We start from the raw sequence: 72,089 nt of genomic DNA on the forward strand, positions 1-72,089 counted from the left end.
ACATCCATTCATGATAGAAACTCTTACAACAAGTGGGTATAGAGGGAACATAACTCAACATAATAAAGGTGTATATGACAAACCCATGGCTAACATCATACTCAGTGGTGAAAAACTGAAAGTTTTTCCTCTAAGATCAAGAATATGACAAGGAAGCCAACTCTTGCCATTTCTACTTAACATGGTATTGGAAGTCTTCACCACAGCAATCAGTCAAGAAGAAGTAAAACTCATCCAGATTAGAAGGGAAGAAATATAACTCTCACTATCTGCAGATGGCATGATACTATATATATAGAAAAACCTAAAGAAGCCACCAAAAAACTGTTAGAACTAACAAGTGAATTCAGTAAATTTGCAGGATACAAGATTAATATTCAGAAATCTGTTGCATTTCTGTACACTCATAATGAACTATCAAAAAGAGAAATCAAGAAAACAATCTCATTTACAATCATATCAAAAAGAATAAAATACCTAGGAATAAGTTTAACAAGGAGGTAAAAGACATATACTCTGAAAACTATGACATTGATGAAGGAAATTGAAGACAGTACAAATAAATGGAAAGAGATTCTATGCTCATGGATAGGAAGAATTAATATTGTTAAACTGTTCTTGCTACCCAAAGCAATCTACAGATTTAATGCAATCCTTATCAAAATACCCATGACATTTTTCACAAGACTAGAAAAAAATAACCCTAAATTTATATGGAATCACAAAAGACCCCTAATAGCCAGATCAATCTTGGCAAAAAGAACTGACCTCAGACTATACTACAAAGTTACAGTAATCAAAACATTATGGTGGGGCCTTCCCTGGTGGTCCAGTGGCTAAGAATCCAAGGTCCCAATGCAGGGGGCCTGGGTTTGAACCCTGGTCAGGGAACAAGATCCTGCATGCCACAACTAAAATGCAACTAAGACCTGATGCATCTATATACATAAATATTTAAAAAAACAAACAAACAAAACATTATGGTACTGGCACAAAAACACAAAGATAAATGAACAGAATAGAGAGCCCAGAAATAAACCCATGCACATATAGTCAATTAGTATCACAAAGGAAACAAGAATATACAATGGGGAAAAATACAGTCTCTTCAATAACTGGTGTTGGGAAAACTGAACAGCTACATGTAAAAGAATAAAATTATAATATTTTCTCATACTATATACAAAAATAAACTCAAAATGGATTAAAGACCTAAATTTGAGCCCTGAAACCATAAAATATCTAGAAGAAACACAGGCTATACACTCTTTGACATAGGTCTTAGCAATATTTTTTTGGATCTGATTCTTCAGGCAAGAGAAGCTAGCAAAAATAAACAAATGTGACCTAATCAAATTTAAAGGCTTATGCACAGTGAAGGAAACCATCAACAAAATGAAAAGGCAACCTACTGAATGGGAGAAGATATTTGCAAATGATAAGTCTGATAAGGGATTAATACACAAAATATATAAAGAACTCATACAACTCAATATATTTTTAAAAAATCAATTAAAAATTGGGCAGAGGACCTGACTAGGTATTTTTCCCAAAAATACATACCGATAGGCACATAAAAAGATGCTCAACATTACTAATCATCAGAGAAATGCAAATCAAAACCACAATGAGATATCACCTCACACCTATCAGAATAGCTATCATCAAAAAGTCTACAAGTAACAAATGTTGGCATGGATATGGAGAAAAGGGTACCCTAGTACACTGTTGGTGGGGATGTAAACTGGTGCAGTCACTGTGGAAAACAGTATGGAGTTTCCTCAAAAAATTAAAAATAGAACTACCAGGGAGTTCCCTGTGACCTAGTGGTTAGGATTCCAGGCTCTCACTGCTGTGGCCTGGGTCCAATTCCTGGCTGGGGAAGTTCCATGTGGCGTGGCCAAAAAAACAAAAACAAAAAATTGTCAGCAGTTAATTAATTAATTAACCCAGCAATTCCACTTATTTTTCCAGGAAAGACAAAAATGGTAATTCCAAAAGATACATTTACCCCAATGTTCATAGTGACATTATTTAAGATAGCCAAGATACGGAAGCAACCTAAGTAACCATCTACAGATGAACGGATCAGGAAGATGTGGTGTATATACCACAATGGTATATTTATTACTCAGTCATACAAATAATGAAATTTTGCCATTTGCAACAACATGGATGGTTCTGGAAGGTATTATGCTTAGTTAAATAAGTCAGACAGAGAAAGACAAATACCGTATGTTATCACTTATATGTGGAACTTAAAAGTCATAATAAAACAGAAACAGAGTCACAGATACAGAGAACAAGCTAGTGGTTATCAGTGGGGAGAGGGTCAGAAAGAGGGAAAGATTGGTGAAGGGATTAAGAGGTATAAACTACTAGGTATAAAATAAATAAGATACAAGGATGTAATGTACAGCACAGGGAATATACCTAATATTTTATATGGATATTTAATATTGTAAGTCAACTATACTTCCATAAAAACAAATAAACAAAAGTCAAGGTTGTTTTTTTGAAGAGTATAGACAGACCTCTGGTGTGATAAGCAAGAAAGAACAGAAAGAACAAATAATTACAACAGATCCCACAGGTTATTTAGAAGTGTGTTTTTAGTTTCTATACATACAGGGAATTCTTTTTTTTTTTGAATTTTAAAATTTTATTTATTTTTTTATACAGCAGGTTCTTATTAGTTATCTACTTTATACATATTAGTGTATACATGTCAATCCCAATCTCCCAGTTCATCCCACCCCCCCCCACCACTTTCCCCCCTTGGTGTCCATACATTTGTTCTCTACATCTATGTCTCTATTTCTGGATACAGGGACTTCTTAGATATATTTTTGATATTGCATTATGGTCAGAAAACATACTTTATATGATTGCTATCCTTTGAAGTTTGTTGAGATTTGCTTGTGGCCCAGTGTATGTTTGACCTTGGTGAGTGTTCCATGGGCGCTGGAGAAGAATATGTTCTGCAGATGCTGGGTGTAGTCATCTAGATAAAATCATTAGATCAAATTTGTAATGCATTGTTAAAATCTTGCTCTTAATGAATTTTCGTCTGCTTTTTCTATCAGTTAATGAAATAATTTTTGAGTTATCCATTTCTACTTATAGTTCTGTAAATTTTGCTTTATATATTTGAGGCCATGTTATTAAGTGCATGCAAATACAGAATTGTTATATCTTCCTAGTGAATTGAAACTTTAAGAAGTAAACGTATATCCGTAGTAATGCCAAAAACCCAGAAAAAACAAGACAGCTGGAGAAGGAGATGGGTGTGTGTGTGTGTGTGTGTGTGTGTGTGTGTGTGTGTGAAGGTGTTGGCATTTTAGATAGGATGAACAGAGAAGACTTTGCTGTAAAGGACACGTTTTGATCAAGTCTGTATAAGAGAGTAAGTCCTGTGGATATCTCAGGGAAAAGCATTCTGGGCAGAGGGAAGGAGTCCTTGTTCAAAGTATTTTTTTCAGTGATTCCAGTACTTGGGTTATTGGAGACCTCTTTGGGTACCTGTTTGTTTGGATCTTTCTTCTACCGCATCTCACTGACCCACCATCTCCCTCACCTAACTCACTAGCTTCCCTGTCTGCTTTCTAGGATGGCTACACTGGAGTAACCTAGTCTTTTTAGGCCTTTGTTTCCATCTCCTTTCCCAAGATGCTTCACATTTACTGTCCTTCTGCTTTTTTAGTTTTGCTCCTCTGCCACACTGCCATTTTGGTCCCTGATTGCTGCTGCAATATGCCTCATCCCACCGCTGTAACTTTAATCCAAAGCTGAGCCCATTAGATCAAAGCCTGTTCAAAGTGAAGCTGAGTCTGGTAAAGTGACCAAATTAATCCCTCCTTATTAAGTGAAAATAAAAGAATGCAGATATTTCAACTACATAAATAAACAAAAGGAGAAGCAGGAAAATCAAAGCCCAAATCCAGGTCAATTACTGATATTCAAAAACTCTCTCCAGCTTTAAGCTTCTTTATCAGGCCCAGCATTACTCCCTGGGGTGAGTCTCCTTTAAATTCAACAAGGTGGCCTCAGGCCAAAGATATCCATTGATCCAATTAACTCTACTTGCTCAGCTCTAATCTTTTATTCCAACTTTTGTGTCCTACACTTTGTTCTCTGTTTAGGGCTTTACTCAATCCCTGATGTCTGTTTGATATGATATTCTATCTTTTTAGAAAGATCCTATCTACAGTTCTCTCTCTCTGGTTTATACCAGTTTCCAGCATCTGGACTACTGGATATTTTATGACTATTGCTTTGCTGTAACATCCTTCTGAGTCAAAGTTCCTAGTCTTGAATTCCTATCCCTGAGAGGACAATGCAGCCCTCCTCAAATTCACTCCTCTCCTCTAGTAAAAGCCTGTACAGTTCTGTCTTTCCAGCTGGGTTAGCTGTGGGAGACCATTTTATGGCCGTATCAGAATATATGGAATGGTGCTAAAGTAAAAACATTAGTTTTAAAGTAAAAACATTAGCCAGGAAGTAAACACAGTCCAGGGGTTGGAAAAATTCAGCAGACTCAAATTGTTGTGATAAATTCAGCAGACTCAAATTGTTGTGATCTTATTAAAGAATTTAGTTAGGAGTAATGTCGATGTTTTATTACAGTCTTGCTGCAAGGGCAAAAGGTCCCTTGCAGGCTGATTCAAAGATTCACTCCCATTAGGACCATTTGATAGGAAAAGAGAATGATTATGTAATCCTCAGACTAGATTTATTTTAACAAAATCTGGTTCACTAGAGGTTACTAGACTTTTCACTGGCAGTCAGCTGGGTTTGGGGAGTGGAGTTTCCTAAAACAAGTCTTATTTTTAAGAATAAAGGTACCAAATATAGGTTGAACATTTGTGTGTACCAGGCACTTTACGTGTATTACTTCATTTTGTCCATGACACAACCACTGAGGGAGGTAGAATAATTCGTACAAGCCCAAATAGTGATGAAGAAGGATTTGAACCCAGGTGTTTTCTGATTTCCAGTGTGTGCTTTACACCATTTTTCTTTCAGCCTTCCTTGCTCATAAGATACTTGTGAAAACTGCAGATTTCCAGGCCTTTCTTCTTAGATATTCTGGTTCAGTGTGTCTGGCATAGATCCCTGGAATCTTTACTTTTATTAAGATCCTCATGTGAGTTTAGTGGGCAGGCGAATTGAGGAGACCCTACCCTATATTGCGCTGCCTCTCTAATGCCAGGTACTAAAAATAAGCTTTACTCCAGCTCTAGATTCCTAGTGCTTACCTATTCTAAATAGGTGAAACCAAATCAGAGCACATTATCTTATTTGTAACAAGAGGCAAAAGTTTTTATTCAGGAACAAAAAGCCAACATCTAGTTTCCTTTCCTAGTTTTCTTTTCCTCCCTTCCTTCCACACATAAACATAATCATGTCCATTGTTCTTCAAAACAAGCTGCCACCTCATTTTCCCTTGCTTTTCCCAGCCAAGCTTCTTGAAACAGTCACCTACATTCACAGTCTACAATTCTTTACTTCTCCTTTATTCCTCAACCCAGTGTAATTTTGTTTCTGCTTTAAGTCTCTATAGAAACTGTGTTCATCACCAATAACTTCCTGGTTGGATTCATATCAGCTGTTACCCAACTTGACTTTCCTAGAACAAATCTTAATTCTATTAAAGTTTATCTGAAAATTGCTTAAGTATTTTTATCGGGAATGCTCATTTCTTCCCAGAAAGAGGCTGGATGTTACATCAGGTAAAAAGTTCTGCCCCAGACCAGGTTTGGAACAATTTTTCTTTTACAGCTGGCAGCTGATTTTGAAAAGCAAGGGATAATATGTGCAGTCCAAAAGAAATTATGGGCCAAAAGCTAAAACAGACATCTGGAAGGAAAGAGCATGGCCAGATGGGACGGAGTCCAGAAGGAAGGTGGGCAGAAGGGACAGTGGGGAGCTATGTCTAACCAAATTCTTCCAGCCCCAATAGAAGAGCAGAGGCTTGGTGTTTATAAAATGGATGGAAGGAAAGAGAAGTCTCTGTAGTACTTTACCTACTGACCTTATTATTCATTGTTAGGAAGTTACAGCTAAAACAATTATTTTAATCTCACTCCATTTTTTTTACCCAGGTACACCAGGAGAAATTTTTATTAGATTAACACTTTTACAACCTAGATCTGAGCTTGCTCTTCCAATTCAATGATCTAACATGACCTGGGACCCTGATTATAGTCCTGCAGCCACTCTGTCAAGCTAAAGTTAATGTGGCCAAGACCACATTTACAAAGAAATTTACAAATTTCTCCCCTTCAAATGACAAAATCCTCATTATTTCAATTCTTGTTTTGGTTCTATCTCTAGTGAAACTGTAAAGTAATTTTTCTTATTTTTTTCCCATTATTCTTTGTTTCTCCCATTATGTACTAACTCACCTTCTATCACAAAACTCTCAATTCCTTTCAGTGACTATTCCTGGCAAACTTTTGCATCATCATTAGATAATCTCCAAAACCTCAGCACTGTCTAATAATTTATTCCAGTTGTAATCTTTACTAAGTGCTTGGCTTTATTTAAGAGAGTGTGAGTATTTGCATGCATTTCTATAAAGCACATACATTATTCATACAATTCTAATTGTATTCCATGTGTAGGGCAGATGTTATCCAGGTTTTGCTTTCTTTTTTTTTGGTATCCTGGCTCTCAGTCCCCAATAAACATATATCATATTGCTTTAATTATAGTAGATAATCAATAAATGATTAATGATGTTGACAATGTATAGTACTTTATATTAGTCAAAGCCTTTTAACATATGTTATCTAACATTAATATTGTGCAGTGGGTAAAGCATATATTATTATTTCCATATTTAAAAAATGGGAAAATAGATGCAGAAAAGGCAGTTTATCTGATGTTATGTAACAAAACAGTGGTTGAGCTGCCTTCCCACACCTACAGCAGTGTTTCTCAAAGGTCTGGCTGGTTCCTGCTCTCTTGACAAGAACTTACTATATTTTTAAAGAGTTTGTCATGTGTTTTCTCCATTTTTCTAAAGTTGTGACTTTAACATCTGTGCCTTGGTAAACATGTACCTATGCAAAGGATTAGTATCCTGGACAGAAAACTTCCCAGGCAGAACTCCAGGGAATGAGGTTCAAGGATTATTCATTTTTTCACTAAATGAATCTGAACTTGACAAAACTGTAGGTTCTCATTTCTTTAAAAACCTGTCTTAGCGGAAAACGGACAAATATCTTAACTTGGACTCCTGTATTTCTCCATTTTCATGTTCGTTAGGTAGCTTGTTGTTACCACTAGTAGAGTGCCTTGGGCTGAGCAGAAATTGTAGCTGGAGTTTCATGTATGGAATCCGGGGCACTTTTCACCATCATGCTGTCATACTTCATGAAAAAACACATTGTCTTCCTAATTTTAGGGTAGTAGATAGGTTTTTTTTTTTTTAATAAAAAGAAATATAGAAGAGAGCATTACTACATTTCAGATACCCGTAGTTTTATTGCTGCTGGAACTCATGTTGCAGGCTGCCTAATACATATGTCCTGCTTTGGACATAGATTATATTGTTACTCTGCTTATAAGTGAAACTGCTTTATGACTAGGCCTTGTCAAGGCTGTGCCCCTCCTGGCATGGTTTGCTGTTCCTCCAGTTTCTTCCTGGCTCATTCCCTCACCTCCTACTGGTCCTGACCTAAACGTCACCTTCCCAGTGTGGCTTTCCCAGGCCAGCCTACTTATTTATTTATTTATTGAATTTTAAAACTTTAAAATTAAATTCCAAAATACAGAGAGAAAAAAAATTGATCATGGTAAATTATTCCTAATTGGCAATCTAAGATTTTCAGTATTTAAAACTAGAAAGTATAATTTGCTAAAAGTAAAGCAATTGTTATGATTAATAAATAATTTATTTCTGAAAAGAAATAGGATTTATTAGACTCTTATTATATACTATCAAAATTTCAACTATATATTATTAAAAACTTAAAAAAAATTGAGGTATAGTGGATTTATAATATATGTTTCAGGTACAAACATGGTGATTCACAATTTTTAAAGAGTATACTACATTTATAATTATTTTACAGTATTGGGAATATTCCCTGTGCTATACAATATATCCTTGTAGCTTATTTATTTTATACATAGTAGTTTGTGTCTCTTAATCCCCTACCCCTACCTTGCCCCTCCCTTATCCCCTCTCCCCACTGGTAACCACAAGTTTGTTCTCTATATCTGTGAGTCAGATTCTCTTCTGTTATATTCACTAGTTTGTTGTATTTTTTAGTTTCCACATATAAGTGAAACATAGTGTTTCTTTCTCTGTCTGATTTATTTCACTAAGCATAATACTCTCCAGATCAACACATGTTGTTGCAAATGACAAAATTTCATTCTTTTTTTATGGCTGAGTAGTATTCCAGTGTGTGTGTGTGTGTGTGTGTGTGTGTGTGTGTGTGTGTGTGCAAATATATGTATTTCTCACACCTTCTTTATCCATTTATCTGTTAATGAACACTTAGGTTTCTTCCATATCTTTGCTATTATAAATAGTACTGCTATGAACATTGGGGTTCATGCATTTTTTCAAATTAGTGTTCTTGTTTTCTTCAAATATACACCCAGGAGTGGAACTGCTGGATCGTATGGTAGTTCTATTTTTTGTTTTTTGATGAACCTCCATACTGTTTTCCATAGTAGCGGTACCAACTTACATTTCCAACAGCGGTGTACAGAGTTCCCTTTTCTCCACATCCTCGCCAACATTTGTTATGTATTCTTTTCTTCTTCCAGTTTTATTGAGACATAATTGACATACAGCACTGTATAAGTGTAAGGTGTACAGCATAAAGATTTGACTCACATATATTATGAAATGATTATCACAAGTTTAGTGAACATCCGTCATCTCATATAGATACAAAATTAAAGAAATAGGAAAAAAATCATTTTATTTTGTGATGAGAACTCAGGATTTACTCTTTTTAAAAAAATTTTATTTTATTAAATTTTATTTCATATTGGACTATAGTTTTGTTTTTTTTCCTTCGTTAAAACCTTTTTTATTGTAGTAAAATATCCATAATGTAAAATTTACCATCTTTACCATTTTTAAGGGTATGGTCAAGTGGCATGAAATACATTCATACTGTTGAGTAACCATCATCACCGTCCATCTCCAGAGCTCTTTTTCACCTTGCAAAATTGAAACTTCATACTCATTAAACAATAACTCCCTGTTCCCACTCCCCCTGGGCCCTGGCAACTAGCAATCTACTTTCTTTCTCTGTGAATTTGACTACTCTAGCTACCTCATATAAGTGGAATTATACAATATTTGTCCTTTTGTGACTGGCTTATTTAACTTAGTATAATGTCCTCAAGTGTCATCCATGTTGTGACATATGTCAGAATTTCTTTTTCCAGCTGAAATTAGTATTTGAATTGGTAGACTCAGTAAAGTCGGTTGTCCTCCTTAAAGTGGGTGAGCATTATCCAATCCATTGAGGGTCTGAATACAACAAAAGGCAGAGGAAGGAGGATTTTGTTCCTTTTTTCCTGCCTCACTGTTTGAGCTGAGACATCTCATATCATCTTTTCCTGCCCTTGAACTGGGAATTTACATCATTGTCTGGGACTATAGTTGATTCACAATGTTGTGTTAGTTTCAGGTGTACAGCAAAGTGATTCAGTCATACATATACCTAGATCTATTCTTTTTCAAATTCTTTTCCCATTTAGGTTATTACAGAATACTGAGCAGAATTCCCTGTGCTCTTCAGTAGGTCCTTGTTGGTTACCTATTTTAAATATAGCAGTGTTATTTGTGTTCTTTTTGATGATAGCCATTCTGATAGGTGATCTCCCATTGTGGTTTCTATTTGCATTTCTAGGCCAGCCTATTTAGAATTGCAGCCCTGGCCCAACACTCCCCACCTGTCTCTCTCTCCTCTGTTTTTATCTAAAGCACATATCGCCTCCTAACCCACTAAGTTTTGTGTTTCTTGGTTTTTATATTCTTCCCTACCAAATGTAAGCTCTACAAGGCCAGGAATTTTTATATTTTATTCTCCATTTGGCTAAGAACAGAACCTGGCACATAGTAAATGCTAAGTAATTATTGAGTACATAATGTGTGAATACATGTATTCTGGTACTTTCACAATTACATTCTATCATGGAATCCAAAATAAGACAATTATATATCAAAATCTGCCAATCAGTGTGACAGTTTCTGAGATTGCTGTGTAAGTTCAAGGAAAAAACAGAAGGAATGCATAGTAGGTGCTTAAAATTTTTAAAGTAAATGTAATTCAGTAAAACATTGGCCATTTACATTGATTTGAGCTAGTTATATTCACAATTTCCTGGGTAATTAAAAAATTATTTAAAAAATGAGGTGGAAGCCCTCTGATCTGTTGCTGTAGTTGGTCATGTCACCATGAAAAACTATGCTCCGACTTAGATAATGTCATTTAGCTTTATTTAAAATGAGTGTGGAATGCCCTACTTTGGTGAAGATTCCAGACAATTGTCATGTACATAAACTTTTTATACAAAACATTGATGTTAGCAACGTAAAAGCAGTGTAATTTTAGGGGTCAAAAGTTTGCACAAATATTCCCAGATGTCACTGCCAAATGTTATGGTTTGATTTGTTTTTAGTTAATTAATTAATTTATTTTTGACTGTGTTGGGTCTTTGTTGCTACGTGCAGGCTTTCTCTAGTTGCAGTGAGAAGGGGCTACTCTTTGTTGTGGTGCACAGGCTTCTCACTGCGGTGGCTTCTCTAGTTGCGGAGCACGGGCTCTAGGTGCACGGGCTTCAGTACTTGTGACACACAGACTCAGTAGTTGTGGCCCACAGGCTTCATTTTTTTTCAAGTCTTCTTTAATTTTTAAATTTTTTAACATCTTTATTGGAGTATAATTGCTTTACAACGGTGTGTTTGTTTCTGCTTTATAACAAGTGAATCAGCTATACATGTACATATATCCCCATATCTCCTCCCTGTTGCGTCTCCCTCCCATCCTCCCTACCCCACCCCTCTAGGTGGTCACAAAGCACTGATCTGATCTCCCTGTGCTATGCGGTTGCTTTGCACTGGCTATCAGTTTTACATTTGGTAGTATATATAAGTCCATGCCACTCTCTCACTTCGTCCCAGCTTACCCTTCCCCCTCCCCGTGTCCTCAAGTCCATTCTCTACCTCTGCATCTTTATTCCTGTCCTGCCCCTAGGTCCTTTATAACCTTTTTTTTTTAGATTTCATATATGTATGTGTTAGCATATGGTATTTGTTTTGCTCTTTCTGACTTACTTCCTCTGTATGACAGACTCTAGGTCCATCCACCTCATTAAAAATAACTCAATTTCATTTCTTTTTATGGCTAATAGTCCATTGTATATATGTTCCATACCTTCTTTATCCATTCATCTGTCAATGGACACTTAGGTTGCTTCCATGTCCTGGCTATTGTAAATAGAGCTGCAATGAACATTGTGGTACATGACTCTTTTTGAATTATGGTTTTCTCAGGGTATATGCCCAGTAGTGGGATTGCTGGGTCATATGGTAGTTCTAGTTTTAGTTTTTTAAGGAACCTCTGTGCTGTTCTCCATAGTGGCTGTATCAATTTACATTCCCACCAATGGTGCAAGAGGGTTCCCTTTTCTCCACACCCTCTCTAGCATTTATTGTTTGTAGATTTTTTGATGATGGCCATTCTAACGTTGTGAGGTGATACCTCATTGTGGTTTTGATTTGCATTTCTCTAACGATTAGTGATGTTGAGCATCCTTTCATGTGTTTGTTGGCAATCTGTACATTTTCTTTGGAGAAATGTGTATTTAGGTCTTCTGCCCATTTTTGGATTGGGTTGTTTTTTTTTTTTGATATTGAGCTGCATGAGCTGCTTGTAAATTTTGGAGATTAATCCTTTGTCAGTTGCTTCATTTGCAAGTATTTTCTCCCATTCTGAGGTTGTCTTTTCATCTTGTTTATGGTTTCCTTTGCTGTGCAAAAGCTTTTAAGTTTCATTAGGTCCCATTTGTTTATATTCCTTTTTATTGCCATTTTTCTAGGAGGTGGGTCCAAAAAGATGGCTCACGGGCTTTAGAGTGCAGGCTCAGTAGTTGGTGTGCACAGGCTTAGTTGCTCTGTGGCATGTGGGATCTTCCTGGATCAGGGCTTGAACCTATGTCCCCTGCATTGGCAGTTGGATTCTTAACCAATGCGCCACCAAAGAAGTCCCAAATTATGGTTTAATTTTTAACCAGGGACAGATTTCCTGTATTTCAGGTCACACAGACCCAATTTCATTTTAGAATCTGGCCAGATCCACATTCCATACAAGTTTTTAACTAAATATATATAAAGTGTGAGCAGATGGGGGAAAAAGTACCCTTCAGACTCATTGAATCAGAAGAGTCAATTAAAGTAGAGAATCATTCAAAAAGATCATATGTACCTAAAATATTTTAGTATAAAATATGAAAAGGAGTATTTTTACCAGCCTTTTGATTTTAGGCTAAGGCTTTTATTAAAAAATATTTTTTAAGTAGCCTGCTGATGTTTTGATGCTACTGTATTTATAATTCTTTTAGATTTTTATGACTTCTATTCTTGATTTTTAAAATTTTCTTACCCATGTACAATCTCAGAAAGTTTTTCCCTGATTACATTTTCTGAAGTCATTTCAAAGCATCTAACTTAGTTTTGTTTTACCTAAAAACACGTTCTTTTCTTTTAATAAATTATTTTCCATATTATTTAATTTATTTACATAATTTGAGTACAAATACAATTGATATAAGTAGGTTTAGGATCAAACAACTGACGCTTGGAAAGTAGACACTCCACCCGTTGGGAGCTAGAGAGCTGAAGCATACAGGAGCCTACCTGCATGGTCCTGAGACTTCCTCATGTTCTGGGAGCACATCTAGCTGCTAAGCAGGAATGGAGAGCATTTGCGAGACAGTTAAGTGATGATCAGTTGAAAGAGCCTCTGTCATATTTGACTTTTATTGGAGCTACCAAAATACTTGAAGGAATAGCATTTTTACATGACTTATTCATACTGTCTATTAACATTAATCAAGTTCTTCAGGTATTTGTTATTTCCACACTTAAAAGCACTGGGACAAATTGGTCTAGCAATAGAGGGCATTTTGTGTTTGTGAAATGACTCAGTTCAAATTACTTCATATGCAACTGAAAGATATTTACAAATTCATTTAAATGCTTATTCTATCACAAGAGGGCACTCATGCCCCATTCTTTAAAGCAGTGATGTTGCAGTCATTGATTTGAGAGCAATTATCACTGAAATAAAAGTTAGTCCTACAAATTGGAATTTTAAATTCAGTAAACTGTTTATTATCTGGCAGAACTGGGATTGGTGATTCTGTTTATGCAAATACAGAGATTCTTGATATGTTAATATCATAAAATGATGTTCACACATAGAATATAAAAATATGCATACTTGCTATGCTAAAAATATTTCATTTTTTAATGAGTCTTTCCAAGATCTTCATTATTTTGAAATGTAATTATCATTTTATTATTAAATTATTGAAATGAGGTTTCCAGTCATCACACAAGAAATCAACATCATTAAACATCTACTCTTTGTTGTGTTTTTGTTTTTTGGGCAACAGGTGTACTGTATTTTAAAGAATGTATTGAGGGAGTTTGGCTAAGATGACACAGTAGAAAGACTTGAGCTCACCTCCTCTCATGAGCACACCAAAATCCCAACTATTTGCAGAACAACCATCAATGAAAGACATCACAGTATGACAAGTAGGAGGGGCAGACTTGTGATGTAATCAAGCCCCATATTCCTGGGTGGGCGATCCACACAATGGAGAATAGTTATATTGCAGAGGTTCTCTCACAGGAGTAAAGCTCTTAGCCCCTCATCAGGCTCCCCAGCCTGGGGGTCCTGAACTGGGAAGACAAACCCCCAGGGCATGTGTATTTGAAGGCCAGCAGGGCTTAATTTTGGGAGTCCCAAAGGACTGGGGGAAGTAGAGACTTCACACTTAAATGGAGTGTGCGAAATCTCACATATACTGGGACCCAGGGCAAAAGCAGTGATTTGATAGGAGCCTGGGCCAGACCTACCTTTTGGTCTTGGAGAGCCTCCTGGAGAAGTGGAGGGTGGGGGTGGCTGTGGCTCGCCCTGGGGACACTGGTGTCAGTCATACTTGGGAGCTCCTTTTACCACATGGGGTACTGGTTTGGGTGGACGCCATTGTGGGATCCTCCCTCCAGCTCATTAGTGCCAAGACCTGTAGGCTCCAGTACTGGGATGCCTTAGGCCAAACAACTAACTGTCTGGGTAGACAGCTCCACCCATCAGCAAACAGCCTGCTTAAAGACTTCCTGAGCTTATAGCTGCCTCTAGACACACCTCTAGACATGGCCCTGCCCATCAGAGGGCCATGAGGCTGCTCCACCCACCGGTGAGCAGGCACTGGTCCTGTCCTCCAGGCAGGCTGCAGTAGCATCTAGAGCAGCCTCACCCACCAGGGGGCAGACACAAGATGCAAGAGACCTACGATCCTGCAGCCTGTGGACCCAGCCTGCCTACAGCTGACCTGGCCCTGCCCATTAGCAGGCTAACACAACCTTTGGGACACCTCGGACCCTGTACCCAACTGTGTCAGGAACCACCCCCCCAGCAATCTGAAACCAGCTCTGGGATCCCTGAGCCCTACAGCCAGACTCCAGGACCCAGCTCTGCCTGCCAGTAGTCTGGTACTAACCCCAGGACCTGGCTTCGCCCACTAGTGGGTGGGCAACAGCCCTGGAGTCTTTTGGACCTGACTCTGCTCATCAGTAAGCCAGCACTATCCCCAAGGCCCCCGGGGGTTCTGCAGTCACCTGCCTCATAACCCAGCCCCCAAAACTAGTAACCAGCAGCTTCAGCACAAGGCAGGGCCTTGCAACCAACTGGACTAGGGGCCAACCAAGCCTACCACATCACCCACATACTCAGCCTGCCACAACAGAGGATCCATGCAGCCCTCATAACAGGAGCCCCTAGAGCATATAGCTTGGGTGATGAGAGGGGAGTGAGCTGCTAGTATGCATAGGATGTCTCCTACAGAAGGCTACTTCTCCAAGGGAAGTGAGAAATGTAACGAAATTGAAAAATTCCCTAAACTGGGAAAGGAAACAGTCAGCCTAATCCAGGAAGCACAGAGAGTCCCATACGGGGTGAACCCAAAGTGGAACACTGTAATTAAAATGACAAAATTAAAGAGAGAAAATTAAAAGTGGCAAAGGAAAAGCAACAAATAATATACAAGGAAACTCCCATAGCCTTCAGCTGATTTTTCAGCAGAAACCCTGCAGGCCAGAAGGGAGTGGCATGATATATTTAAAGTGATGAGAGAGAAAATACTACAACCAAAGATACTCTACCCAGCAAGGCTCTCATTCACATTTGAAAAAGAGATCAAAAGCTTTACAGACAAGCAAAAGCTAAAAGAATTCAGCACCACCAAACCAGCTTTACAACAAAGGTTAAAGGAACTTCTCTAGGCAAAAAGAAAAGGCCATAACTAGAAACAAGAAAATTGCAAAATAAAACTAACACAACATTGTAAATCAACTATACTTCAATTAATAAAAATTATGAAATGAAGAAGTTCACTGGTAAAGGCAAACATACAGTAAAGGCAGTAAATCATCTACGCACAAAGCTAGTAGGGAGGTTAAAAGGCAAAAGAAGTAAAATCATATCCGCAATAAGCCGTTCATAGATACCTGAAACAGATGTAAAATACGACATCAAAAACAGTAATCATGGGACTTCCCTGGTGGCACAGTGGTTAAGAATCTGCCTGCCAATGCAGGCGACACGGGTTCGAGCCCTGGTCTGGGAAGATCCCACATGCCACGGAGCAACAAGGCCTGTGCACCACAACTACTGAGCCTGTGCTCTAGAGCCCGCGAACCACAACTACTGAGCCTGCATGCCACAATATTGAAACCCGTGCGCCTAGAGCCCATGCTCTGCAATAAGAGAAACCATTGCAATGAGAAGCCCACACACCACAACGAAGAGTAGCCCCCGCTCGCTGCAACTAGAGAAAGCCTGTGTGCAGCAATAAGGATCCAACCCAGACAAAGATAAATAAATAAATTAATTAATTAAAAAAACCCAAACAAACAGTAATCATGAAGGGAGGAGAGTACAAATGCAGGGTTTTAAAAATGCATTAGAAATTTGGAGATCAGCAACTTAAAACAATCATATATCATGCCTTCATATATCAATCATGTATCATATCATATATATCATATCTTCTATATCTATAAAAACCTCATGCAACAATAAACCAAAACTCTATAATAGAAATACACACAAAAATGGGAGAAGATATTTGCAAACGAAGCAACTGACAAAGGATTAATCTCCAAAATATACAAGCAGCTCATGCAGCTCAATATCAAAAAAACAAACAACCCAATCCAAAAATGGGCAGAAGATCTAAACAGACATTTCTCCAAAGAAGATGTGCAGATTGCCAACAAACACATGAAAGGATGCTCAACATCACTAATCTTTAGAGAAATGCAAATCAAAACCACAATGAGGTATCACCTCACAACGGTCAGAATGGCTCTCACCAAAAAATCTACAAACAGTAAATTCTGGGGAGGGTGTGGAGAAAATGGACTGTTGGTGGGAATATACAGCCACTATGGAGAACAGTATGGAGGTTCCTTAAAAAACTAAAAATAGAACTAACATATGACCTAGCAATCCCACTACTGGGCATATACCCTGAGAAAACCATAATTCAAAAAGAGTCATGTACCACAATGTTCACTGCAGCTCTACTTAACAATAGCCAGGATATGGAAGCAACCTAAGTGTTCACTGACAGATGAATGGATAAAGAAGGTGTGGTACATATATACAATGGACTATTACTCAGCCATAAAAAGAAATGAAACTGAGTTATTTGTAGTGAGGTGGATGGACCTAGAGTCTGTCATACAGAGTGAAGTAAGTCAGAAAGAGAAAAACAAATACCATATGCTAATGCATATATATATGTAATCTAAAAAAGAAAAATAGTTATGAAGAACCTAGGGGCAGGACAGGAATAAAGACGCAGATGTAGAGAATGGACTTGAGGACATGGGGAGGGGGAAGGGTAAGCTGGGACGAAGTGAGAGAGTGGCATGGACTTATATATAGTACCAAATGTAAAATAGATAGCTAGTGGGAGCAGCCGCATAGCACAGGGAGATCAGCTCAGTGCTTTGTGACCACCTAGAGGCGTGGGGTAGGGAGGGTGGGAGGGAGATGCAAGAGGGAGGAGATATGGGGACATATGTATATGTATAGCTGATTCACTTTGTTATAAAGCAGAAACTAACACACTGTTGTAAAACAATTATACTCCAATAAAGATGTTAAAAAAAAACACAAAAAGAAAAAGGAATCCAAACTTAACACTAAAGATAATCATCAAATCACAAGAGAACAAAGGAAAAGAAAAAAAAGGGAACTACTAAAACAACCCCCAATCAATTAACAAAATGGCAATAAGAACATATATATCAGTAATTACCTTACGTGTAAATGGAACAAATGTTCCAATCAAAAGATACAGAGTGACTGACTGGATGCAAAAAGAAGACCTATATATATGTTGCCTACAAGAGACTCTCTTCAGATCTAAAGACACACATAGAATGAAAGTGAGAGGATGGAAAAAGGTATTCCATGCAAATGGAAATCAAAAGAAAGCCAGAGGAGCAATACTTATATCAAACAAAATCGACTTTAAAATAAAGGCAAGAGACAAAGAAGTACACTACATAATGATGAAAGGATCAATCCAAGAAGAAAATATAACAATTGTAAATATTTATGCAACCAACATAGGAGACCCTAAATATATATAACTAATATTAATATACATAAAAGGAGAAATCAATAGTAACACAAAAATAGTGGGGAACTTTAACACCTCACTTACATCAATGGACAGATTATTCAGACAAAAAATCAATAAGGAAACACTAGCTTAAATGATACATTAGACCAAATGGACTTAATTGACATAGAGCACTATCCAAAAGCAGCCAAATACACATCCCGTTCAAATGCACATGGAAAATTCTCCAGGATAGATCACAGACCAAGAAAACAAGCGTTGGTAAATTTAAGAAAATTGAAATCATATCAAACATCTTTTATGACCACAATGCTATGAGACTAGAAATAAACAAGAAAAAAACTGCAAAAAACACAAACACGTGAAGGCTAAACAATATGTTACTAAACAACCAATGGATGACTGAAGAAATCAAAGAGGAAATAAAAAAATGTCTAGAGACAAATAAAAGAACAGGATAATCTAAAACCTATGGGATGTAGTAAAAGTAGTTCTAAAAGGGAAGTTTACAGTGATAACAAGCTTACCTCAGGAAACAAGAAGAATCTCAATTATAGAACATAACCTTTCACCTAAAAGAACTAGAGAAAGAAGAACAAACAAAACCCAAATTTAGTAGAAGGAAAGAAATCATAAAGATCAGAGCAGAAAGAAATGAATAAAGACTAAAAAAAAAAAATACAGAATATCAGTGAAACTAAAAGCTGGTTCTTTGAAAAGATAAACAAATGTGATAAACCTTTAGCCGGACTCTTCAATAAAAAATGGGAGAGGGCCCAAATCAATAAAATCAGAGATAAAAAAGCGGTTACAATCAAAACCACAGAAATACAAAGGATTATATGAGACTACTACCGACAACTGTATGTTGTCTTCTAGACAACCTAGAAGAAATGGACAAATTCTTAGAAAGGTACAATCTCCCAAGACTGAACCAGGAAGAAATAGAAAATATGAACAGACCAATTACAAGTAATGAAATTGAATCAGTAATTTAAAAACTCCCAATAAACAAAGTCCAAGACTAGATGGTTCACAGGTGAATTCTACCAAACATTTAGAGTTAACACCTATCCTTTTGCAACTCCTGCAAAACACTGCAGAGGAAGGAGCAGTTTCGAATTCATTCTATGAGGCCAGCATCACCCACCCAGATACCAAAATCAGACAAAGGTATCACACACAAAAAATTACATGCCCCCTCCCAAAAGTTACATGCCAATATCACTGATGAACGTAGGTGCAAAAATCCTCAACAAAATACTGGCAAACTGAATGCAACAATACACTAAAAGGATCCTACAACATGATCAAGTGGAATTTATCCCAGGGATGCAAGGATCTTTCAATATTCACAAAGCAATCAATGTGATACACCACATTAACAAATTGAAGAATAAAAACTATATGATCATCTCAGTAGATGCAGAAAAAGCTTCTGACAGAATTCAACATCGATTTATGATAAAAACTCTCCAGAAAGTGGGCATAGAGGGAACATATTTCAACATAATAAAGGCCATATATGACAAACCCACAGCTAGCGTTATACTCAGTGGTGAAAGCTGAAAGCATTTCCTCTAAGATCACGAACAAGACAAGGATACCCACTCTCGCCACTTTTATTCAACATAGTATTGGAAATCCTAGCCACAACAATTAGGCAAGTAAAAGAAATAAAAGGAATCAAAATTGGAAAGGATGAAGTAAAATTGTCACTGCTTGCAAATGACATAATACTCTACATAGAAAATTCTAAAGACGCCACCAGAAAACTACTAGAGCTCATCAATGAATTTTCTAAAGTTGCAGGATACAAAATTAATATATAGAAATCTGTTCCATTTCTATACACTAACAAACTATCAGAAAGAGAAATTAAGGAAACAATCCCATTTACCATCACATCAAAAAGTATAAAATACCTAGGAATAAACCTACCTAAGCAGGTAAAAGACCTGTATTCAGAAACCTATAAGACACCGATGAAAGAAATTGAAGATGACACAAACAGATGGAAAGATATACCATGTTTGTGGGTTGGTAGAATATTGTTAAAATGACCATACCACCAGGAGATTCCATATTTATGTCTAAAATAATTCCTTAACAATAACCTAGATTCAGTTTATGCATCTCTGTTATTGACGCCTGTTGGAGAAAAGTGTTAGAAATAAAAAGAAGGGTAGCAAGTTGTGTTATCTGGGTTTTTTTTGTTTTGTTTTTTACCAGCACAACATTAGGTTATATTACATCAAAAAAGTTTTTAATGGTCCCAAATATATATACTCAACAACTAAGCATACACTCAGGAGAAAAAAAAAAATCAAAAACCAAATGAAACAAAAAAATTTATGACACAAATGACCACATCTAGAATTCCACTCAATCTTTAATCAAGTAGGGACAAATCCCCACTTAAAAAAAAATCTGCAGTTTGAAGGGCAAAGGGAATAGATAAAGAAGAGGAAACTTCATATTCGCCCCTCCCCCAAAGAGGTTTTTCCAAACCTGCTGTAGCTTGACTAAAATGTTCAGAATGTACGATTTTAAAGGCAGGTCTCTTTATACAAAGAAACTGCTGGCATTCTTAACTAGTGAAGAATTAGGGCAGAAAAGCCTATTCTTCTGAGTCTCAAACATGGTCCAAGAAAGCATATTCTGATTGTAGCAACTGACCAGTCAATCCAGAGTTCCACTCTCAAAACCCCTGCCCTGTTGGCTTTTCGTTTCCATTTCCTTCCCTGAGAAAAGGGCAATGTGTGGTCCAAGCTTAGACCTCGAAGGTGTAAGTCTTCCCCCTAAATGTATAATTATCCCCTCCTCCTGCTCCACTGAATTGGCACTTCATGAGCAGAAGTCAAGTGTGCGAGCTGAGCTGTGTCAGTCATTCACAAGAGGCCACTGCTTTGTTATAGATTTTGTAGTGGGGAGGGGTAGAGAACCAGTTTTCTCAACAGGTACTGATCACAGGCAGTTGCCATTATGACTCAAACTTTGCTTTCTTTGACAAAGGGAGCGTGTCTTCCTTGTCTTCATCCTCATCATCATCCTCCTCATCATCAGGATAATCTACCAGACCCACGAGGCCTCCCCTGGTAGTAATAGCTGCCGTCTGAGATGTATTTTCAGGGATGGATCCAGGAGAGCCTGGAGATCCTGGGGATCCAGGTGAGCCTGGAGAACCAGGCAGATTTGTTGCAGGTGACTGGCTGGAGAGGGTAGTCTTTGTTCCACTAGAGAGGGAAAACTTGAAACTTGGGCTCTGCCGACCAGAAAGATTTGTTTTCAGAAGCATCTCCTTTTCCTCACTTTCTTTTAATTTCTTCCTCTCCATGAATTTACTTATTGGATCCATAATGTCATCATCATTCTTAGTTTTGTCAGATGGAGACACGACAGCTTCTCCATCTTCCATGTCATCTTCATCTGTGTTGAACCACATCTCATCTTCATCTTCTGTTGTTCTGGCGTCTCTTCGATATCTATGATTCCTCAAAATGGAACACATACTGTCAAGTTTGGGATTATCTTGCCTTTCTCTTTGTTGTTCAAATCTCAGTTTCAATCCTTTAAATGTTTGTACATAATCTACATCTTCCAATGCTTTCCAGTAAATTTCAATTACATGATCAATTAATGATTTTATGTCTTCCACTCTAATAAATTCAAACATTTCTATTATGGCAGAGTTCATCAGATTGTAGCGGGATCCATTGTTGAGAAATGCTTTGACTACTGGTTCAAACAAAAAACTTTTCATTATATAGCAGTTGTAAAACTCATCTTTTAATCCAATAATCTTTCTCTTAAAACGAAGAGCACATAATGCCAAGAAAGCATGCTTCGAGGCCATAAGAACTAACACTCTCCGGAGAATGTCCTTATTAATAATGTAGTTCTTTATGTGGTAGGTATGGTGCTCCACACAAAATGTTAACAATTCCAATACAAGTGCCAACAACTGGGCAGTCTGAAAATCATCTTTGCTAGGTTTGTCTTCTGTTGTATTTGCCAGTAAGGGAGCAGTAAGGACATGCATACAGTGCTTGTAGAAGAAACCCAGAAATTCAGTCTTTTCTGTTTTATTGGCAGTAGCTAACATGTTTTCTGGGTCAACTAATGTTCGAAGGAGGCCCATAAGCTGGACTGCTCCTCCATGTTCAGGGTCTGTATCACAAATCATATGTTCTATAATGAGGTTGATGAGCAAAATATCATCATCATTCTGTTGTGCCTCCTGCATGACAAACTCTCGTACCATGGATGGATTATATTCAACCAAGTATGATAATATATCAGTAGCAGCACTTCGCACCTGTGTATCATCCATGCCAAGGATGACTTCTAAAGCTGGTAATATACCCATGTTTGACAAAGTCTTGAAAAAAGCATCTCTGTTTTGAGGTTGTAGCGTTTGGGAGAATGCACAAAATTCTTTTAAAAAGTTAACCAATTCCTGTCTTTTTTCCTCATCTGTTGCTTCATCTGTTAGCTGTGCAAACAAATCTGTCAGAAATTTTTCATCTTCCTGTAACATACCAACAATTTCTACCTTATTGAAAAAGATAAAAGAGTGAAGTGTTGATAACATATTTTCTTCAAAGACTGAAGGGGTAGGTAGAACCATGTCTTGTATATACTGAACTCTGTATGTCTGATGAATTTTTTGTTTCAGCTCAGGATCTGATATGGGAATCACTTCTTTAAACTTGGCTGTTTTTGTTAGAAATTCCCTATGTTTTCGTGGTTGTGATAAAGCAGGATCATATTCTAAGCATCCAATGACGTCCATTATACATTCCTCAGAGAACATAACTTCAAAAAGAGCAGTATGATTCAAGAGGAAGATGCCTTTGATAATTTCATACAAGTGGTGCAGTCCTTCAATATTTTCCAAATCCTCACACACATGAAAAAGCTCTAAGAGCTTTTTAATGTAATCCTCATTTCCCAGTGCTAGTGCAAGTTTTTCACGACGCAGGGGGGAAGGTAAAGATGATGCCACAAGTTTTGCAATTTCCTCAAGGCGACTTAATTCACAAGATGGCAATTCTAAACCTGGCGATGACATATCATCGAAATGCTCCTCTTCAGACTCATCTACAAGGTCCTGACTGATGTCCACTGATGGGTCCTTTCCTTGAACCTGACATATTTTCTCCCAAATTTCATCACATCCAGCTTTTTCTTGAAAGCTAAGGGCCAAGTCATAATTTTCTGCTTCAGACCACACAATCAAAGTGTCCTGTTGTTTCTGGTATACAGTATTAGGATTTATTTTGGACTCTAAAAGTAGAGAACCGTCGCTCTCGGCCCTGACAAGCAGGGACATGCCCTTCAGCCGCTCCACGTAGCCCGACGACACATGCCCGGTGCCCCGGTCGTCCCACTGCCGGTCCTCGTTGAGTGTGTAAACCTTCACCCGCCGCCGGGTGTCGGTCATCGTGCCGCCCGGGGGCCACGGCAAAGGCCCCGCCGGAGTCGCCCGGGAAGGGGGTCCGGGGAAGGCGGGAGCCGAGGCGAGAGGACGCCCACGAGCGGAGGGCTCCCTGGCCTCACTGCCGCCGCTGGCCGCCCCGGGGCCGCGCTGCTGCCCTCATGGCCCGCCGCCGGGCCTGAGCTCTGGCCCCTGCCTTTCCTCGCCTCCGGCTCCTCGGCACTATTGTCCAGGCCCAGCGAACCCGGCCGCCCGAGGGGGCCGTGCAGCGCTTCGCAGCCTCCCGCCCCGCCGCGCTAGGAACTCGCAGCGCCGTTCACTGCCCTGCTCCCGCCTCCGCCATGATCTCTGTGAAGCTGCTTCCCGCGCTGCCTCCTCCTCAGGCCGCCGACGCCATGTTTTCCTTCCTTATACCTGGCCCTGCCTCCGCAGCCGGGGACTGCGCTCCGCTTCCCTGCTTCAAATGTCCGAAGCCGACCGGCACCTGGTCCTGCTGCAGCTGCCACCACTACGCGGGAGACTCCGAGAGCCCCCTGGCGCACGAGCGCTCTTGACTACTGGGAGTCCCTTTCCTTCCGCCGCTGCCGCCGCCTCTTTCATCGCCTCTTCCGTCTTCCTCACAGAGTCAAAGCCGCTGCCATCTTGGTTCGCCCCTCAATAGCGGCGCGCGGGGCCACCCCCGTAGCAGCTTCCGGGACGGCCCATTGGCCCCACCATTTAAAGAGACAGGAGTGAAGCCTCGAGTCTCGCAGCGACGGAGGCCTCGGACGGAGACCTTGTTATCTGGGTTTTAAACGGACTCTGTCGGGTGGAATTAGGAGACACACCTCCTCACCTTTGAACTATTTACGTAAGCTGAGTTCTTTCTGGGGGAAAAGATGGAAACCCCACCATTCAATAAGGGTTCAGACAGACATTTTGGGCAAATCGAGGGTGAGGACCTCAGTGGAAGTCTTAGACTATTGAGAGCATAACCAAAACCGTGAGAAAGAATTCATTGGAAGACAGGAGGATGTCTGGCAGGTTAGGTCATGCTCAGGAACAGTACTCCATCTTGAAGAGGTTCCAGCAACAATGCAGAGGTCAAACCTTGGTTTGTGCATCCCAGGAGAAAGTGTATGTGTTAATAATTGCAACAAATGGCTGACTTTAGGACTCAAGCAAGTTTATTGTGGGACACTTTCTCTGAGTATAATACAGAAAGAATAGTCTCTACATGTTGCACAAGCATCAGTGCCGTCTCTTGGGAGCCTGACAACTGACTGATTACCCAGTTTGGAGCACATGTGTTAGGAGAAGAGTTCCATCTCAGAGTGATGCCTCTGAGAGATTTTTGAGGCTTGAAGCTGTGGGGTTTTGGCCTGACTGTAGTGGCTAGCTATAAATAACGGCAGACCCCTGATTCTTCCCGAAAATTCTTGAGGAGAAATGACTTCCTGCAGTTAAGGAGATGAAACAGGTAAATTCGAAATTCTTTTTATACTTTTATATGGAAGTTTGCAATCTCACTGGGAGATAGATAAATGATATGATCTCCTTGATAGAGAGAGTATCTGTATCACTTTAAAATATGTTGCTGATCTCAGAACACACACCCTCTGGTGGCCAAGACACTTTTAAGGCTCTGGTATAGCATAGGAGCAGAAATGTTTGGCTCATAGGATCTTAGAGGAGGTATGATTTACTCCATGGGTGTCCAGCCAGTTGGAGTCAGGCAGTGCCCAGTCCAACCCTGATGCAGAAAGGGATATCTTCACAAAGACTTTGTTGAACCAATGTGATAATATCCTCTAAGTTGTTTCCCAGTTAAGGCTCCCCACCTCATATTCTTGGAAACCTAACAAAGGGGAAGCAGGAGAGATTGTGCTGTTATTTGCAGGGTTTTTGTCTTATTTTTTAATGTTATAAATAGGCTATTGTGAGAAAACATTCTAAATTATCTAGATTTTCTGTATTAGAGAGAGGATACACTTCATCTTTCCTAATCAACGTGATCATTTATAGGGAAGGGTCTGTATAACCAGCCCCAGCAAGGACACCTTCAGACTCTAGCAGATGGATTCTAAACTAATTAGTTGGGAATGAAAACATCTATAGCAAATGCATTATGTAAATACAGGCCATTTAAGATTACCCTGTCTTGAAGAGATAAAATTAGATACTTAGCAGAGAAGGGGGAGGTTGGGAGCAGATTAGAGGTTCATTTAGATTATATTTTGTTATTAGTTCTCCTTATCATTAACATCTGGCCTCTGTAGCTATAAATTATAAATATTCCACAGGTATTAGATCAAGTTTTCAACTGATTTTAGAAGACTGATTTATATATGGCCACAGAGCAGGTAACATCTGAGGCAGAATATGATTATAAACTGAATGGAGTTAATATTTGAGGGAAAATGTATAATTAGTTGAAGGTCCCTGCAGATTCACCAGTGTATTTCTATATTTTTCTTTCAAGTTCATTTGAAAATAAAATCTATGATGAGCTTACTTGACCAGTTTTGAACACTTTCATTTTACTACATTAAAAAGAGAGTATTTGCAATGGTTTTGTAATGCGCTGATGAGGCTGAACTGTTTCCCTAGGTATTTCCGGTTAGGGTAAGCCACAGGAGAGATTCTTGCTCAAGGCTGGTAGGGTGGAAGTGAAGCAGTAACCATTTGGTAGCTCACAGACATTGCTGCTTATCCTCTGGTTCACATTGTTGAAACCAACTGCTCCACCTTCCCCCAGGTCTTCTTTCAGTTTCTCTTACTCTTGGGCAAGGTGTGTGTTTAGTTCTGCAACCAAGAGCCCCAGCTTCTGTAGGATACCCCTGTCACCAACACCAGAGGCAGCAAGAAGAAACCTGGGTGTCAGTCCCTCTTTGTGGGAATCCAGCTCAGGCTGGTGAGTTCCAGTTCCGTCTTGTTCATCCCTACTCTATGTCCATCTTCCCTTCCTGACTACCCTGGGGACTTCAAGCTCCTTCATCAGACTTGGAGACCCCAACCTTACGGTGCCACAGCTTCCACAATCCCTGTATCAAATCCCTTCATACAAGTTGTTCTCAGTTGAGGGTAATTTTTTTTTTTTTGGTCACGCACAGCTTGCGGGATCTTAGTTTAGTTCCCCGACCAGGGATCAAGTCCATGCCCCCGCTGCAGTGGTAGCGTGGAGTTCTAACTGCTGGATGCCAGTGAATTCCCAACTGAGGGCAATTTTGACCCCCATAGGAAATTTGGTGATCTTTGGAGATGTCTTATCGTGACAGAAGTGAGGAGGTGGGAGGGGTAGGGAGGCAGGCATGAGAGTTGCTACTGGCATCTAGTTGACAGAGTTCAGGTACATGGCTAAACATCCTACTACGTGCAGGTCAGCACCCTGTGGCCCTTGTGCGCCGCCCCCCCGACCCCAACACACACACACATAGAATTATCCGTTGCAAAATGTTAATTTTGGAGGTTGAGAAACCCGTAGGGTTTGGACTGGATAATTCTTTATGAGGTAGAAGGTTCATAGGCTGTGGTTCTGTTTCAGATTGAACCCTAATTTTTTTTTTTTAAAGAAAAATTTTTAAAAAGAAATTTATATTTTATTTTTTGTGTGCAAACTGAAAGCTTTATTTATTTTTATTATTATCTTAAAAAACTTTTAAGCCTATTTATTTATTTAACATCTTTATTGGAATACAATTGCTTTACAATGGTGTGTTAGTTTCTGCTTTATAACAAAGTGAGTCAGTTATACATATACATATGTCCCCATATTTCTTCCCTCTTGCGTCTCCTTCCCTCCCACCCTATTTATATTTTATTTTTGGCTGCATTGGGTCTTTGTTGCTGAGCGTGGGCTTTCTCTAGTTGCGGCAAGCGGGGGATACTCTTCATTGTGGTGCACGGGCTTCTCATTGAGTTGGCTTCTCTTGCTGCGGAGCATGGGCTCTAGGCGTGTGGGCTTCAGTAGTTGTGGCACGCGGGCTCAGTAGTTGTGGCTCGTGGGCTGTAGAGCGCAGGCTCAGTAGTTGTGGTGCATGGGCTTAGTTGCTCTGCAGCATGTGGGATCTTCCTGGACCAGGGATCAAACCCGTGTCCCCTGCATTGGCAGGCGGATTATTAACCACTGCACCACCAGGGAAGTCCCAGAAGTCTAATATTTTAAAACAAATATTTTAGCAGTTTCCTCCTTGTCAGCAAAACTACATTTTCATTAAAGACCAAAAAGATGAAAACTTCCTTGGCTGTGCCATGTGGCTTGTGGATCTTAGTTCCCTGACTGGGGATCGAACCTGGGCCCTGGGAAGTGAAAATGCCAAGTCCTAACCACTGGACTTCCAGGGAATTCCCAAAAAGATGAAAACTTAAAAAAAAAATTATTTATTTAGTTTTATTTTTGGCTGCGTCAGGTGTTAGTTGTGGCAGACGGGATCTTTCATTGCAGTGCACGGGCTCTTCATTGTGGCGGTTGCGCTTCTCTCTAGTTGTGGTGCGCAGGCTCCAGAGCACAGGGGCTCTGTGGTTGCAGCATGCAGGCTTAGTTGCCCCGCAGCCTGTGGGATGTTAGTTCCCTGACCAGGGATTGATCCTGCATCCCCTGCATTGGAAGGCAGATTCTTAACCACTGGACCACCAGGGAAGTCCCAAAAGATGAAAACTTTTGAGGAACATACACAGCTATCAATCTCTGGTGATATATTTATAGCTATAGAGCACGGTAAGATCCTAACATTTATGAAACACATACTATATAGTAAAAATCACAAAAGTTCTCTGTCAAAGTGTTTTTCTCAAATTGAGAGACTTCTTTTTTTTTTTTTTTTTTAAACAGCAGATGTTGGGTTTATAGGAAAATTGAGCAGAAAGTAGAGTTCCCATATATCCATATCCACATCGCCTCTCCAACTGAGTTTTCACTATTATTAACATCTCTGTTAGTGAGCATAAGTTTATCACAATTAACGAACCAATATTGATATGCTACTAAAGTTCATAGTTTACATTAGGGTTCATTCTGTGTTTGTATTTGTCTGCTCAGCCTTCTGTAACAAAATACCATAGACCGGTTGGCTAAAACACCAAAATTGATTTGCTCACAATTCTGTGGGCTGGAAGTCCAAGATCAAGGTCCAGTAGCGTTCTGTTTCTGGTGAGAGCTCTTCCTGGCTTGTAGATGGCTGGCTTCTCTCTGTGTGCCCACATGATCTTTCCTTTGTGCTTGAGGAGAGACAGAGAGAGAGAGCTTTCTGTGTTTCTTCTTATAAGGACACTAATCCTATCATAGCAGGGCCCCATTCTTATGACCTCATTTAACCTTAGTTACCTCCTTATAGGCCCTATGTCCAAAAACAGTCACACTGGGATTAGGGTTTGGGAGAACACAGTTGAGTCCATAGCAGTTCTAGAGTTTTTGACAAATGCATAATATCATGTATCCACCATTAAAGTATCATACAGAATAGTTTCATTGTCCTAAAGATCTCGTGTACACCACCTATTCATCTCTCCCCTCAAATCCCTGGCAACCACTGATCTCTTTACTGTCTCTATAGTGTTGCCTTTTCCAGAACACCATATAGTTGAAATCATACAATATGTAGCCTTTTCAGACTGACTTCTTAGCAACATGTGTTTAAGTGTCCTGCATGTCTCTTTGTGTCTTGATAGGACATATCTTTTTATTGCCCCACAATATTCATTGTATGGATGTACCACAGTTTGTTTATCCATTGACCTATTGAAAGACATCTTGGTTGCTTCCAGTTTTTGGAAATTATGAATAAAGCTTGTATAAATATTCATGTGCAAGTTTTTGTGTGGATATACATCTTGAACTCATTTGCATAAGTATCCAGGAGTACAGTTGCTGGATTGAATGGTAACAATATGTTAAGCTTTGTAGGAAACTATCAAACTGTCTTCCAAAATTGGTGTGCCATATTGCATCCCACCAACAATGAATGAGAATTCCTGTTGCTTTACATTCCTGTCAGCATTTGGTGTTGTCTGTGTAATAGGTGCATAGTGGTGGCTCATTGTTTTAATTTTCAATTTCCTAATGATATGTGATATTGATTGTCTTTTTCTATGTTTACTTGCTATCCATATATCTTTGTTGGTGAGGTATCAGTTCAGATCTTTTCTTTTTTTTATTGCCCTGTTTTACAAAAATTTATTTATTTTTGGCTCCATTGGGTCTTCATTGCTGCGCGTGGGCTTTCTCTAGTTGAGGTGAGCGGGGCCTACTCTTTGTTGCAGTGCGTGGGCTTCGCATTGCAGTGGCTTCTCTTGTTGCGTAGCATGGGCTATAGGTGCACAGGCTTCAGTAATTGTGGCTCACAGTCTCTAGAGCACAGGCTTAGCTGTTGTGGCGCATGGGCTTATTTACTCCACAGCATGTGGGATCTTCCTGGACCAGGGCTCGGACCCGTGTCCCGTGCATTGGCAGGCGGATTCTGAACCAGTGCACCACCATGGAAGCCCAGTCCAGATCTTTTGCCTTCTCTTAAATTGGGTTGTGTGTTTTCTTATTGTTGAGTTTTAAAAGTTCTTTATATATTCAGAAATAAGGGCTTGTCTTTTCATTCTCTTAACAGTGTCTTTCACAGAACAGAAGTTTTACACTTTAATTAAGTTCAGCTTATCAATTGTTTCTTTCATGGGTTCTGCTTTCGGTGTTGTATCTGTAAACTCACTGCCAAATCTAAGGTCACCTAAATTTTTTCTGATGTTGTCTTTTAGGAGGTTTATAGTTTTATGTTTTATATTTAGGTCTATAATCCATTTTGAATTAATTTTTGCGAAAGGTGTAGGGTCTGTCTAGGTTATTTTTTTTTTCTTTTTGCATGTAGATGTCCAGTTGTTACAGCATTATTTATCAAAAAGACTATTGTTATGGGCTGAATTGTGTCCCCCCTAGCCTCCCAAATTCATATGTTGAAGCCTTAGCTTAGTGCTTTAGAATGTGACTGTAGAGATAGGGCTTTCAAAGAAGTAATTAAGTTAAAATGAGTTGTTAGAGTGGGCTCTTATCCAGTGTGACTGATATCCTTATAAAGAGGGACTACAAACACCATACATATATACAGACCAAGAGATGACCATATGAAGACACAGTGAGAAAGTTGCCATCTGCAAGCCAAGGAGAGAAGCCTCAAAAGAAACCAGACCTGCTGACGCCATGATCTTGGACTTCTAGCCTCCAGAACTGTGACAAATAAATTTCTGTTGTTTAAGCCATCCAGTCTGTGATATGTTGTAATGGCAGTCCTAGCAAACTAATACAACTATCATTTATCCATTGAATTGCTTTTGCTTCTTTGTCAAAGATCAGCTGTCTGTATTTATGTGGGTGTATTTTTGTGCTTCCTATTCTGTTTCATTGATTGATTTGTCTGTTTTTCACCAGTACCATATTGTGTTAATTACTGCAGCTTTATAGTAAGTCTTTAAAGTTAGGTAGTGTCAGTCCTCCAACTTTGTTCTTCTTCTTCACTATTTTGTTGGTTATTTTGAGTCTTTTGTCTTTCCATATAAACTTTAGAATCAGTTTGTCAGTATGCACAAAATAACTAGCTAGGATTTTGATTGGGATTGCATTTGAATCTGTAGGTCAAAATGGGAAGAACTGAGATCTTAACAACATTTTGTCCTCCTATCCGTGAACATGAACTATCTCTCCGTTTATTTAGATATTCTTTGATTTCATTCATCGGAGTTTGTATTTTTCCTCATGTAGATCTTGTACATATTTTGTGAGGTTTATACTAATATATTTCTTTTTTTGAGTGCTAATGCAAATGATGTGTTTTTAATTTCAAATTCTAATTTTTCATTGCTGGCATTTAGGAAAGCAATTGACATATGTTAGTTTTCTTTGGGGACAGGCAGTTGCTGAGGAAAAAGAAATGCTCTGGGCTTATTTCAAAATGGTTAATTTTTCCCTTCCACTGCCACAAGCACAAGGGGGGTTTTTCTCTGATCTTCACCCTGAGAATGTGGAGGGGCTCCTGAAGGTAAAACTAAAAAAATGTGAGGTTTCCCCTGAAGCTGGGCACCCTGGAGTTTTTATCTCTTAAGTTAGACCAAACTCAGTATCCAGAAATTAGTGAATTGTCCTTTAAGTGGTCCTTCCAGGCTCTAGCAGCAGCTTCTGCTCCAGTAAGCTGTGATTCTCTGTATTCTTCAGTTTCTCCAGTTTTCAGGGCAGTGGTTTGCCCTATGGTCTCAGTTCTCTGGTGGATCTAAGCAGAGATGTTGAGTTTCGCTTTGTTCAGTTCTTTTTTTTTTTTTAGATGTGAGGATGGGAATTACAATTTCCAAGCTCTTTACATGTCAGACTGGAAACTAGAAGTCTCACAGCATTTTATAAAGTATCAGGCGCCTCAAGTATTATAAAAATAACACATCAGTAGCATTATATTGAACAATATGGACATTTTTCACTATATAATTTTATTTTACATGATTATTAAAGGAAATTTAAGCTCTGTTAAAAAGAAAGATAAAGTAATTAAAACAGCAGTTTCTAATTAGTCCTATCACCCAACACCATCTCTGTTCACATTCTAGTAAATGTCTCTTTCCTTCCTCCCTCCGCTTCAGATTTTATGAAGTGCCTACAATCTGCTGTTCCCTGAGCTAGATGCAGGTTCTTTGGAGTTTCTTGTACCTGTATCATTGTGTGCCTGTAAGCTATGTGATGAACTCAATTCTCCCAACCATTTTCTTCTGGTTCAACTAGTACTGGTTCAGTATCACAGTGCCCTGCGATGTCATCTGGTTTCACTTGGAACAAAAAAGATTCTACTTTTAGAGGTACACAAGAGGACAGATATCACCTGGTAGTACTTAGTGATGACATAGTCATCCAAACTTTTTTGTTTGTTTGTTTTTGTTTTTTGTTTTTGCGGCACGCGGGCCTCTCACTGTTGTGGCCTCTCCCGTTGCGGAGCACAGGCTCCGGACGCGCAGGCTCAGCGGCCATGGCTCATGGGCTGAGCCGCTCCGCGGCATGTGGGATCTTCCCGGACCGGGGCACGAACCCGTGTCCCCTGCATCGGCAGGCGCACTGCCAACCACTGCACCACCAGGGAAGCCCCAAACTTTTAATACCATTGTTTTCCTTTAGATTATCACAAAATGAAAATATAAACATATAAATTCATGGACTTTCCAATATACTCTTGTTTATTAGTTTGAAAAAAGGGCTTTTAAAAGATATGTGTCATTAGATGCCTATTTTGGCCTTTTTTTAAAAAATTTTACACCCATAAAATGTCTACCTTTACATAGTAAAACTTTATGTAGTGGTTAATAAAACCACTTTTTTTTTTTTGCGGTACACGGGCCTCTCACTGCTGTGCCCTCTCCCGTTGCGGAGCACAGATTCCGGGCGCGCAGGCTCAGTGGCCATGGCTGATGGGCCCAGCCGCTCCGCGGTATGTGGGATCTTCCCAGACTGGGGCACGAACCCGTGTCCCCTGCATCGGCAGGCGGACTCTCAACCATCTGTGCCACCAGGGAAGCCCCAATAAAACCACTTCTTGATGGACCTTCCAAAGGAAACTATTTGTGAAATGTATAAGAAGAAATACTGATTAAAATGCCTAATTGTGTGGATGTAAATTCATTATGTGTATATAAAATCTGATGTATATTTTACCATAGATATAATTCTCTATTTTAGATTCCAGCAGTAATGTTAGCCCAGTAAATTCTTAAGCTTTACCAACACCTTACTGAGTTACTTTACACTGTAGAAGTCTTTACGTTATTAGGAAATGAGAAAGGAAAACAGAACAGCCCCTGACATTCAGAAGCTGGTCTGGCACTCACAGCTAGGCTGTATTATTCTCCTATGAGACATAAATTATCTCATAGAACACAACCTCAGACCAGATTACTCTGAGACCAAGATAAAATGAGACAGAGCAACACTACTTCATAATTTTGTCTAAGCACAGACATAAACAAGGTCACTCTGCCACCCACAGAATATCCATGAAACACCCCTATCATAGCCAAAATGAGTGACTGCTACTTCTTTACTAATTACAGCTTTATCCTTATGCTGTTCTCTTTCCCATAGATAAGATTGATGGAGAAACTTAATCATAGACTCTCTGCCAAGTCACTGAATCAAATTCCAAATCCTGTAATTGGTTCTTTCTACTACAGTCTTACTGAGACGACTTATGATTCCCCATGGTGTATATTCTTCCTCTCTGCACCAAGGAATAAACCCAACTTCAACTACACCTGTGTTTCCAGTGGTTCTTTGGCTGGAGGACATTGACAGAATATATAAATAAATTAAGTAGTTTGTTCAGCAAACATAAATTAAGCTTGTAGTGTATATATGTAGTGTTCAGCAAACATAAATTAAACTCGTAGTACGTGCTTCCAAACTGCTTGAGTGTCTTGGTTTAAAATCTTTGAGAATATGATGAAAGTTACAGAACTTCTTACAGAAAAAGTGCACATTCATTCAAAAATTCACACAGTTTCAGAGGTTCACAGACCTTTTTGATTAAGAGTTTGGATCTAGTTATTAGGAGTGGAACCCTCGCTGCTTTTTTTTTTTTTTTTTTGCGGTACGTGGGCCTCTCACTACCGTGGTCTCTCCCGTTGCGGAGCACAGGCTCCGGACGCGCAGGCTCCGCGGCCATGGCTCACGGGCCCAGCCGCTCCGCGGCATGTGGGATCTTCCCGGACCGGGGCACGAACCCGTGTCCCCTGCATCGGCAGGCGGACTCTCAACCACTGCGCCACCAGGGAAGCCCTGGAAATCATTTCTATTTAGAGAATGTTCCCAATAAAGAAATACGTCACTTACTCCCTTGTGCTGATCCTGAACTCCTTAAAAGCAGGGAGGGGGGCTTCCCTGGTGGCGCAGTGGTTGAGACTCCGCCTGCCGATGCAGGGGACACGGGTTCGTGCCCCGGTCCGGGAAGATCCCACATGCCGCGGAGCGGCTGGGCCCGTGAGCCATGGCCGCGGAGCCTGCGCGTCCGGAGCCTGTGCTCCGCAACGGGAGAGACCACGGTAGTGAGAGGCCCACGTACCGCAAAAAAAAAAAAAAAAAAGAAATGGTTTCCAAATGAAAAATAGAGAACCTGGGTTATGACCAGGGTAAGGCTAATTCTGGAAGTGTATTCTTTTCCTTCTGCATATTTTAAAGATTAAATAAATTTATTTTTAATTTATTGCAATAACAAAATTTCTGACAGAGAGATAGGGAGAGAAGGAAGGAGGGAAAGAGAGATAAAGTATTGCAAAATGTGCAATTCACACAGTACTCCTTTCAAATGGTACAGGATTGTTCCTTTCTTCTCATTTACAAAGTCTTTCATTCTACCACTTGAACAGAATCTGAACAAGGTGAGGGACTTGTTTTCCAAATAAGGTCATACGCTGAGGTTCTTGGTGGACATGATTTCTTGGGATACTATTCAACCCACTACTGCTGCAGAGATGGTGTAGGGAATTCCTGAGTACTGTTTACCCGCACATCAGCTTTTAATCTGAAGTAGACAGCTCCTCAAACCAGGCAGACCGAGTGAATCTCTGCGTCGCAAGTGATTCATGCACAGGTGTCCAAGGCCACATCTCCTGGTGCTCATTCCTTTTAGGCACCTCACAGAATGATCTCTCTCTGAGGTTCCACTATATCAGAGGTGTGATATGGCGAGAGCAGGTTCAAGCCTTTGCTATGTGGAGAAACTGAAAACACTAATCCCATTCTTACTCTCTGGGATCTACCCTGGGTGTTGGTTTTTTAATTTAATGTTTTATTTTGAGATAATTGTTGATTCATATTGAACGTATAGTTGAAATATGTAGTAGAGGGAGATCCTTTGTACCTTTTCCCCAGGTTTTCCCCAGTGTAACTTCTTGCAAAACTACAGTATAATATCACAGCCAGGGTATTGACATTGATACAACCCACTGATCTTACTCAGATTTCCCCAGTTTTTCTTGTTCAGTGGGCCCTCCATATCGGCATGTTCTGTGTCCCCGGATTCAACCAACTGTGCATCTGCAACTGGTTGAATCCCTGGACGCCGAACCCTCCGATAGGGAGGGCCCACTATAAGTAGAATACAAGATAGACAACAGCAAACTTTCACAGAGAAGGTAGATGTAAAACTGAGTGTTCAGAAGCAGAGATTAGTAGTATGTAGAGAGAGCAAGGAAGTCTGCAAGGAGGAGATTAAATCTGAGTTGGGTTTATACAGAGGGGGAACGTTAGAGATGAAGAGGAAGACATTTTAAGTAGTGGGGTGTTATACGCAAAGCTCTGGAGATGGAAAGCTTAGACCGCATGTGGAGAAGAAGAAGTTGTTTTGCTGAAAGGATCAGGGAAGAGCAAATGTGGAAAACGAGGTTGGGATTTCTGTTAGGGCCAGTCCACAGAGTGCATGTATGATAGACAGGAGAACGTGGCATTCATTCTGCCAGCAATGGGGTCCTGTAAGTGTTTTGTGCAGGAGACTGATATAATTGGAGCAGTGTGGTTCTGGAACTTTTCTGGCGATTGTGCTATAAATGGATCGCAACAAGGAAAGGTGTAGGCTGTGTGTTGTGGCAGAAGTTATGAGGCACTCTTCCAGAGGCCCTGGACTCTGAGTGGAGAGGTGGCAGAGGGAATGGAGAGGGAGCAAGAGTGTGACAGAGGTAACGAGGGCAGAACACACAGGACCTGGGAACTCATTGTTCCGAAAAACTGTGATGTTTCCTTCAGGTTTTCTGTTTGAGTATTTATTTCACTGCTAGTTGCTATTAACTGTCGCCTTAATTTTAGTGATTGCAATTATTTGAATGTTTGATAAAAGGTATTGTTTTAATGTTCACGATTTGGTAATCAGTTTAGTCATGGCCCTTAAAAATTAAGTAGCAGATGTCTGCTTTCAGAGGATGATAATGGATCACTACATGCCAGATCCAATTATGAACTTAGAATTGCTCTCATACTGTACATTTACCAGGACAGTACTCCCTCAGGATGCTACTTAAAATACATGGAGCCAAATTCCGCCCTTAGCTGAAACCATGAGTCTCTTGAACTGTGAACGCCTGTCACTTGGCAGAATTTAAATCCCATCAGGGGCTTCCCTGGTGGCACAGTGGTTGCGAATCCACCTGCCAATGCAGGGAACACGGGTTAGAGCCCTCATCTGGGAAGATCGCACATGCCGCGGAGCAACTAAGCCCGTGTGCCACAACTACTGAGCCTGCGTTCTAGAGCCCACGAAGCCACCACAATAAGAAGCCCGAGCACCACAACGAAGTGTAGCCCCTGATCACCGCAACTAGAGAAAGCCGGCGCCCAGCAATGAAGACCCAATGCAGCCAAAGGTAAATAAATAAGTAAATAAATATTAAAAAAATAAATCCCATCAAATACAGCAGAAGCATTTCCATGCACACTGTATTGTTTTCCATGAGAAATACATTTATGTATTATACTAACTGTGCAAGAGCATAGATCTGTATTCGTGTGTGTGTGTGTATTTGGATGGACTTATGCACTGATATGTCTATTGTCAGCAATGGATATATAGTAACTTCTGACAGTATGTCATTGCTAGACATTAAGAGATGTAGTCTACGTAAACATGTCTTAATAAACCGTGTTATAAAGGAGGTTCTATTCCTTTGAAACTCTTCTTGGCTTCTTTTCAGATAAAAGTCAGGTGAGTTGTCAACATTTTGAAAAAAGAATAATGAATCATAAATACATTAAAGCAACTGTGATTTTATTTAGTGTATCCTAAATTTGATGCATATGTTAATTCTGATGACCTGGTCAGTTAATTATACAAGGTAATATTAAAATTCCAGTGCCTGGATCAATACATAGCTGTTCTATTTGAATAAATGAAAATTATTATATTTTCATTTAAGATTTGCATTTTAGATCTTTTTGGTTGCCAGTGCAGACTCTGGAGCCAGAGCATAGGTTTAATGCAGACCATAACACTCTCTCTAGCTGTGTGATTTAGGTAGTATACTCTATCTCTTTGTGCTTTAATTTCCTCATCTGTAAAATGGGAATGATAATTGTACACACCTGTCAGGATTATCATGAGGAATTAAATGAATTAGTTTGTGTAAGGCCTAACACACAGTGAACACTTAATAGATGTTAGCTATTATTATTGATATCAAATATACATTATGTATTGCTATCTAAGTTAAATTTAATCTGTGTAATTACTAAATTATGATTCAGAAATTCATGTACTTATATAACTGCAGTACTAGGTAGAGGTGACTGTTCCTTTCCAAATCCTCCCATAGTATTTTCTGTCTTGAGGAACACAGGACATCATATTTCTTTATACTGTGTGAGTATCCCACTAATTATAAATAATTATGCAGCTCATTAACTTCCTCTGAATATCTTTTATAATATAATAGGTAAATAATATCTAATGCTGGATTGGTAAATAATGATACTTACAGTCAATTTTAGTTTGTAATATTTACTTTGCTGCTAACTACTATTAGCAATTGCATCAACTATATCACAATGATTTGAAAGATTTAATAAAATCCATTGTTTTAATAATCACAATTCAACGATTAGTCCTAAATTTTCCAATATTTGTCTCAAACTCTGAGAATAAAATGTAGAATATAGAGTAAAATTTCCCTTTTCCCTTCAATCATATCTTCCTTATATTTTAAAAAAGAAAAAGAAAACCCAAAACAGAAACAAGAAGCCAAAGCAAACACACTGCTCATCCGGTGAAACTATTTCCATTTCCAGACATTTCTAGCATTTTTTTCTTTGGGTAGATATTTCTGAAATGAGTGGTTTGTGTATCTTGAACACTTTTAACACACTTGAACTCATTTACACCGTGTTTTCCTCCTCATTTTGTACTGGGTCAGCACTCAACAAAAATGACCATGTTCTCTTGCTTCCCAAATCCTTGGCTGTATCCTCATTCTCTTCCTAACCGTTCTTAATAATGGGTGTTCCTTATGTTAGCGCTTGGGTCTCATCTCTTCCTTTTTGTTTTCTTTTGTCTTACTAAATCATTCTTTTGGAGATTTTAGCTGTATTTTTTACTTTAATTATGTGTTTGCAAGCCACATTCTTTGCCATTCGCTCTGAATTTTCCATTACCTCTGAAACATCTTAGGGCTGCCATAACAAAATACCACAAATTGAGTGGCTTAAAACAACAGAAATGTACTCTCTCACAGATCTGGAGGCCACAAGTCTGAAATCAAGATGTCAGCAGGGTTTCAGTCCCTCTGAAGGCTCTAGAGGAGAATCCTTCCTTGTCTCTTCCAGCTTTTGGTGGCTCTCAGTGTTCCTTGGCTTCGTTGGTTTGTGGCCACATCTTTCCAATCTCTGCCTCTGTCTTCACATTGCCTTCTCCTCTGTGTGTCTGTTTTCTCCTCTTCTGTCTTGTCTCCCCTGTGTCTCTCTCTCTTAAAAAGACACTTATCATTGGATTTAGGGCCCGCCTGGATAATCCAGTATGTCTCTTTAACTTGAGATCCTTAACTTAAATGACATCTGTAAAGGCCCTTTCTCCAAAGAGGATAATTCACAGGCTCTGGGAATTAGGACGTGGAAATTTCTTTCTTGGGGTTGTCATTCAACCCACTACGCCAGGCATAAGGAAAACACTACATAGTCCAATGACAAATGATAACTGAAACCAGACCTAGGTGTTGGATATCAGAAGGAATGACGGAATAGAAAACTAGAGCACACATGCCCTGGCCAGCCCTTCCTCAGCTCTAGCTACTGTTGACATGGGGCCATGCAGACCTGCTATTGCCAGTTCTTCTGTTAACCCCAGAGAAGCTGAAAATCCAGATTTTTGTGTGCTGGTAACTAATTAAAATTTTAAAAATCCACTTAGTAGGTAACACTGTGGGGAATACAAACCTGCCGGTGGGTCAGATGCATCAAAGTTGCCAGCTTGTGACCTCTTGTTACAGTCTGATGCTCAGAAAGCAGCTTTGATGAGAAGGGCCGAGAACCCTTACCGCAGAGGTGAGAGAGGTGTCTAATGTAATGTCAACTGAGATAGGAAGAAAGATGCTAATATTACCTTTGATTTGCCACTCTTTGCTCTTTAATGAGAAACTCAATTTCTAAACCTGAAAGCTCAGTTTCTTGTTGATGTCCTCTGATGAAAATTTTAAGTTGAGAATTGTACAGTACTTGCTTAAGAGTAGTGTCTATAAACTTTTGGAAGGCAGTCAGAAACCTATTCTTTAAGTACCATTTCAACAGGATTTTTTAGGCTTAATTCTTTTTCTTCATGTTTTTAGCAGCAGAGTAAATATTTTTTATTGAAGTATAGTTGATTTAGAATGTTGTGTTAATTTCTGCTCTACAACAAAATGACTGTTACATATATATATATATATATATATATATTCTTTTTTATATTCTTTTCCATTATGGTTTATAGTTCCCTGTACTATACAGTAGGACCTTGTTGTCTATCCATTCTATATATAATAGTTTGCATCTGCTAACCCCAAAATCCGAATCCATCCTTTCCACAATCCCCCTCCCTGTTGGCAACCACAAATCTGTTCTCTATGTCTGTGAGTCTTTTTTTTTTTAAAAATATTTATTTATATTTGTTTGGTTGTGCCGGGTCTTAGTTGTGGCAGGTGGGCTCCTTTAGTTGTGGCTTGAGGGCTCCTTAGTTGTAGCACATGGGCTCCTTAGTTGTGGCATGTGAACTCTAGTTGCGGCATGCACGTGGGATCTACTTCTTTGACCGAGGATTGAACCCAGGCCCCCTACATTGGGAGCGTGGAGTCCCAACCACTGTACCACCAGGGAAGTCCCTGTGAGTCTGTTTGACAGAGTAAATATTAATGTGACTTAATGTCCCGGCCATACTGTTATGTCTGCAGCGTCCTGAATATGCTATGCCCTCTTGCATCTTCAACCCTTCTCACCACTGGCCCTGTGCAGTCACCTTCAATTCCTACTGGCTCAATTAACTGGTGTGACTTTCTGCATTAGTCTTTCCTACAGCCCTATTGCTGTGTTGGATTCCCCTCTTTCTAAACCCTGGAATGGTGGTTCTCAGTGGGGACAGTATTGCCTCCTGGGGGACAGTTTGAAATTAATGGAGATTTTCTGTTGTTGTTTCACAATGACGTGTTACTGGAATTTTCTGTGAGGGAGATTGGTATGTTGGCATAAGGGACAATCTCACACAATGAAGAATTGTCCTGCATTTGCAGGGCTTTTGAATGTCCTGACGAACATTTGCATAGTTAAAAATGTTTATCATATCTTGTCTAGAATAAAACTCATTTAACATATAAACTCAATGTAGTTTTTGCATCATTGAAATAAACTCTGTATTTTCTAAGAATGCAATTACTAAGTAAATCTAGCGAAGATACTGCTGTTTTTTGTTCGGAACTTTCCTCAGGGAAAAGGAAACCATTTCAGAAAATGATATTACTGACTGCAATGACGTTTGTGGTTTTTGAGGCCAATACAGCATACCGGATCAGTCTGCACATGTAGCTGTCTCCTTCGCAGTGATTCTAAGTGTATTAGTCAGTTCAGAATACCATAACAAAATACCATAGACTGGGTTTATTTATTTCCCACAGCTCTGGAGGCTGAAAAGTCCAAGATTTGGTTTTTGGTGAGAACTTCATGGCTGGCAGATGGCTGCCTTCTTTTTGTATTTTTTGCATTCATCTGTTTTTAAATATTTTTTAATTTTTAAATTTTTTTATATAGCAGGTTCTTATCAGTCATCCATTTTATACACATCAGTGTATACAAGTCCATCCCAATCTCCCAATTCATCACGCCACTGCCCCACCCTCCCGCCGCGTTCCCCCCTTGGTGTTCATACGTTTGTTCGCTGCATCTGTGTCTCTATTTCTGCCCTGCAAACCGGTTCATCTGTACCATTTTTCTAGGTTCCACATATATGCGTTAATATACGATATTTGTTTTTCTCTTTCTGACTTACATCACTCTGTATGACAGTCTCTAGATGCATCCATGTCTCTACAAATGACCCAATTTCCTTCCTTTTTATGGCTGAGTAATATTCCATTGTATATATGTCCCACATCTTTATCCATTTGTCTGCCGATGGGCATTTAGGTTGATTCCATGACCTGGCTATTGTAAATAGCACAGCAATGAACACTGGGGTGCATGTGTCTTTTTGAATTATGGTTTTCTCTGGGTATATGCCCAGTAGTGGGATTGCTGGGTCATATGGTATTTCTATTTTAATTTGCTAAGGAACCTCCATAGTGTTCTCCATACTGGCTGTATCAATTTACATTCCTACCAACGGTGCAAGAGGGTTCCCTTTTCTCCACACCCTCTTTTATTTTTTGTAGATTTTCTGATGATGCCCATTCTAACTGGTGTGAGGTGATACCTCATTGTGGTTTTGATTTGCATTTCTCTAATAATTAGTGATGTTGAGCAGCTTTTCATGTGGTTCTTGGCCATCTGTATGTCTTTTTTGGAGAAATGTCTATTTAGGGCTTCTGCCCATTTTCTGATTAAATTGTTTGTTTTTTTAATATTGAGCTGCATGAGCTGTTTATATATTTTGGAGATTAATCCTTTGCCCGTTGATTCATTAGGAAATATTTTCTCCCATTCTGAGGGTTGTCTTTTCATCTTGTTTATGGTTTCCTTTGCTGTGCAAAAGCTTTTAAGTTTCATTAGGTCCCATTTGTTTATTTTTGTTTTTATTTCCATTTCTCTAGGAGGTGGATCAAAAAAGATCTTGCTGTGATTTATGACAAAGAGTGTTCTTCCTGTGTTTTCTTTTAAGGGTTTTATAGTGTCTGGTTTGCATTTAGGTCTCGAATCCATTTTGAGTTTATTTTTGTGTATGGTGTTAGGGAGTGTTCTAATTTCATTCTTTTACATGTAGCTGTCCACTTTTCCCAGCACGACTTATTGAAGAGACTGTCTTTTCCCCATTGTATATTCTTGCCTCCTTTGTCATAGATTAGTTGACCATAGGTGTGTGGGTTTATCCCTGGGCTTTCTATCTTGTTCCATTGATCTATGTTTCTGTTTTTGCGCCAGTACCATATTGTCTTGATTACTATAGTTTTGTAGTATAGTCTGAAGTCAGGGAGTCTGATTCCTCCAGTTCTGTTTCTTTCCCTCAAGACTGCTTTGGCTATTCGGGGTCTTTTGTGTCTCCATACAAATATTAAGATTTTTTTGTTCTAGTTCCATAAAAAATGCCATTGGTAATTTGATAGGGATTGCATTGAATCTGTAGATTGCTTTGGGTAGTATAGTCATTTTCACAATATTGATTCTTCCAATCCAGGAACATGGTATATCTCTCCATCTGTTGGTATTACCTTTAATTTCTTTCATCAGTGTCTTATAGTTTTCTGCATACAGGTCTTTTGTCTCCCTAGGTAGGTTTATTCCTAGGTATTTTATTCTTTTTCTTGCAGTGGTAAATGGGAGTGTTTCCTTAATTTCTCTTTCAGATGATTCATCATTAGTGTATAGGAATGCCAGAGATTTCTGTGCATTAATTTTGTATCCTGCAACTTTACCAAATTCATTGATGAGCTCTAGTAGTTTTCTGGTAGCATCTTTAGGATTCTCTATGTATAGTATCATGTCATTTGCAGACAGTGACAGTTTTACTTCTTCCTTTCCAATTAGTATTCCTTTTATTTCTTTTTCTTCTCTGATTGCCATGGCTAGGACTTCCAAAACTACGTTGAATAATAGTGGTGAGAGTAGACATCCTTGTGTTGTTCCTGATCTTAGAGGAAATGCTTTCAGTTTTTCACCTTTGAGAATGATGTTTGCTGTGGGTTTGTCGTATATGGCCTTCATTATGTTGAGGTAGGTTCTCTCTATGCCCACTATCTGGAGAGTTTTTATCATAAATGGGTGTTGAATTTTGTCAGAAGCTTTTTCTGCATCTATTGAGATGATCATATGGTTTTTTATTCTTCAATCTGTTAATATGGTGTATCACATTCATTGATTTGCGTATATTGAAGAATCCTTGCATCCCTGGGATAAATCCCACTTGATCATGGTGTATGATCGTTTTAATGTGTTGTTGGATTCTGTTTGCTAGTATTTTGTTGAGGATTTTTGCATCTATATTCATCAGTGATATTGGTCTGTAATTTTCTTTTTTTGTAATATCTTTGTCTAGTTTTGGTATCAGGGTGATGGTGGTCTCATAGAATGAGTTTGGGAGTGTTCCTTCCTCTGAAATTTTTTGGAAGAGTTTGAGAAGGATGGGTGTTAGTTCCTCTTTAAAAGTTTTATAGAATTTACCTGTGAAGCCATCCGGTCCTGGACTTTTGTCTGTTGGAAGATTTTTAATCAAAGTTTCAATTTGATTACTTGTGATTGGTCTGTTCACATTTTCTATTTCTTCCTGGTTCAGCCTTGGAAGGTTATACCTTTCCAAGAATTTGTCCGTTTCTTCCAGGTTGTCTTTTATTGGCATAGAGTTGCTTGTAGTAGTCTCTTAGTATGCTTTGTACTTCTGCGGTGTCTGTTGTAACTTCTGCTTTTTCATTTCAATTTTATTGATTTGAGCCCTCTCCCTCTTTTTCTTGATGAGTCTGGCTAATGGTTTATCAATTTTGTTTATCTTCTCAGAAAACCAGCTCTTAGTTTTATTGATCTTTGCTATTGTTTTTTTGTTTCGATTTCATTTTTTTCTGCTCTGATCTTTATGATTTCTTTCCTTCTGCTAACTTTGGGTTTTGTTTGTTCTTCTTTCTCTAGCTCCTTTAGGTGTAAGGTTAGATTGTTTATTTGAGATTTTTCTTGTTTCTTGAGGTAGGTTTGTATAGCTATAACGTTCCCTCTTAGAACTGCTCTTGCTGAATCCCATAGGTTTTGGATCGTCATGTTTTCATTGTCATTTGTCTCTAGGTATTTTTTGATTTCCTCTTTGATTTCTTCAGTGATCTCTTGGTTATTAATAACGTATTGTTTAGCCTCCATGTTTTTGTGTTTTTACGTTTTTCCCCTGTAATTCATTTCTAATCTCATAGCATTGTGGTCAGAACAGATGCTTGATATGATTTCAATTTTCTTAAATTTACTGAGGCTTGATTTGTGACCCATGATGTGATCTACCCTGGAGAATGTTCCATGTGCACTTGAGAAGAAAGTGTAATCTGGTGTTTTTGGATGGAATGTCCTATAAATATCAATTAAATCTACCTTGTGTATTGTGTCATTTAAAGCTTGTGTTTCCTTATTAATTTTCTGTTTGTATGATCTGTCCATTGGTGTAAGTGAGGTGTTATAGTTCCCCACTATTATTGTGTTACTGTCGATTTCCTCTTTTAGAGCTGTTAGCAGTTGCCTTATGTATTGTGGTGCTCCTATGTTGGGTGTATATATATATTTATAATTGTTATATCTTCTTCTTGGATTGATTCGTTGATCATTATGTAGTATCCTTTCTTGTCTCTTGTAACATTCTTTATTTTAAAGTCTATTTTATCTGATATTAGTATTGCTACTCCAGCTTTCTTTTGATTTCCATTTGCATGGAATATCTCTTTCCATCCCCTCACTTTCAGTCTGTATGTGTCCCTAGGTTTGTAGTTGGTCTCTTGTAGACAGCATATATATGGGTCTTGTTTTTGTATCCATTCAGCAAGCCTGTGTCTTTTGGTTGGAGTATTTAATCCATTCACATTTAAGGTAATTATCGGTCTGTATGTTCCTATTACCATTTTCTTAATTGTTTTGGGTTTGTTTTTGTAGGTCCTTTTCTTCTCTTGTGTTTCCCACTTAGAGAAGTTCCTTTAGCATTTGTTTGCGAGCTGGTTTGCTGGTGCTGAATTCTCTTAGCTTTTGCTTGTCTGTTAAGCTTTTGATTTCTCCATCGAATCTGAATGAGATCCTTGCTGGGTAGAGTAATCTTGGTTGTACGTTCTTCCCTTTCATCACTTTCAATATGTCATGACACTCCCTTCTGGCTTGTAGGGTTTCCGCTTAGAAATCAGCTGTTAACCTCATGGGAGTTTCCTTGTATGTTATTTGTCATTTTCCCTTGCTCCTTTTAATAATTTTTCTTTGTCTTTAAGTTTTGTGAATTTGATTACTGTGTGTCTCAGTGTGTTTCTCCTTGGGTTTATCCTGCCTGGGACTCTGTGCACTTCCTGGACTTGGGTGGCTATTTCCTTTCCCATGTTAAGGAAGTTTTCAACTATAATCTCTTCAAATATTTTCTCAGGTCCTTGCTCTCTCTCTTCCTCTCTGGGACCCCTATAATGCGAATGTTGTTGCATTTAATGTTGTCCCAGAGGTCTCTTAGGCAGTCTTCATTTCTTTTCATTCTTTTTTCTTTATTTTGTTCTCTAGCTGTGAATTCCACCATTCTGTTTTCCAGGTCACTTATCCGTTCTTATGCCTAAGTTATTCTACTGTTGATTCCTTCTAGTGTATTTTTCATTTCAGTTATTGTGTTTTTCATGTCTGTTTGTTTTTTCTTTAATTCTTCTAGATATTTGTTAAACATTTCTTGCATCTTCTCGATCTTTGCCTCCATTCTTTTTCCGAGGTCCTGGATCATCTTCACTATCATTATTCTGAATTCTTTTTCTGTAATGTTTCCTATCTCCACTTCATTTTGTTGTTTTTCTAGGGTTTTGTCTTCTTCTTTCATTTGGTACATAGCCCTCTGTCTTTTCATCTTATCTATCTTTCTGTGAATGTGGGTTTTGTTCCACAGGCTGCAGGATTGTAGTTCTTCTTGCTTATGCTGTCTTCCGTCTGGTGGATGAGGCTGTCTAAGAGGCTTGTACAAATTTCCTGATGAGAGGGACTGGTGGTGGGTAGAGCTGGCTGTTACTCTGGTGGGCAGAACTCAGTAAAACTTTAATCCGCTTGTCTGCTAATGGCTGGGGCTGGGTTCCCTCCCTGTTGGTTGTTTGGCCTGAGGCGACCCAACACTGAGCCTTCCTGGGCTCTTTGGTGCAGCTAATGGCAGACTGTGGTAGGGCTCACTCCAAGGAGTACTTCCCAGAACTTCTGCTGCCAGTGTCCTTGTCCTCACGATGAGACACAGCCACCCCCCGCCTCTGCAGGAGACCCTCCAACACTAGCAAGTAGGTCTGGTTCAGTCTCCCCTGGGTTCACTGCTCCTTCCCCTGGGTCCCGATGTGCACACTACTTTGTGTGTGCCCTCCCAAGAGTGGAGTCTCTGTTTCCCCCCATCCTGTCAAAGGCCTGCAATCAAATCGCACTAGCCTTCAAAGGCTGATTCTCTAGGAATTCCTCCTACCCTTGCCGGACCCCCAGTTTGGGAAGGCTGACATGGTGCTCAGAACCTTCACTCCAGTGGTGGACTTCTGTGGTATAAGTATTCTCCAGTTTGTGAGTCACCCACCCAGCAGTTATGGGATTTGATTTTATTGTGATTGTGCCCCTCCTGCCATCTTCATTGTGGCTTCTCCTTTGTCTTTGGATGTGGGGTATCTTTTCTGGTGAGTTCCAGTGTCTTCCTGTTGCTGACTGTTCAGCAGTTACTTGTGATTCTGGTGATCTCACGAGAGGGAGTGAGAGCACGTCCTTCTATTCTGCCATCTTGAACCAATCTCTACCGACCTCATTTAATCTTAATTGCTTCCTTACTGCAATACTGTGCAGTCACTTTGGTGTTAGAGATTCAACATATGAATTTTGGGGTGAACACAATTCAGTCCATAGCATTAAGCATGGGTAGAAATATGCAGGCACCCACCTTATTCATAATATCTTCTAGTGTGGTCTTGCCTAAACATCTGCGTATTTAAATACATCTAATTTTATTATATAGTATTTCCCTCTTATTTCTTCTTTATATTAATTGTATTTCAGGCATATATTAATGTTTTAAGAAATACGTGTGCAGATTAGTTACACTATCTTGCAATTTTTTTTCAGTATAGTAAAGGGAGCATTACAAAATATTATAGAAAGGGATGTTGGGCTTAGTAGGGTTGATGATCACTCTCCTATCCCAGTATAATCACATTGCATTGTAACTAGCTTGTTGCTTGTCTATTTCCTCCAATAGGTTGTTGCACATGCATTGGGATCAGAGGCAATGTCTTGTTCACTAATGTATCCTCCAATCCTTTTATAGCACATAAGAGGTTCTCAACAATTTTTTTGTCACTGAAGGAATGAGTGAATGAATGGATAGATGCATATAAACACATTCTGATATAGAATCCATATCTTCAGGGATGCTTGATGGCCAGAACACCACTGAGGGTTAACGGTGCTTGTTTTTGGTAAAGTAATCTTCAACAACTGGCACAAAATGGTGACTGAACCAATCTTCAAAAATAGTTTTTTGTCTTCCATATTAGGGCTGAACTTCCATGTAATATCAGAAAAAAATTTATTCTAAATCATCTGTAACATTGGTGGCAGACGAAAGAGTGAAACTTGTGAATGACTCTGTCTGGCATGGCTTTTTCTTCTTTCATAAAGTCTTTCCTTGAGAGCATTTTTTATCTTTCAGAAAGACTACTTTTGTCAACAGAAATTACTTTCCAAGTATAATTCACCCTCTTCAGTGGGTTTAGCTTGTGATTTCACCAATGTGGCCTTCTCTTCAGTCCTGCCCGAATGCAATGCAAATTGGTTCTGGCTTTAAAAATTAGATCCTTTTTACCTGAAAATCCTATGTGAGAATTTTTCCTGTTTTCTTTAGACATTCATTGAGACTCCTAGCATTCTTTTTTTTTTTTTTTTTTTGGTATGCGGGCCTCTCACTGTTGTGGCCTCTCCTGTTGCAGAGCACAGGCTCCGGACGCACAGGCTCAGTGGCCATGGCTCACGGGCCCAGCTGCTCTGCGGCATGTGGAATCTTCCCGGACCGGGGCACGAACCCGTGTCCCCTGCATCGGCAGGTGGACTCTCAACCACTGCGCCACCAGGGAAGCCCGAGACTCCTAGCATTCTTCACAGGCAGTGCAAACTATATTGTTGATTTTGACCTTCTATTTAAATAATTAATATTTTTTCAACCTAAACAGTAAATCAATAGGAGTCTTGCTAGAAGACCATTATAATTGACCACCCATGCAGTGAATCCTCCACATTGCTCTTAATTTCTTTTTTTTTTTTTTTAACATCTTTATTGGGGTATAATTGCTTTACAATGGTGTGTTAGTTTCTGCTTTATAACGAAGTGAATCAGTTATACATATACATATGTTCCCATATCTCCTCCCTCTTGCATCTCCCTCCCTCCCACCCTCCCTATCCCACCCCTCCAGGCGGTCACAAATGCTCTTAAGTTCTTATCTTGCTTTATGGTAGTCACTTCAGGAGTGAAAAAATACTATTTATTTCAGCTGATATCTTCCCTTTCACAGAATTCTTACTTTCTTTTGTGGCCAAACATTTGCTCATTAGAATAGTGAGGGTCCTGGGGAAGGCATAGCACTTGGATGGGGCTGCTCCCTGAGGACACAGTGATGGGGGTGAGGACGAGATTAACTTCACTTCTTCTAGGGCTGATTATGGCAGGGAGGTCAGATATGTGGAACTTGGGCTTGAGAAGCTGGAACTAGGCAGCAACCATTGACCATTGTCTCCTCTGTAGACTCTGTGGGTTTGTTTTTCCTCAAATGAGTTTACCAAAAATAACAAACCTCATGAAAGATTCTGAACCAGAACCACCCATCTGAGCCACTCCCAGATTCCTGACCCACAGAAACTGTGAGATAATTACTATGGTCTGAATGTTTGTATGCCCCCAAATTCATATGTTAAAATCCAAATGTCCAAGGCGATGTTATTAGGAAATTAGGTTATGAGGGCAAAGCCTTCATGAATGGGATTAGTGCTCTTATAAAAGAGGCTCCAAAGAGATCCCTAGCCGTTTCCATTCTGTGAGGACACAAAGAGAAGTCTGTGACCCAGAAGATTGGTCCCTCACCCATCCATGCTGGCACCCTGATCTAGGACTTCCGGTCTCCAGAATTGTGAGAAATAAATCTCTGCTGTTTATAAGCTACTCAGCCTGTGATATTTTGTTATAGCAGCCTGAACCAACTAAGACAATAATAAATGTCTTTTGTTTCAGGATGCTAAATTTTGGGATAATTTGTCCCATAGCAATAGATAACCAATACATATCAGTGCACAATTCTGTATATTAAATTTTCCCTGTTTAAATTAGTGATGTGTTTTCTATTTTATGACTGATATAAGCATGAAAATAAATAGAAAGGAAGTCTTAAAAAGAGTAATAATGTTTACTGGGGGTAAAAAATCCCAAATTACCTGAAGTTAGAGTATTGATATTATTTATGAGCCCAGATATTATAATGCCAAACTAAAGTGATTATTTCTACATATCAATCTAAGCTTAAGGGTAATTTTATGTGCTCCATACCTGTGAAATTTGATAGATATTTCTATATGTCAGTAAAAAAACTAAATTCTTTAAACAAATTTTTTTGTTTAGAATCTCAAAAAGAGAAGCATATTAAGAAACATATAGGGGGCTTCCCTGGTGGCGCAGTGGTTGAGAGTTTGCCTGCCGATGCAGGGGACACGGGTTCGTGCCCCGGTCTGGGAAGATCCCACATGCCGCGGAGCGGCTAGGCCCATGAGCCATGGCCGCTGAGCCTGTGTGTCCGGAGCTTGTGCTCTGCAACGGGAGAGGCCACAACAGTGAGAGGCCCGGGTAATGGGGGGGGGAAAAATATATATATATATATACATATATATATATATATATATATATATATATATATATACACAGCCATTATGGAAAACAGAATAGATTTTCCTCAAAAAAATTAAAAATAGATCTATCATATGATCCAGCTCTCCCAATTCTGTGTATATATCCAAAGAAAATAAAATCACTATCTCAAAGAGATATCTTCACTCCCATGTTCATTGCAGCATTATTCACAATACCAAGATATAGAAACAACTTAAGTGTTCATTGATGGACGAATGCATAAAGAAAATGTGGTATATGTGTACTACAATGAAATATTATTCAGCCTAAAAAAAGAAGGAAATTCTGCCATTTGCAACAACGTGGATGAAACCGGAGGACATTATGCTAAGTGAAGCAAACCAGACACAGAAAGACAAATACTGTATAATTTCACTTATATGTGGAATCTAAAAAAAAGTTGAACTTATAATAACAGAGAATAGAATGATGGTTGCCAGGACCTGGGGGGTGGGGGAAAAGAGGAGATATTGGTGAAAGAGTACAAACTTTAAATTATGAATAAGATGAATAAGTTCTGGAGACCTAACATTATAGTATGGTGACTATACTTAATATATTACATACCTGAAATTTGCTAAGAGAATAAATATCAATTGTTCTCATCACAAAAGGAAGGGTAATTATGTGAGGTGATGGATATGTTAATTAGCTTTATTGTGGTAATCACTTCACAATGTATATGTATATCAAAACATCTCATTCTACAATGTAAGATACACATTTTTATTTGTCAATCATACTTCAGTAAAGCTGGAGAAAGACATAACATACAAAGGTGTATATTTTAAAAAGGCATATATATTATATATATGTACATACACACATATATTTATGTATATATAAAATGAAGGATGTAGCAAACCCAACTATCAGTCATTTAAATAAAAGGACATTTATTGTTCTTAACTTGAAGAAAACAAATTACCTGAGTGATATTACATGTATCAGCTTGTAGGCTTTAACAGACCTTCAGCGTTTTACCCTATGCAGCCATCTTTTTTGATATCAGCTGTAAAGTTATTGATAGCTCAACAGTTATTGACAGTTATTGAAAGCCATACGTATATATGGCTTTCAGAGGCTGAGATTCTGAATTTTACAATTTAAATGTTTTATTTTGGAAGGGATGGAAAGTCAGTTTTATAGTTTCTACAGAACTGGAAGTCCTTCACTCAAAATGACTCCTAGCCATTTATTCATTAGTCAGTTCAAGCCTGTGAAATAATTCCTCTTCCATTCACAAGCAAGGAGGGAGGTGGCCATGAAATCACTATTGCTTGCACTGCAGGTAGTTAAGCCAGCGATTGGCTGCTGTCACTTATATAATTGATTACCGTTACAAGATGGCATAGAAAACAAAGATTTAAGATTGCCAGAGAAAGCACTGGAGGATTTTATGGGAGGATGTAGTGACAGCAAAGAGTTTATGTACTTTGCCGAAGGTAAATCTAGTCAGTGGTGGGGCTGGGATTTAAACTCAGGCACCCTGGCTCTAGTGCTTGTTCATAATAGCTATAGGTATTTGAGGAAAGGACTATCAGAGGAGAAAAGGTAGAGAATGATTTATCCATAAGGCCCCATCTAAAACCTGCTTCCTTTGTGAAACCTTGATGAATCATTTTAACTGGATGTAATCCCCCCCTGCTTGGGACAACTCTAACTCAGAGTGTCATTTCCAGTACTCCGGTGACATTTAACATAAATGGCCACATAATACAGCTATTTGTGTGTACATCTCATAAATCCATTGAGATTTACTCAGCTGAGGTATTCTAAAAATTTCATGCATAAATTGAGTTATTTGTAGTGAGGTGGATGGACCTAGAGTCTGTCATACAGAGTGAAGTAAGTTAGAAAGAGAAAAACAAATACCATATGCTAACACGTATATATGGAATATAAAAAAAAAAATTGGTCATGAAGAACCTAGGGGCAAGACGGGAATAAAGACACAGACCTACTAGAGAATGGACTTGAGGACACGGGGAAGGGGAAGGGGAAGCTGGGACAAAGTGAGAGAGTGGTAGTGTATATATGGACATATATACACTACCAAATGTAAAATAGATAGTTAGTGGTAAGCAGTCGCATAGTACAGGGAGATCAGCTCAGTGATTTGTGACCACCTAGAGGGGTGGAACAGGGAGGGTGGGAGGGAGGGAGATGCAAGAGGGAAGAGATATGGGGATATATGTGTATGCATAACTGATTCACTTTGTTATAAAACAGAAACTAACACACCATTGTAAAGCAATTATACTCCAATAAAAATGTTAAAAAATAAAATAAAATATAAAAAATTTCATGCATAATTTGAAATTCTACAAGTCCAATTTTAAACGGATTGTAGAGATTGCTATTTAAAGCAACTTTGATAATATCTATCAAAATTACAAATGGGTTAAACCTTTGGTCCAACAATTCCATTTCTGGAATTTTACAGATATACTTGCAAAATGATAGTTATACAAGGTTATTCTTTGCAACATTGTTCGTAATAGCAAAAAACTGATGATACGTCTCTGAGAGTCATAAACACTATTTCTTAAATATTTCCATTTTTCCCCCTGTTTAGGATTGCTTTTCCTGATTCTCTTGTGGTTGGGCAGGGCCATGTGACAAGTTAGTTGTAATCAGAAATGATACGTATCACTTTGAGATCAAGGCATTAAATAGCCAGTTGTGGGACCCTCCAGAACTTTTTTCTCTTCACCACAGTGATGGGCAGTGTTTGAAATGGAGACTCCTCCGTTAGCCTGGGTCGGATATGAGAAGATATGGAGCAGGGTGCCTGGCTAAATTGCAGTTGACATCTGGCATGAGGGAAAACTGCCTAAAACCCTTTGTGAAATCAGAGTAGCAGTTTCTGAATAGGGGGGATAATGGCAGAAAATTAAAAAGAAAACTTTAGTTGGAATGGGCTTTCCAGGTACCACTTAAACAATTCACAATTAGGCTACTAAACACAGCCTCAAATAAAATGTGAGGCCTGGAAGCTTTTGCTATCTATCAAATCCTTTTTTTAAAATAAATTTGTTTTTTTATTTTGGCCGCGCCAGTGAAAGCATGGAGTCTTAACCACTGGACCGCCAGGGAATTCCCTATTAAATCCCAATTTGAGCTACATCTAGAAGTTTTAAAAGCATAGAACAAGTTGTATTAGTTTACGTTCTTTGTAATTTGAAGTTATCTAAATTGAGCAATTATTATAGGGATGTACTTTTCATTTTTAAATTTTCATTGTTGTTTTGCATGCAAGTCTTTTATCACTTAACACACTAAGTGATGTGTGTTAGTTATGTAACACCACCTGACATATACAAATTGTGCAGGTAAGCAGTTGATCTTAAAAATTTATTGAGATGTCGGACGTACTTGTGTAGAAACACAATAGAATATGAACTTTAATGTGCGGGAATTTTTTATTTTTAAAGAAATGTTGTTCATTGATGGTTAACTTTAGAGATCTCTTTTAGAAGATGGAAACCATTATGCTATGAAAGGAGTGAACATTTCCCAGTTAGTAAATTACATTTTTACATACATTAATCATTACCCAAGAAATGGTCAATTACCAGCTCTGTCCCTTCTCCCAACTCATTAACTCTGAGGCTTATTTTTTCTAAATTCTAAATATTTATCATCTTCAAATCAGCTTTATGCTGCTTTCCCTAAACCATTTTTAAATTTCAGTTTGAGCCTTTGAACTCCTCTTTTATACCTGGCATTAATTTTTTTTCACAAACGAAAATGCTGTTGATTGAAAGTATCAATAATTGCAATTGAACCAGGCCTATTTTCCTCTGCAGGCAACTTCTTGCTCTAAATTGTAGTCAATGGTATTGCAGGCCCACTGCCTTCAGCAATCATTAAACTGGTCCTTTTCTTTCCTTTGGAACTCTCATCAGGAAATGAGGATTGCACTGGATTCTTACTTGGGGATGGAAAATTCCAGCTGCATTATGCATGCCACAAAAAGCGAAGCATCAACACCTCCCTGTTTTTCTTGATTAAAAGCCATTTTTAAATCGGATCAGTGGGTATAGTGAAGTGACACACAAAAGATTTCTTAATGATATAAAAACAGAACTTTAAAAACTGTAACAACAGGGCTTCCCTGGTGGCGCAGTGGTTGAGAGTCCGCCTGCCGATGCAGGGGACACGGGTTCGTGCCCTGGTCCGGGAAGATCCCACATGCCGCGGAGTGGCTGAGCCCGTGAGCCATGGCCGCTGAGCCTGAGCGTCTGGAGCCTGTGCTCCGCAACGGGAGAGGCCACAGCAGTGAGAGGCCCGCGTACCACAAAAGAAAAAAAAACAAAAAAAAACTGTAACAACAATATCAAAAAGTCACACCAGTATGCAGCTTGTTAAAGCAAATGTGCATTTAGAAATCGATATTTATTTCTGGGAAAATCAACTATTCTGATTGTCTGTTGTCTTTCTTTATGCTCTGCCATCTCATTTGTTGTTGAATTACTGAGTGATACCAATTTACCAGAAGATCATTTTTTGGGGGGACAGGATTTAAAAAAAATTGTATCTCAGCAACTGGGGTAAATATTTATGTAAAACGGATGATTAGAGATCTTCTCTCCATTCTTTGTTCTGAAAACAGGAAATATGTAAAATGTAAGGATTCTATTATCCATTTCTGCATTTTCTGTTTACTAACATTTTATTTGGACTTTCTCTTATTTCTAGACAGTTTTAGTGTTTTTCCAGCTGCCTCTAGGGGGCGACTTAACCTAAATTATCTTTTGGTTAAATGATAGACCGCTATACTAGAAAATTTATGTCAAATGACATTACACAGTCAAGATGATTGCTGTCTAATGCAAATGTGGTGGAATTTGTTTCTATTCATGGAATCAACTTGAATGAAGTCATTGTCTGTAATTTCAGGCACTCAAAGTCTGTAGGGCTATCAAACTGTAATGCTTGTGTGGAGGCAGAGAAGATGAAAGGGGCATTGATCAACCTCATATAACTTCACTGTGAAGTTCTCCGTCTGTTCTCAGACAACAGCTGGGCTTCTGGGAAGATGTGGAAGCAAGATTCAGAGGTGCACCACCACACATACCTACTCCTATTCCTCTTCTTTAGTGTGTAAGGACTCAAGTTTACTTGATCTTAAACAAGAAACCTGGATAGCACATTCAACTTGACACTCTTAGTAAACATTTTGTTCCACTTCCAAATTAGATACAGTTTTCCTTCATGGACTTGGTTTGTTTCTTACCTAATTTATGAACTCAGGTCTTTGTGTCTTGCCATTCTTCACATGCTTGTCAAAGTTATCTTCCCTGTTCTCTGCTTTGAATCAGCAAACTGCAAGGAAACTATTCCTGTTCTTCAATATTGTGTGCATCTATGTCTTGTAGAGATGTAAGGTGGATTGTGATATATTTTGACATAATTTGTTGGCTGAGACCATGAAGTGAGATACATCCCAGTGGGGTAAGATCCCTCATTATTGTTTGTTTTTTCTTCCTACTTTTTGGCTGCACTGCGTGGCAATGGGGTCTTAGTTCCCGGACCAGGGATTGAACCCACGGCCCCTGCAGTGGAAGTGCGTAGTTTTAACTGCTGGACTACCAGGAAGTCCCTCTCATTATTGTTTTAAAGGCAAGTAGTATGTTCTCAGTGGAAGTCAGTACATGGATGGCAAGCCTGCAGCAGATAGGAGAGGGATTTTGAGATTTCAAAAAGAGTAGATATTTAAGCATGAACTTTATTAATTTAATTTAATTTAATTTTTTTAAATGACATTTTGCAGTTTATTTATTTTCGGCTGTGTTGGGTCTTCGTTGCTGTGCGTGCACTTTCTCTAATTGCGGCGAGCAGGGGCTACCCTTCGTTGTGGTGCACGGGCTTCTCATTGTGGTGGCTTCTCTTGTTGTGGAGCATGGGCTCTAGGCTCGTGGGCTTCAGTAGTTGTGGCACGTGGGCTCAGTAGTTGTGGCTTGAGGGCTCTAGAGTGCAGGCTCAGAAGTTGTGGCGCACCGGCTTAGCTGCTCCGCGGCATGTGGGATCTTCCCTCGACCAGGGCTGGAACCCATGTTCCCCGCATTGGCAGGCAGATTCTTAACAACTGTGCCACCAGCGAAGCCCCTATATTTTGTTTTTTATTATTTTTAATTTATTTTATTTACTGATTTTTTGGCTGCACTGCGCGGCTTGTGGGATCTTAGTTCCTGACCAGGAATTGAACCCGGGCCCCCGCAGTGACAGGGCTGAGTCTTAACCACTGGACCACCAGGGAATTCCCGAACTTTTTATTTTTTTAGCAGGGAGTGAGAGGGATCACCAAGTTGGTACCCACTATAGGACCCAGAATGCACTGGGTTCTGCAGTCTCTGGAAAGCGACTCATCTCTTATAGGTTTAGGTTTTCTAGTTTATTTCTTGTTATACCCAAGTCATTATTGAAACCTTATCCCAGATTTTTCACAGATGAGCTACAGAGTCCAGCTCAGGTCAGCATTTTCTGGAGGAAGTAACATCCGCATGAGACCAGGATTCACCCCTGAAAAGGATGGTAAATTTGGTGGGGAAAGGGAGGCTATTTGCCTTTCCTACTTGCTTCCTATCACATCGTTAGAAGATTCATATTTATTAGCTCCACCACTCAATAGTGAGCTCAGAAAGAGGCCAGGGCACATATCAGTGAATAGTACCACTGTCAAGTAAAGCATTCAAACATGAAACCTTGACACATAGATTTCTTTTTTCCTATGCTGTCTACATCCAGTTGGATTCTTTTTTTTTTTTTTTTTTTTTTTTGCTGTACGCGGGCCTCTCACTGTTGTGGCCTCTCCCGTTGCGGAGCACAGGCTCCGGATGCGCAGCCTCAGCAGCCATGGCTCACGGGCCCAGCTGCTCCGCGGCATGTGGGATCCTCCTGGACCAGGGCACGAACCCTGAATCAGCAGGCAGACTCTCAACCACTTGTGCCACCAGGGAAGCCCACCTCATTGTAGTTTTGATTTGCATTTCTCTAATGATTAGTGATGTTGAGCATCCTTACATGTGTTTGTTGGCAATCTGTATATCTTCTTTGGAGAAACGTTTATTTAGATCTTCTGCCTATTTTTGGATTAGGTTTTTTTTTGATATTGAGCTGCATGAGCTACTTGTATATTTTGGAGATTAATCCTTTGTCACTTGCTTCATTTGCAAATATTTTCTCCCATTCTGAGGGTTGTCTTTTCGTCTTGCTTATGGTTTCCTTTGCTGTGCAAAAGCTTTGAAGTTTCATTAGGTCCCATTTGTTTATTTTTATTTCTGTTTCTCTAGGAAGTGGGTCCAAAAGGATCTTGCTGTGATTTATGTCATAGAGTGTTCTGCCTATGTTTTTCTCTAAGAGTTAAGAGTTTTATAGTGTCTGGCCTTATATGTAGGTCTTTAATCCATTTTGAGTTTATTTTTGTATACGGTGTTAGGGAGTGTTCTAATTTCATTCTTTTACATGTAGCTGTCTTGTTTTCACCTACTGAAGAACCTGTCTTTACTCCATAGTATATTCTTGCCTCCTTTATCAAAGATAAGGGGACCGTATGTGTGTGGGTTTATCTTTGGTCTTTCTGTCCTGTTCCTTTGACCTATAGTTCTGTTTTTGTGCCAGTACCACACTGTCTTGATTACTGTAGCTTTGTAGTATAGTCTGAAGTCCCAGAGCCTGATTCGTCCAGCTCCGTTTTTCTTTCTCAAGATTGCTTTGGCTATTCGGGGTCTTTTGTGTTTCCATACAAATTGTGAAATTTTTTGTTCTAGTTCTGTGAAAAATGCCATTGGTAGTTTGATAGGGATTGCATTGTATCTGTAGATTGCTTTGTGTAGTATACTCATTTTTACAATATTGATTCTTCCAATCCAAGAACATGGTATATCTCTCCATCTGTTTGTATCCTCTTTTATTGCTTTCATCAGTGTCTTATAGTTTTCTGCATACAGGTCTTTTGTCTCCCTAGGTAGGTTTATTCCTAGGTATTTCATTCTTTTTGTTGTAATGGTAAATGGGAGTGTTCCCTTAATTTCTCTTTCAGATTTTTCATCATTAGTGTATAGGAATGCCAGAGATTTCTGTGCATTAATTTTGTATCCTGCTACTTTACCAAATTCATTGATTAGCTCTAGTAGTTTTCTGGTAGCATCTTTAGGATTCTCTATGTATAGTATCATGTCATCTGCAAACAGTGACAGTTGTACTTCTTCTTTTCCAATTTGTAGTGCTTTTATTTCTTTTTCTTCTCTGATTGCCATGGCTAGGACTTCCAAAACTATGTTGACTAATAGTGGTGAGAGTGGGCAACCTTGTCTTGTTCCAGATCTTAGAGGAAATGCTTTCAGTTTTTTGCCATTGAGAATGATGTTTGCTGTGGGTTTGTCATACATGACCTTTATTATGTTGAGGTAGGTTTCCCCTATGCCCATCTTCTGGAGAGCTTTTATCATATATGGGTGTTGAATTTTGTCAAAAGCTTTTTCTGCATCTATTGAGATGATCATATGGTTTTTTATTCTTCAATTTGTTAATATGGTGTATCACATTGATTGATTTGTGTATATTGAAGAATCGTTGCATCCCTGGGATAAATCCCACTTGATCATGGTGCATGATTGTTTAAATGTGTTGTTGGATTCTGTTTGCTAGCATTTTGTTGAGGACTTTTGCATCTATATTCATCAGTGATATTGGTGTGTAATTTTCTTTTTTTGTATTATCTTTATCTGGTTTTGGTATCAGGGTGATGGTGGCCTCATAGAATGAGTCTGTGAGTGTTCCTTCCTCCACAATTTTTTGGAAGAGTTTGAGAAGGATGGGTGTTAGCTCTTCTCTAAATGTCTTGTAGAATTCACCTGTGAAGTCATCCAGTCCTGGACTTCTGTCTGTTGGAAGATTTTTAATCACTGTTACAATTTGATTACTTGTGATTGGTCTGTTCATATTTTCTATTTCTTCCTGATTAAGTCTTGGAAGGTCATACCTTTCTAAAAATTTGTCCCTTTCTTCCAGGTTGTCCATTTTATTGGCATAGAGTTGCTTGTAGTAGTCTCTTAGGATGCTTTGTATTCCTGCAGTCTCTGTTGTAACTTCTCCTTTTTCATTTCTAATTTTATTGATTTGAGTCCTCTCCCTCTTTTTCTTCTTCTTCTTCTTCTTTTTTTTTTTAGCGGTACATGGGCCTCTCACTGTTGTGGCCTGTCCCGTTGCGGAGTACAGGCTCCGGACACACAGGCCCAGCGGACATGGCTAACGGGCCCAGCCGCTCTGTGGCATGTGGGATCTTCCCAGACCGGGGCATGAACCCATGTCCCCTGCATCAGCAGGCGGACTCTGAACTACTGCGCCACCAGGAAAGTTCCCCTCTTTTTCTTGATGAGTCTGGCTAAAGGTTTATCAATTTTGTTTATCTTCTCAAAATAACCATCTTTTAGTTTTATTGATGTTTGCTATTCTTTTCTTTGTTTCTATTTCATTTATTTCTGCTCTGATCTTTATGATTTCTTTCCTTCTGCTAACTTTGGGTTTTGTTTCTTCTTCTGTCTCTAGCTCCTTTAGGTGTAAGGTTATATTGTTTATTTGAGATTTTTCTTATTTCTTGAGGCAGGCTTGTGTAGCTATAACCTTCCCTCTTAGAACTGCTTTTGCTGCATCCCATAGGTTTTGGATCATCATGTTTTCATTGTCATTTGTCTCTAGGTATTTTTTGATTTGCTCTTTGATTTCTTCAGTGATCTCTTGGTTATTTAGGAACATATTGTTTAGCCTCCATGTTTTTGTGTTTTTTACGTTTTTTTCCCTGTAATTGATTTTATTCTCATAGCGTTATTGTCAGAAAAGATGCTTGATATGATTTCAATTTTCTTAAATTTACTGAGGCTTGATTTGTGACCCAAGATGTGATCTGTCCTGGAGAATGTTCCGTGTGCAGTTGAGAAGAAAGTGTAATCTGGTGTTTTTGGATGGAATGTCCTATAAATATCAGTTAAATCTATCTGGTCTGTTGTGCCATTTAAAGCTTCTGTTTCTGTATTAATTTTCTGTTTGGATGATCTGTCCATTGGTGTAAGTGAGGTGTTAAAGTCCCCCACTATTATTGTGTTACTGTTGATTTCCTCTTTTGCAGCTGTTAGCAGTTGCCTTATGCATTGATGTGCTCCTATGTTGGGTGTATATATATTTATAATTGTTATAATTTCTTTTTGGATTGATCCGTTGATCATTATGTAGTTTCCTTCCTTGTCTCTTGTAACATTCTTTATTTTTTTTCTGCGGTACGCGGGCCTCTCACTGCCTTGGCCTCTCCCGCCGTGGAGCACAGGCTCTGCGGCCATGGCTTACGGGCCCAGCCGCTCTGCAGCATGTGGGATCCTCCCGGACAGGGGCACGAACCTGTGTCCCCTGCATCGGCAGGCGGACTCTCAACCACTGCGCCACCAGGCAAGCCCAACATTCTTTACTTTAAAGTCTATTTTATCTGATATGAGTATTGCTACTCCAGCTTTCTTTTGATTTCCATTTGCATGGAATATCTTTTTCCATCCCTTCACTTTCAATCTGTATGTGTCCCTAGTTCTGAAGTGGGTCTCTTGTGGACAGCATATGTATGGGTCTTGGTTTTGTATCCATTCAGCAAGCCTGTGTCTTTTTTTTTTTTTTTTGCAGTATGTGGGCCTCTCACTGTTTTGGCCTCTCCCATCGCAGAGCACAGGCTCCGGATGCGCAGGCTCAGCGGCCATGGCTCATGGGCCCAGCTGCTCTGCGGTATGTGGGATCTTCCCAGACCGGGGCATGAACCCGTGTCCCCTGCATTGGCAGGCGGACTCCCAACCACTGCGCCACCATGGAAGCCTGCCTGTGTCTTTTGGTTGGAGCATTTTATCCATTCACGTTTAAGGTAATTAACGGTATGTATGTTCCAATTACCATTTTCTTAATTGTTTTTGGGTTGTTTTCGTAGGTCCTTTTCTTCTCTTGTGTTTCCTGCTTAGAGAAGTTCCTTTAGCATTTGTTGTAGAGCTGATTTGCTGGCGCTGAATTCTCTTCGCTTTTGCTTGTCTGCTTTTGATTTTTCCATCGAATCTGAATGAGATCCTTGCTGCGTTGCGTAATCTTGGTTGTCGGTTCTTCTCTTTCATCACTTTAAGTATATCATGCCACCCCCTTCTGTTTTGTAGAATTTCTGCTGAGAAATCAGCTTTTAACCTTATGGGAGTTCCCTTGTATGTTATTTGTCATTTTTCCCTTTGTCCTTTCAATAATTTTTCTTTGTCTTTAATTTTTGCCAATTTAATTACGATGTGTCTTGCTGTGTTTTTTGTTTGGTTTATCCTGCCTGGGACTCTGTGCACTTCCTGGAATTAGGTGGCTATTTCCTTTCCCATGTTAGGGAATTTTTTGACTCTAATCTCTTCAAATATTTTTTCGGGTTCTTCCTCTCTCTCTTCTCCTTCTGGGACCCCTATAATGTGAATGTTGTTGCGTTTACTGTTGTCCCAGAGGTCTCTTAGTCTGTCTTCATTTCTTTTCATTCTTTTTTCTTTATTCTGTTTTGCAGCAATGAATTCCACCATTCTGCCTTCCAGGTCAGTTATCCGTTCTTCTGCCTCAGTTATTCTGCTATTGATTCCTTCTAGTTTACTTTTCATTTCAGCTATTGTATTGTTCATCTCTGTTTGTTTTTTCTTTAATTCTTCTAGATCTTTGTTAAACATTCCTTGCGTCATCTTGATCTTTGCCTCCATTCTTTTTCCGAGGTCCTGGATCATCTTCACTATCATTATTCGGAATTCTTTTTCTGGAATGTCGCCTATCTCCACTTCATTTAGTTGTTTATCTTGTTCCTTCATCTGGTACATAGTCCTCTGCCTTTTCATGTTGTCTATCTTTCTGTGAATGTGGTTTTTGTTCCACAGGCTGCAGGCTTGTAGTTCTTGCTTCTGCCATCTGCCCTCGGGTCCATTCTGTTGATTTTGTATGGAATGTCCTATCAATGTCAATTAAGTATCTTTTTTAAAATGTATCATTTAAAGCTTGTGTTTCCTAATTTATTTTCATTTCAGTTGATCTCTCCATTGGTGGAAGTGGGGTGTTAAGCTCCCCTACTCTGATTGTGTTAGTGTCAATTTCCCCTTTCATGGCTGTTAGCATTTGCCTTATGTCTTGAGGTGCTCCTATGTTGGGTGTATAAATATTTACAATTATTATATCTCCTTGGATTGATCCGTTTATCATTATGTAGTGTCCTTCTTTGTCTCTTGCAATAGTCTTTATTTTAAAGTCTGTTTTGGGTGATATGGGAATTGCTACTGCAGCTTTCTTTTGATTTTTATTTGCATGGAATATCTTTTTCCATCCCCTCACTTTCAGTCTGTATGTGTCCCTAGGTCTGAAGTGGGTCTCTCGTAGACAGCAAATATACGAGTCTTGTTTCTCCCTTCAGCCAGTCTGTGTCTTTTGGTTGGAGCATTTAATCCATTTACATTTAAGGTAGTTATATGCATTTTCCTAATACCATTTTCTTAATTGTTTTGCATTTGTTATTGTAGGCCTTTTCCTTCTCTTGTGTTTCCTGCCTAGAGAAGTTCCTTTAGAATTTGTTTTAAAGCTGATTTGGTGGTGCTGAATTCTTTTAACTTTTGCTTGTCTATAAAGGTTTTGATTTCTCCATCAAATCTGAATGAGATCCTTGCTGGGTAGAGTAATCTTGGTTGTAGGTTTTTCCCTTTCATCACTTTAAATACATCCTGCCACTCCATTCTGGTTTGCAGAGTTTCTGCTGGAAGATCAGCTGTTATCCTTATGGGGATCCCCTTGTATGTGGTTGCTTTTCCCTGCTGCTTTTAATATTTTTTCTTTGTATTTAGTTTTTGGTAGTTTGATTAATATGTGTCTTGTTGTGTTTCTCCTTGGATTTATCCTGTATGGGACTCTTTGTTCCTCCTGGACTTGATTATTTCCTTTCCCATATTAGGGAATTGTTCACCTGTGATGTCTTCAAGCATTTTCTCAATCCCTTTCTTTTTCTTTTCTTCTGAGACCCCTAGAATTCAAATGTTGGTGCATTTAACGTTGTCCCAGAGGTCTCTGAGACTGTCCTCAATTGCTTTCATTCTTTTTTCTTTATTCTGCGCTGTGGTATTTATTTCTACTATTTTATCTTCCAGGTCATTTATCCGTTCTTCTGCCTCAGTTATTCTGCTATTGATTCCTTCTAGAGAATTTTAAATTTCATTTATTGTGTTGTTCATTATTGTTTGTTTGCTGTTTAGTTCTTCTAGGTCCTTGTTAAACGTTTCTTGTATTTTCTCAATACTATTTCCAAAATTTTGGATCATCTTTAGTATCATAACTCTAACTTCTTTTTCAGGTAGACTGCCTATTTCCTCTTCATTTGTTTGGTCTGGTGGGTTTTTACCTTGCTCCTTCATCTGCTGTGTATTTCTGTCTTCTCATTTTGCCTAAGTTACTGTTTTGGGGGTCTCCTTTTCGCAGGCTGCAGGTTTGACGTTCCCATTGTTTCTGGTGTTTCCCCTCAGTTAGTAAGGTTGGTTCACTGGGTTGTGTAGGCTTCCTGGTGGAGGGTACTGGTGCCTCTCTTCTGGTGGATGAGGCTGGATCTTGTCTTCTGGTGGGCAGGAGCGAGTCCGGTGGTGTGTTTTGGCGCATCTGTAAACTTGGTATGATTTTAGGCAGCCTCTCTGCTAATGGGTGGGGTTGTCTTCCTGTCTTGCTAGTTGTTTGGCATGGGATGTCCAGCACTGGAGCTTGCTGGTCGTTGCATGTCCCTGTGTCCTAGCGTTGAGACAGAGATTTCTGGGAGAAGTCTCACCAATTGATATTACATGTGGCCAGGAGTTCTCTGGTGTTCCAACGTCCAGAACTTGGCTCTCCCACCTCCGAGGCTCAGACCTGACTCCTGGCTGGAGCACCAACACCTTGTCAGCCACATGGTTCAGAAGAAAAGTGAGACAAAAAAGAAAGAAAGAAAAAATAAAGTTATCAAACTAAAAAATTATTTATATTAGTAAAATAAAAAAAATTTAAAAATTATAAAAATAAAAACGGAATAATAAAAAAAAGAAGAGAGAAACCAAACCAATAAACAAATCCACCAATGATAACAAGTGCTAAAAACTAACCTAAGATAAGCATATAAATCAGAAACTAGTCAGCCACAGAAAGCAGACCCCAAGTGTACAGTTGCTCCCAAATTCCACTGCCTCAATTTTGGGATGATTTGTTGTCTATTCAGGTATTCCACAGATGCAGGGTACATCAAGTTGCTTGTGGAGATTTAATTCACTGCTCCTGAGGCTGCATGGATAATTTTCCCTTTCTCTTCTTTGCTCTCACAGCTCCTGCGTTTCAGCTTTGGTTTTGGCTCCACTGCTGCGTGTAGGTCACCTGAGGGCATCTGTTCCCCACCCAGACAGGAGGGCATTAAAGCAGGGGCTGATTAGGGGGCTCTGGCTCACTCAGGGCAGGGGGAGGGAGGGGTAAGGAATGCGGGGCGAGCCTGTGGTGTCAGAGGCCAGCGTGAAGTTGCAACAGCCTGAGGCTGTGTGTTCTCCCAGGGAAGTTGTCCCTGGATCAGGGGACTGTGGCAGCGGCAGGCTGCAAGGCTCCCGGGAGGGGAGGTGTGGAAAGTGACGTGTGCCTGCACACAGGCTTCTTGGTGGCTACAGCAGGAGCATTAGCGTTTCATACCCGTCTCTGGTGTCCACGCTGATAGCCGTGGCTCTCACCCATCTCTGAAGATCATTTAGGCAGTGCTCTGAATCCCCTCTCCTCGCGCACCCCGAAACAATTGTCTCTTGACTCTTAGGCAGTTCCAGACTTTTTCTTGGACTCCCTCCCAGCTAGCTGTGGTGCACTTGCCCCCTTCAGGCTCTGTTCATGCAGCCAATCCCAGTCCTCTCCCTGGGATCTGACCTCCGAAGCTTGAGCCTCAGCTCCCAGCCCCCGCCCGCCCCGGCGGGTGAGCAGACAAGCCTCTCGGGCTGGTGAGTGCTGGGTGGCACCGATCCTCTGTGCGGGAATCTCTCTGCTTTGCCCTCCGCACCACTGTTCCTGCACTCTCCTCCGTGGCTCTGAAGCTTCCCCCCTGCCCAGCCCCCGTCTCCAGTGAAGGGGTGTCCTAGTGTGTGGAAACTTTTCCTCCTTCACAGCTCCCTCCCACTGGTGCAGGTCCTGTCCCTATTCTTTTGTCTCTGTTTTTTCTTTTTTCCTTTTGCCGTACCCAGGTACGTGGGGGGTTTCTTGCTTTTGGGGAGTCTGAGGCCTTTTGCCAGTGTTCAGTAGGGGTTCTGTAGGAGTTGTTCTACATGTAGATGTATTTTTGATGTATTTGTGGGGAGGAAGGTGATCTCCACATCTTACTGCTCCGCCATCTTGAAGGTCCTTCTCACCACTTGCTTTCTTGGTTCTCTAGCTTGCAGATTGCAGATTGTGCGAGCCAATTCCTGTAATAAATCTCCCTTTATATCTATATCTATATCTATATCTATACTCTATATCTATCTATATCTATACTCTATATCTATATCTATCTATATTTATCTCCTATTGGTTTTCTTTCTCTTGGGCTGGATCTCTGGGTATGTGAGTTTGAGATTCTGATATATATTGCCAAAATATTTGCTCTAGAGGTTGTACCTATTTGCAACCTACCAACCACAATTTAGCATGTTTGTTTCCTTTGATATAGGAAAACAGCACAATGTTACCATATTTTTGGGTCACTGCTCATATAATAGGTGAAAAATGGTATCCCACTATACCTTTAAATTCAGATGGCTATTACGTATAATGCTGAGCCTCATTTCAGGTCTTTGAAAGCCATTGGTTTCCTTTACTTTGAATGATGTCCTACCCTATTTTTCTTTGAGGCTCTTGGTTTTTTCCTTATTGATTTGTAGAAACATTTTATATGCTAACAAAGGTAGCTGTTGTCTATAATATATGTTGCAAATATTTTTCTCAGGTTGTTATTTGACCTTTGACTTTGCGCTCTTTTTCCTAGGCAGAACATTTTTTATGATATGTGGTCATGTTTATCATCTTCTTTTTAAGTTTTCTGTATTTTGTGGCATACTTAAAAGTCTTTCTCCACCCCAGAACAGTTAAACAGACTCTTCATATTTTCTTTTAATGCCTCGATAGTATTTATTTTTACACTTAGTCTGTAATTAATTTTGCTGTAAAGAATAAGGAGCAATCCAATTTATATATATATATATATATATATATATATACTTTTTTTTTTTTTTGCGGTACGCGGGCCTCTCACTGTTGTGGGCTCTCCCATTGCAGAGCACAGGCTCCGGATGCGCAGGATCAGCGGCCATGGCTCACGGGCCCAGCTGCTCCGCGGCATGTGGGATCTTCCCAGACCGGGGCACAAACCTGTGTCCCCTGCATCGGCAGGCGGACTCTCAACCACTGCGCCACCAGGGAAGCCCCAATTTATATTTTTATGCAAATTGGTAAAGTGCTACTTAATTTTCCCAATAGCATTTATTTATTAATTTATTAATTTTTATTTTATTTATTTACTTTTGGCTGCGTTGGGTCTTTGTTGCTGCGCGCAGCATTTCTCTAGTTGTGGCGAGCAGGGGCTACTGTTCATTGTGGTGCGCAGGCTTCTCATTGCGGTGGCCTCTCTTGTTCCAGAACATGGGCTTTAGGCACATGGGCTTCGGTAGTTGTGGTGTATGGGCTCAGTAGTTGTGGCTTGCGGGTTCCAGAGCACAGGCTCAGTAGTTGTGGAGCAGGGGCTTAGTTGCTCCACGGCATGTCAGATCTTCCTGGATCAGGGTTTGCTTCTGTGTCCCCTGCGCTGGGAGGCGGATTCTTAACCACTGCACCACCAGGGAAGTCCCTCCCAACAGCATTTGTTGAGTAATTCATTCCCTCCTTTGATTTGCAAGTCTACCATATAATCTTCTAAATGTCTGTATTCTATTCCATGGTTTGTCTGTCTAATCATGCACTTGTATCATACCATTTTAATTACTGTATCATAATAATGTATTTGAGTATCTGGTAGGGTTGGGTTTGCCCCGATTACTCTTCTTTTTCAGAATATCTTGACTATTCTTTTTTTTTTTTTTTTTGCAATTAAGTCGGGTTTTATTTATTTTTAAAATTATTTATTTAATTTATCTATCTTTGGCTGCATTGGGTCTTCACTGTGGTGCACGGGCTTCTCACTGCGGTGGCCTCTCCAGCTGCGGAGCACGGGCTCCAGAGCTCAGACTCAGTAGTTGTCACACATGGGCTTGGTAGTTGTGGAGCAGGGGCTCAGTTGCTCTGCGGCATGTGGGATCCTCCTGGACCAGGGCTCGAACCCGTGTCCCCTGCATTGGCAGGCAGGTTTCCAACAACTGTGCCACCAGGGAAGCCCTATCCTGACTATTCTTGAATGTTCATTTTCACATATGAAATTTAAAATTAGCTCTTGTTGATATTTTAATTGGTATCACATTCATTTTATAAATTATTTTAAGGAAAATTGGCATCCTTGCAGTATTCCTGTCCACAAATAAGGTACACCTTTCCCTTAATTCAGCAATTTGTCATTTTAAAATCAAATTTTATTGAAACCAATTTTAAGTTAATATACTCCAGATTTTTTTGGTCATAATTTAGACTAATTTTTTAGTGAAGTATAGGTGATTTACAGTATTGTGTTAGTTTCAGCTGTACAGCATAGTGATTTGGTTTTTTGTTACTTTTTTTAGATTATAGTCCATTATAGGTTATTACAAGATATTGAATATAATTCCCTGTGCTGTACGTAAATCTTTGTTGCTTATCTATTTTATGTATAATAGTTTGTATCTGTTAATCACATACTCCTAATTTGTCCCTCCCCTCTCCCTCTCCCCTTTAGTAACCATGTTTGTTTTCTATGTCTGTGAGTCTATTTCTGTTTTGTACATGTTTCACTTGTATTATTTTTAGATTCCATGTGTAAGTGATATCATATAGTATTTTTCTTTCTCTGTATGGCTTATTTCACTAAGCATAATGTTCTCTAGGTCCATCCATGTTGCTGCAAATGGCAGTATTTCATTCTTTTTTATGGCTGAGTAATAGTCTGTTGTATATATATACACCACATCTTTTTATTGTATGAGCTGTTTGTATATTTTATATATTAACCCCCTGTTGGTGGCATCATTTGCAAATATTTTCTCCATTCCATAGATTGTCTTTTCATCTTGTTGATGGTTTCCTTTGCTGTGAAAGAGCTTTTAAGGTTGATTAGGTCCCATTTGTTTATTTTCACTTTTATTTCTTTTTCCATGGGAGACTGATCTAAGAAAATATTGCTTCGATTTATGCCTGAGAAGGTTCTGCCTATGTTCTCTTCTAGGAGTTTTATGGTGTCATGTCTTACATTTAGGTCTTTAAACCATATTGAGTTTTTTTTTTTTTAATCAGTATGTTTTATTTATTTATTTTTGGCCTTGCCGTGGAGCATTCAGGATCTTAGTTTCCCTACCAGGGATCAAATCCATGCCTCCTTCAATGGAAGAGCAGTGTCTTAACCACTGGACCACCAGGGAAGTGCCCATTTTGAGTTTATTTTTGCATATGGTGTTAGGAATGTTCTAATTTCATTGTATTACATGGAGCTGTCCAGCATTCTTAACACCACTTGTTGAAGCGGGCTTTCTTGATATACTTGTTTAACTATGAACAGTAAACAAGTAGGAAAACATACTTGTTTAACTACTTTTAAAAACTGAGTATATTTGACATATACATTATATTAATTTCAATTCAAAGTATGGTCCAGACCAAAATATGGACGTCAGTAGGCAGCTTGTTAGAAATGCAGAGTCTTAGCCACATCAGACATGCTATACCTGAATTTACATTTAACATATCTCCCAGGTGATTTATGTGCCCATCAACATTCGTGAAGTGCCAGTGTAGAGTAGTCTCCACAGCTTTTTAATTTTATTTATTTAATATACGTAAAAATTTATTTATTTATTTATTTTTGGCTGCATTGGGTCTTTGTTGCAGTGCACGGGCTTCTCATTGAGGTGGCTTCTCTTGTTGCAGAGCACGGGCTCTAGGCACGCGGGCTCAGTAGTTGTGGCTCGCGGGCTCTAGAGCATAGGCTCAGTAGTTGTGGCGCACAGGCTTAGTTGGTCCGCGGCATGTGGGATCTTCCCAGACCAGGGATCGAACCCGTGTCCCCTGCATTGGCAGGTGGATTCTCAACTACTGCGCCACCAGGGAAGCCCCCACACCTTCTTTTTTAAATCATGCATCCCTATCCATTATAAAAAATGATACTCTCCAATATGTGTGTATATATTTGCAAATTATGTGTGTATTACTGTAACATGTTGCAATATATATTTTGGAAACAATGCATAAAAAATTAAAATTACAAAAAAATACATTATATTAGTTTCAGGTGTGCAACATAATGATTTTATATTTGTGTATATTTCAAAATGATCATCACAGTAAGTTTAGTTAACCTCCGTCAGGACTTCCCTGGTGGCACAGTGGCTAAGAATCCGTCTGCTAATGCAGCGGACATGGGTTCAAGCCCTGGTCAGGGAAGATCCCACATGCTGCAGAGCAACTAAGCCCATTTGCCACAACTACTGAGCCTGTGCTCTAGAGCCTGTGAGCCACAACTACTGAGCCCCTGCACCAAGAGCCTGTGCTCCACAACAAGAGAAGCCACCACAATGAGAAGCCCGCACACCACAACGAAGAGTATCCCCCGCTCACCACAGCTAGAGAAAGCCTGCGTGCAGCAATGAAGACCCAACACAGCCAAAAATAAATAATAAAAAAATGAATACTAATGCACTCATTAAAAAAAAAAATCCATCACCGTGCATAGTTACAAAAATTTTTTTCTTTTGATGAGAAAATTTAAGGTCTACCCTCTTAGCAACATTAAAAAATACAATACAGTATTATTAACTATAGTCACCATTATATCAGGACTTATTTATCTTATAACTTGAAGTTTGTACCTTTGACTCCCTTCACCCATTTTGCCCATTCCTGACACCTTCCCCTGGCAACCACCAAACTGTTCTCTGTATCTATGAGCTTGAGCTCATTTTTGTTTTTTTTTTTTAATATTCCACATGTAAATGAGATCATATGGTATTTGTCTTTCTCTGTCTGAGTTATTTCACTTAGCATAATGCCCTCAGTGTCCATCCATATTGTCACAAATGGCAAGGTTTCATTCTTTTTTATGTCTTAATAATATTCCATTATACACGCACACACACACACACACACACACACACACATATCTTTATCCATTCATCCATTGATGGACACTTAGGTTGTTTCTATGTTATGGCTATTGTAAATTTTGCTGCTATGAGCATGAGGGTGCAGATATCTCATCAACACAGTGTTTTCATTTCCTTCAAATATATTCCCAGAAATGGAATTGCTGGATCATATGGTAGTTCTATTTTTAATTTTTTGGAAAACCTCCATGCTGTGTTCCATAGTGGCTTTACCAATTTACGCTCCTACAAAGAGTGCACAAGGGTTCCCTTTTCTTCACATCCTCGCTAATACTTATTATTTTTGTCTTTTTGATAATAGTTGTCTTTTCATTTTGCTGATGCTTTCCTTTGCTGTGCAGATGCTTTTTAGTTTGATGTCGCATTTATTGATTTTTGCTTTTGGTATCAAATCCAAGAAAACATCACCAAGACCAATGTCAAGGAATTTACCACCTATGTTTTCTTCTAGGAGTTTTATGGTTTCTGGTCTTATGTTCGGTTCTTTCATCAATTTAGAGTTGATTTTTATGTATTGTTTAAGATAGGGGTCCAGTTTCACTCTTTTGCATTGGCTATCCAGTTTTCCCTGTATCATTTATTGAAGAAAACCCATTGTATATTCTTGGCTCCTTTGTCAAAGATTAATTGACCATATATATGTGGGTTTATTTCTGGGCTCTATATTCTGTTCCAATGACCTGTCTGTTTTAATGCTAATACCATAGTATTGATATTTCAATTACTATAGCTTTGTAATATAGTTTGAAGTCAGGGAGTGTGATCCTTCCAGTTTTGTTCTTCTTTCTCAAGATTGCTTTGGCTATTTAGGGTCTTTTGGTTCCACACAAATTTTAGGATTTTTTTTTATTTCTATGAAAAATGCCTTTGGAATTTTGATATGGATTGCATTGAATCTGTAGATTGCTTTAGGTAATACTGCCATTTTAACAATATTAATTCTTATAATCCATGAGCGTGGAATATCTTTCCATTTCTTTGTGTCTTCTTCAGTTTCTTTCATGAATGTATTATAGTTTTCAGTGTACAAATCTTTCACTTTCTTGGTTAAATTAATTCCTAAATCTTTTATTCCTTTTGATGCGATTGTAAATGGGATTGTTTTCTTAATTTCTCTTTCTGATTGTTCATTGTTAGTGTATAGAAATGCAACAGATTTTTGTATATTGATTTTGTATCCTGCAACTTCACTGAATTGTTTTATTAGTTCTAACAGTTTCTTGGTAGGGTCTTTAGGGTTTTCTATGTATAATATCATCATCTGCAAATAGTGACATTTTAAGCTGCTTTTTGATAACATTTCTTTGGACGTTAATGCTGTAAAATCAACGTTTCACTTTTGATTTTTTATTTCGTACCAAATTTCATGTAATTAATGAATAGTAAATGAATATTAAAATCTAAGAAAAAATTGGTAAGTTACTTAAGTGTTGGGATATTGGAAGGATTAATTGGTTATAAGAACAGGAAAGATAAAATCTGGCTAAATTCTGACTCCAAATTCCACATTACTTGTTTGATGAAACAGCGCTGCCAGTGGATAGTTAAGGCATTTCCCCTATGTTAGATAAGCTACTTTGAGGACTGTGGAAAAAATGGAAGAATACAGTAAATGTCTTCCTACAAGGCAATCTATAGGAAACTAAACATACATCCAATGACAAG

General features: G+C 39.2%; 1 pseudogene; it reads right to left on the minus strand.

Annotated features, from left to right (window-relative positions):
• Positions 1–20,847: 20,847 nt before the first annotated feature.
• Positions 20,848–23,386, minus strand: LOC111163501 (serine/threonine-protein phosphatase 4 regulatory subunit 3A pseudogene; annotated as a pseudogene).
• Between the last annotated feature and the right edge of the window lie 48,703 nt (positions 23,387–72,089).

This window comes from Delphinapterus leucas, chromosome 12 (genome assembly GCF_059928025.1).
Source record: "Delphinapterus leucas isolate spDelLeu-1000000601 "Yukka" chromosome 12, BTC_Dleu_Yukka2, whole genome shotgun sequence".
NCBI classification, from domain to species: Eukaryota; Metazoa; Chordata; class Mammalia; order Artiodactyla; family Monodontidae; genus Delphinapterus; species Delphinapterus leucas.